Here is a 72,089-nt window from a genome sequence, read left to right as displayed (position 1 = left end):
CTACTACTCACCATGGTTGAGAGTGCTAGCAGGAAAAGTTTGGCAAGAAAAATTTTTAAAAGGTACTTAGATTAGAAACGAAAAATAAAATACCTCTGTTTAGACACAATCTGATTTTAAAAATTTACTGACATCAATATATTGAGATATAAAGAAAGCTGCAGCAAATTTCAAATAATTGAAATCACTGAGAGTAAATAGGTCTCTGATTATAAGAGTTTTAATAAAGTTAAATAAAATGACATTTAATAACTTTAAAATAAGCAGAAAAATCCCATAAGTCTGGAATTCAAATAAGAGTCTATATAACAAGAGAAAGGTGAAATCAAAATCAAAAAATAATTTGAACTAAATTATAATTAAGATATGATGTATCTGACATATCAAAACTTTATAAGACATAATACAGTGCTTAGGGAGAAATGCATAGTCTAAAAGGCTATATTAGACAAGAAAGACAAAAAAAATCAGTGATTTAAGCTTTCATCAAGAGAAGCTAGCTTAAAAAAGAGACAAAATTTTAAGTAAAAGAGTGAATATAAAATAGACATCAATGAAATTGTAAATAAGCACAAAAAAAAAAACCTGAAAGATATTTCTTTGAAAAGATTTTAAACATTGATTCCTAGCAAGCCTGGTAAGAAAAAAGGGGAAATTAAAAATTTTTATGTCAAAAATGCAAAAAAGGGTAGCACTACAGATTTCACAAACAGTAAAGCAATAATTACACACAAAAATCCACAATTTGAATCTGATGGAAAAAATCCTTACATAAAATACACTTTTCTGAGATTAAAAGAAGCAGAAATGGACAATATAAATATGCTAGTATCAACTAGAGAATCTGAAAACATATTAAACAACTTCCCACAAAGAAGACTTAAGACCTGTGAGTTTCATCAACATTTTTTTCCAGACAGTTAAGGAAAAAACCATAGAAATATTCCACAAACTCTTTAGGAGAGAAAGAATGAACCCTTTCCAACTCATTTTATGAGGATGGATTTTTTTTATTGTTATGCCACAAGGAAATTAGGATAATAGAAAATGACAGATCAATCTCCCCTACAGATATGAATGTAAAACTTAATAAATATAGCAAATGGAATCCAGTAAATATATATATATATATATATATATATATATATATATATATACAATCATTGAATAGAGTTTATTACAAAAACACAGGGTAGGTAGATTCAACCTGTGCCATCTCATTAACAGATTGGAAAAAGAAAAAAAAATCATGTATTCCCTGAAAGATACAGAAAAAATGTCCCTGATAAATTTTTTTTCCCATTCATTTTTTTTAATATAGCAAACTGAACATACAGCTGTAACTTCAGTTCTCTGAAGCGTGTTCTTTTCCGGATAAAATATAGCAGCACAAATGAGCAAACCCAACAGTACAAGCACATTTCAAGCTGCTACTTATACCGTGGCTGTTAGCAATTTATTGACCAAATTTACTCAAGTAGCTTGCTCGCTGTACTTTTCTAACACTTGGCTGTTAGGAGTAGCTTCAGGACTGGTAGAGACAAAAGGAAAAGAAAAAAAAAAAAAAAAACCAGACAACAATTATCAGGTCTCCAGGCCTGCTACTACCTTTACATTAAGCATAAAGACCTAAGGTCTCTTAAAGAATAGGCTCAGAGGTGAAAAGTAATTTGAAAAACTTTATCATTCTATTCTAGCACTTCTTATGAAATACCCCTTCCTTTTTCCACTGAGAACATCAGCTTTACCTAAAATATGCTCTGTAGGATCTGAACTATACAAAGTCAGGGATATTTCTTGGTATTTTGGGACAAATGTGACACTATTAAATTATTATGTGGTAGATTAATTTTTCCTTTAAAATTTTTTCCTATGTTCTTAGCTATTTTCATAAGGAACTTCAAAAACCTCTATTTTAAGTCATTTTGAAATGTCCAAAATATTTCAAAAATAATGAAAATCTCTAATATTTAGTGCTTCACCTAAGGACAGAATGTGATCTCCTCTTATTAAATATATATATCATGTTGGGGTTTTTATTCTGTTTTTGGCTTTATTCATGAAATGCCAGAAAGTCATTCATAGATACTAACATTTTACCACTAATTTTTGTCAATAGAATATTTTTCTTTTATGTTCTAAACTGATTTGATAGTGTTTAGCAAATACATGTATTTTATATTTTTATCTCATACAGGCTAACTTATTGAGCCCTCTTACTGGTCTATTTTTTTTCACTTAATTTGGACTTTTGATTCCTCTCATAAAATAGACCACAAATAATTATAACATATGCCTTACTGTGTTTTATGTCTTAATGAATTTACTAAAGCTCCAGAGTAAGATAAAATAAATGTAATTTCACAAATATTTGAAGAAATTTTATGTGAATTTTTTACCCCTGAGGGATAATAGATATTTCTAGTAAAAATGTTTTAATATTCTTTTGTATTTATTATGGAATTGTTCAGAGCCAGGGGTAGCAATTTTGTAGTGTCTGTAGTGTGGGAGATCTTTCAATTACTTTGCAGCTAGCACAAGCTTTAAACTTAAGCATTACACATAGAGATTCTGAATTTATATGTTAGAGAATTCCAAAACCTGTAAATGAAATGATAAGTCTGTCCCTATCATAAATAAATAAAAGTCGGCAAAATAAAGCATGGAAATTAACAGAATAAAAGAAATATACCTTTGGAGCTTATTGAAAAGTTTCCATTTTAGAATTACTTGCGAGGTTTAGAAAAATCATTTGATTACTTCACTCAAGATCTGGCCCTCCAATTTATACTTTAAGAGAATAACATATTATCCTATGTATACATAGTTAATACATTAAAATCCATTTTGATTAAGATTATGTTCAAAATAACAAAGCACTTACACATTATCAATAATTACATACTGCGGGTAATATATTCCACTTAAATTGTGTATCCATGTTCTGTATAATAAAGTACTGGCTATGAGGATGGTCTCATCATCCTCTAGTTTATCTGTAAGTTGGGCCACAGTTCAGTGAACACACACCTTGAATAACTGCTGTGTATTAAACCATGTACTGTCCCAAATAGCAGCCATTAGTAACATGCAGCTATGAATACTTAGGATGTGGCCAGTCCAGACTGAGTGTGCTATAAGGGATAATATACATAACTGATTACAAAGACTTGGTAGGAATAAAAAAAGAATGTAAAATATCTCAATAATTTTTATATTGAGTCATGTTGAAATGATCTTTGGGTATATTGAGTTACAGAGAGTGTTACTAATTTTGTGAGGTTTTTTTAAGGTCTAATAGAAAAATTTAAATTATATATATGACTTACATTATGTTAACATTAGACATAGTTGGGACACTTATACAAATATTAAAATGCATATAACCTTGCTCTTGATGAGTGATGTTTATTATGTCTGATGCTTTTCAGTTTATTGAAAACTCACAAATGCCTAATCAGGTAATACTTTTATTTATTTTACACTCTAGATAGGTAAGGTTTGAAGTGGTTAAGCTATTTTGTCACTGTTTTAGAGTTGGTATAGACTGAAGGTAGATTGTAAACCTAAACTTATCTAGTATGCAAAGGCATTTGTCTTCTCTGCATCTCTAGAGAGGATGCAGCCCCAACAGAAAAAAAAAATAAAAATATAAGACAGTTTATTTTGGCACATAAATAGGGTCAAAGACATTTCCTAGAGAAAATTATAACTCTATAGTCTACTTCATGCAGAGTTGAAAGAATAACTATTTGAGCAAAAATACAAATCTGTTGCTTTGTATTTTTTAACTAAAAGACAACTTTTCATCTCCATATTTGGTTTTAATAAAAGCCTCATGTTCTCTCCAGCAAAATCACATTCTTGAGTCAATTCCCTCCCAGTACTGCTGAGATAATTGATGTGAGATGTGCTAAGCTTTCATTCTTTTCAGGACACCCGAGTGGCTCAGTTGGTTGAGTAGCTGACTCTTCATTTTGGCTCAAGTCACTATCTCAGTGTTGTGGGATCGAGGCCCCATTGGGCTTCATGCTTAGCAGGAAATCTGCTTGAGATTCCCTCTTTCCCTCAGTGCCTCCCTCCCTCACTCCCCCCACCTCTCTCTCAAACAATTAAGTAAATCTTCATTAAAACAAAACAAAAACAAAGCTTTCATTCTTTTTAGAATCAGGAAGCAAGGTCTCTGCATCAAAACCATCATAAGGCTATACAGTTTAAAGATGGTGCTTCTAATTTACCTTGGAAAAGCTTTCAACATGTAGAAATACATTCTTGGTTTTTATCATAAATATAACAAATAACCAAGAATAAAGTGAGAGAGAGTATACCTACATTTCTGTTCACAGCAAGATTCAGAAGTTGCTCACATAAATTCTGATTACATTTAATTTCCCTGGACTTCGTCATAGGAGTGTCTGGTATTTGAAGGAAGACTCGGAGATTGATTGTCTAGGTGCTCAGGGAGCTCCCACTAAAAGTAAGGAGAGGATTGACACAAGTTCACAATTACTAGTGTGTACCAAACATATTTACCTAATCCCTTTCCAAGGAACTTCCAAGTTCTGTTGAAAAGGTAATCTCTATAACCAGACCCATCACTTTCTTGTAACTGTAATCAAATTGGTATAGTCTCTAAATGTCCAGTCATTTTTAATATGTGAAATGAGTTTATTTAAGCACAAATGATGTTAATATTCCACAGTTATTGGGGGCCTTCAAGATCACAGCATATAAGGATTTTTTGGATGTTAAGTCTCTCAAGTAAATTCAAATAAGGTATTATTTTAATTGTGAAGGAAAAAATGCTTTTTTAAGTACTATCATTCAACATCCATCAAAATTGGGGCTTCTGATAACTAAAAATGGTGTGAATATTATATTCATAAAATTAACAAAAAAGATAATTCAAAACAGGAAAAAATATTTCAGAGAACATATTTATAAGACCTCCTGAGCAGACAATATGATTTATGCACAAAAGCACACCTCCACACACCACAGAGAAACACAGGATACACATGTATATTTTCTGTTTAACATTGGCAAAATTCTATAAGGCAAACTTCCATTTTCCAAATGAAGATAACCGAGGCTTAGAGACATTATGTAAACTAAGCTGGTAAGACACAGAACTGATATTATAATCCATATGTGATTCCAATGCCAGAACTAAGACTTAAATATTGATTCACACTTTATAATGATTGAGCCAAACACTATTTTATTAAAGATTCTTAGGTTTAAAAATAGTAGCAACATTATCAAAAGTAATATTACTACATTGATTTTAATTCTAAACATTACTTCTTTGCTTTGGAGCAAAGATATTGGAAGTTTTGATTAGATTGCTAGTAACTGAATAAGAAAAATGTATAAGTTTTTACTATTTACCTACTTAATTCATTACAATAAGATTTTCTAACTAATAGATATAAAGAATTCATATTCTAATGGAGATTGTAAAATTTTATTGATTTTGTTAATTTTTGCTAAATAAGAGCTACCTAAAATTAGAACTATATCTTCATATGCTGTCATTGAATGAATCGAAAATGTTTGATCCCTGATGAAATATTCACATTTTGTCCAGTTCAACAGAAATCAATATTGATTCATCATCTTTAGTTCACTGGAGGAAACATCCAAGTGTCAAACTATAAGCTCATCAACTTCATTAACAATTAAATTTCCTTTAAAACAGAGATGTGGGGGATTGAATTTGCTTATTGTAAATGGGAAAAAGATTGGATTATAGCCTGGTTCCTAGAATGATTGAATCCTTTCTGGGTGAAGCAGTATTAAGTAGGATGACTAAAAAGAGACTGCATCTTTTTCTTTTATAATGTGAATGGACCAGCTTTCAGGGTGAGTGCCAGAGGTAACATACAGCCACTCAATCAGTTGGAAAAATGAGGAATGGAAACCTTATGGAAAATTAACATTTTTTAAAATGTCCAGAATAAGGCAGGCAGAACCTTCTCCACCTTCCAGCTATATAGCAGCAGCAGGACATACCAAAATCAATTCTTCCTCCCTAGGTTGTATATATAGTTAGTGGGGAGAGGGAGAGAAAAACATGCCATTGAGAAGGTTTCTGAATGTTACTTGCCCTTCCCTGCAAATCCATCAAGGTGATGAGTAATTTATACCTGTTGAGGGCATTGCTACCTCACTGAAACATTTAAAGATATTATGAGCTTTCTTTGAATACTGGGAAATATAAACGTCAAGCTGATGTCATCTGGGAGTCTTGAATTCTTAAGTTTTTTTTGACATTGTATATGGTAAATGGGTAAGTATAATCGAAAAGAGATGATGACAAAGGTTGAATGATTTTTATGAGGTATCTTAGTATATAATATATGAAAACAAGTTTGGATCACTTTTTATAAAGACCATCCCAATGCTGTACTAAATCATTGCTTCTTAGTTCTCAACAACTATGGGGCTTGACATACAATCGTGAAATAGGTGCTCTCCACCTGCCATCACGTTGCTTCATTTATTTCATCATGAGTCCAATAACCTAATACTCTTCCCCACATCCACTTTTAAAATATATTCTCAGCTAATTTGCTCCAATTAGCATTTATAGCTAATAGCTTTAAAACACTTGGTAGGATTTATTTATACCATGACACTCCATGCCCCATAATTAACATTAGGATGGCTAGTGTTACTACCAATAAACCCCACTGTCCTAAATGAATTCCCAAGTATTCTCTAAATTTTGCCAAATATTCTCTAAAAGGGAAAGACTCAACCCTGATATTCTCTACTCTTCATCATTCAGATATTTAGCAAATGAGTTTTTGGCTATTACTTCCTCAAAAATATTTTTAGTATCATGTAATGGATATTAATTTTATATCTTAGGTTATAATCCTATACTACATTGGCCATACAGTTAACTTTTTTATTTCAATTATTAAAATTTTAAGATCAAGAATTCCCATTTGGTTTTCATTTATCGTTTCTAATTATTCCTTTCAAATGGTCTATTAACTCATTAGGGCTAAATTTCCTTTTAATATGTTTTTATAATTATTTGAATATTTTATGGTAGATGCAATTTGATAAGTCCAACATATGTGCCATCATTCGGTTGGCTTCTATTGACTACTGTTTTCTAAAGTATGAAACACATTCTCATGTTGGAGTGACCAGCCATTTTTTTTGAATTTTACATTGGACATTATAGCTTATATACTGTGCATGTACTAGGCTCTGTTACTGTCCTCTAATGGTGTTGATTTTTAGTTAGGTGGGCAGTTCCATTACTGGTTGATCACTATGAACTTGGATAGGTTTGATTGTATACCTTTTTTTATGCCTGGGGAAGACCTGCCGTGTTTCTCAGACCTCTCTAAATTGTCAAGAGTCAATCGCCAATCTCTATTTTTTTATGTAGATACCATCATAGTTTCAGACCATGTTAGGGTCAGTCTGTAGAAGTCTTTCTAGAATGTGTGTGTAACTCCTAAAGAAGGGCCTCTGTGGAGTCTCTGTAGGGTATCAGTGTAGAAGGATGGGTCCAAACCCCAGTTGTCTCCAGCATGTCACAGCCTCTAGTATTCTTTCTTCACTTTGAATCTCATAGCTGCTGATTTCTGGCAAGGCTATACAGTCTCATTTTCTGTCTAGAGAGCCCAATCCTTACCCAAGCACTCTGGAGGAACTTGGTTTGGCTTTTTTGGACTCTTCTATCTTCCTCTCATGTATAGATTATAGCTGCTTCATCTGTCCCAAACTCTGATTTTTGCCTTCTCTACTCAGCAGGACCACATGGTTTGGACTCCACTTCACTGCAACTGGTGGAGAAATATGTCACCATAGAAAGAGCAGCACTGAAAGTGGGACATCCATTGTGCATGTTCATTTTCTCAAGGATAAAGTTTTTGCATTGGCTATTGCCCAATGCTGTAATACAGCACATGCATTTATACATGTCTGTGTGTATATACATGCACTCATTTAATGTTCTCATCATTTACAGTGGGAGAACTAAGTGTGGTCTGATATCTAAATGGGAAAAAATGTTTTCCTACAAAGTGAGTTGAAGTTTTTTTTTTTTCTGTATTTATAAACTCCTTTTTAGAAGTAATTTCACCCTTCACCATTGCTTTTTTTTTTTTAAATCAATGCCCAAAATCAGTGGCATTTCTCACTTATATTCCTTTTTTTTTTTAAGATTTTATTTATTTATTCCTGAGAGAGTCAGAGAGAGGCAGAGACACAGGCAGAGGGAGAAGCAGGCTCCATGCAGGGAACCCAACGTGGGACTCGATCCCCGGTCTCCAGGATCAGGCCCTGGGCTGAAGGTGGCGCTAAACCGCTGAGCTACCCAAGCTGCCTTTATTTTTCCACTGTTCTTCCATGTAAAATGAGATTTTTGTTAGAGATTGCTGGGGATTACTTCCTGACATATTTTGCCCATTTCTTTAGACTTTATACGAATATATATTTTCAACTTGATTTCCAGACAAGTGTTCAGAAAAGAAACACAAAGTGGCTGTTTCCAGTGGTTTGTGTTTAATTGTATAACATCATCTCTGAACCAGAATTGTTAAAGCATAAGCATCAATTAAAGAGGAATCAACTTGAAATAAACATACTTTAAAAATTTACTTTTTTCCACAGAATTTTCACTGTAAGATTCCAAGATGAATATGTCCAGAATTCAAATTGCACTGAATTCGTTCTGTAGCTATTTTTATAGCTTTAGTCATCTTTAAATGTACTTCTGCCCATTATTGAATTTACATCTGCTAAGTTTATTCACCAAATGTTTTTGAAAGCATATGAATCATGATTTTAGGACAATATGAAAACAAGTTATTATTAACTTAATATTTTTCATAACATGTTTTTAAAGGGTGGCAATTTACTGGCAGGACACAGCTTTTAATCCTTTGTCCCCTAGGAGCATCTTCTATCAGTAAGTTTCTCTTACTTAAGTAGTTCCTACCAGGATATGTATATGGATTCTTAGACACTGTGTTTCAAACTGTTAAATAAATATCTAGGCATTGACTTCTTATTTAATCTTTTGAAGATCATAACTAATAAAAAATTATTCCTAGATTTACTGCATTGCCATCAAGTAGAACAGATTTCATTGTAGATGGTTTAGAGCCTCTATTAGCAGATACAATTCACCAGCATTGGCTGTTGAACCTAAATGGTAAGGAAATAATTGTGTTCCTTCCTTAACTCTACCTTGTTCACTAGCAATACTTTAAACTATAGGGTGTGACTTTTCTTCTAAGTGATCTTTGGGCTTGCAGAAACTTGAGAACTGCCAAGACATGGCAGACTGTAGAATACAAGAGAGTCATGTGAAATAAAGATTAAAATGTAAATTAGGGAGACCATAAAGGAAATCATTAGACAAAAATGTTACAAAATGAACCTAGAGAGGAAAATTTCACTAAAGAGTTTAATTTTTTTTAAAAAAAAGAGTTTAATTTTGTCTGTTACTCATTTGACATTATCTAAGAGCCTTTGAATGATTTTAAGCAAGCATGTAATGAGGTCAAATCTTCATTTTGGTATGCCGAAGACATATCAACCACCCAAATGCTAGGAATGACTTTCCCAAAGTGAGGCAACTGTAGTTGGCTGTGGTAACTGTGTCCTTTATTCTTTCCCATATTCCTTTCTACTACTCTTTATTGTCAGGCACATTCATCCCTAGGGCCATACATTCAGAGTTACCCTTCTCTCATTAAGGAGGAGAGTGTCTAGAGGATTGATCTTAGGTTCATATGAGGATAAGCAATTTGATTAACTTAGCACTTGAGAAGATGGATTTCAAAACCTCTCCTGTGTTAACAATGACATGTCATTTATCACTTGAATAGTTTCAGATAAATGCCTTAATAACAGCTAGTGGGAACTTTTGGTAATTTCTAATGATATGAAAAGCACAAAGAAAAATTCACTGGGAATATGAAAATCTCTTGACTCCTAGACAGATTCTTGACAAGAAGAGTTTGGAGGATCACAAATAATAGACATCCACTGGTACCATTCTTTTCCTTTTTTTAAGATTGATTGATTGATTGATTCATTTATTTATTTATTTGTTTATTCATGAGCGACACAGAGAGAAACAGAGAGAGAGAGAGGCAGAGACACAGGCAGAGGGAGAAGCAGGCTCCATGCAGGGAGCCCGACGCGGGACTCAATCCCGAGACTCCAGAATTATACCCTGGGCTGCAGGCGGCGCTAAACCACTGCACCACCAGGTGCAGTGCCATTCTTATTGGCACTTGTGCCATTCTTATTTTATAATATAATAAGACATTTAGTAATGGAAAATATTTATATGATTAAATCTTACCAGCAATTGTTGATTAGCGGTTTTGTGGTATCCAAATTTTTGGTTGTTCACATATTTGATAATCACACTAAATCTTGCTTTTGTCACAAAAATTAACAAAATCTTAGATTTGAAAGATTGTTGAGCCCAACATTTTCCCTTCTATTCTTCTTACTGAAATATCCTTCATTCTCTACTTTCCTTAAGTGTCAAGGTTTTCTAAATTTTCCTAGTGTTCACGATTTTTTCCTTAGATAAGCAACTTTCAAACCTCTTATCTTCTCAAAATGTTTCCCTGGGAAGTAAAATATCTTAAGAATAGATAACCAAGATATGAAAGGTAAGGCCAGTAACTGAATAAATTATTATAAAATAATGTATCCTCTCTAAATTTTCTGATCCAGTCACATCGGAGGCAAGGATTCCAGGACAAAAAAAAGGGTTACAAGTAGGCTGATCATAGTTTCCCAGCATAACTTGGAATTTAATCCTGTTGTTCCAGGACCTCAAATCCTGTTAAAGTCCTCTGCACTCAAAATTGCTGAAATTTAGATGATACATTTTAGGATCATCCTAATTGTAAGTAGCAAGATGAATTTTAAGCAGGAGTTTATATACTTTTAGCCATATCCTCTCTTTTGGGACTCAACAATGTCCAAATTACAGTTTTTTTTTTTTTGTTTTTTTTTTTTTCCTAACTAATGCTCCTAACATAGAAAATACTTAGGGGATGGGGAGCTGGGGAGCGAAGGAATGTTACCTAACCCTACCCAGTTTTACCATCTTCAAACCCTCCTTAAAAATGTATACTCACCTTAGCTCCTAGTGTGAACAGATCTGGGGATTTTAAGATGCAAGAAAAGTCTCTCATTTCTCTGCTATAATTCAAGCATATCTCTCCTCTGAGACAAAGTATGACAAAGTAACTTAGGCTAAGGTGGGGCAAGTAGACGGAAAAGAGTTAAAAAAAAAAAAAAAAGAAAGAAAGAAAACCTCCCAATACATTATCCTGTCATGTATTTCTTTGCTTTTCTGGTAGTACCTTTCATATAAAAGTCCTCATTAAACATTTGGTGAGTGAATGAATGACCTGGAATGAACTATGTCTGTATATAAAATCTGAGGTGACCAGGACACCTTCCAATTTCAGAAAATGATATTAGGCAGCTGTGACCCTTGAGATAGTATTGCTTCAGCTGGAGCTCATATAAATTCAGCATGTTAAAGATTGTTAATCTTTTGTTGTTGAATATTCAAAAGTATAGCAACTGGTTAGAAATTGCTTGAAATTTATTTCTGTTTATCAAAGTGTTCCCGGTCTTAAAATGAGTCATTCTCAAAATTATTGGAGTAATGTTGCTGGGGTGATTTTCATGAAGGTTTACAGAAAGCTAGGGATATATGTAGAAAAAAGCCCAAAGGAGCATGTAGGGATGGCCAGGTTAAAAAGGCATTATGCAGTCTACCTAAGGGACTGGCATCACAGCTCATGCTGGCAATTTTGAAGCGATACTTCAGAGCTTGAAGCAGAACCAAGTCCTTGCTTTTTAAATCATGGGGTACCAAGAAGGCTGCTTCAATGACCATATGATAATGTGTGAATCTGAAATGGAAGAAAATTTCTCCTCTTATCTGCAAAGTGTGGCATTCTTTTGTTATTTTGGTGCAATGGAGCCTCTAGAAAATGCAGTAATACTTTGACATTGTGAAGATTTTGTCTAATATGTCAGTACATGAGCAATAGTAGCAGTGGTAGTAGTGAGGAACCTGGAGGTGACTACATGGGTGAAAATTAGCTTGAGAGCAAGTGAAGAAGAGCATCAGAACACCAGGTGAGAAAAAGTTCAAAGTACCAACCAACCAGAGTGTTGTGTCTGTGGAAAGGTGCTAATGGAGGAGGGTTGTTGTTATTCATAAACCTGGAAGTTTGCCATTAGCTTTTAAGGGCATAAGCCAGAGAAATAATGATTATTCTTTACATAGCTTCATTTGTACCCACTATGACTAGATAAAATGGTTTCTATGATTCACTTGTATGTATATTTGTTTTTCAAAAGAAACAGTCACTATTTTAGAAGGACCAATTTAGTATATGATCCTCTGTCAAGCTTGACTCTTATCATGTCCCTAGGTTATGGATACTAGATAAGCAAATAAAAATATGGTACACCTATTTAACTTTATATGAACAAATAATACTTTAATGTAATGTCCCAAAGAGAGATTGCTGGGAAGATGATGGATAGAAGGACCCTAAGCTCACCTTGTCCCATGAATATGACTAGAAAACACATCAGTGTAAATAACCCAGAAAACAACCGAAAGACTGGGAGAACAACCTCTAAAAGTAAATGTAGAGAAGAGGCCACAATAGATGATAGGGCAGGTGGGGAATGGTGCAGAGCTAAATGAACCCACTGAACTATCCATAGGAGGGAGGGAGGTTATGGGGATGGATAGGGGAGAGAAAGAGACTCTCTCACCTGGGAGCCTGCACTGGGAAGACAAATATGAATATGCCATAACATCCTTTAAAAATCATAGGGGCCGAATTTCATAAGCTCTTACAAGCAACAGAAATTTTAAAAATTAGTAGGCTCCTCTCTGGGAGAGGATATTAAGTCCTGCCCCTAAAAAGACAGCACAAAAGACACTTCACAGTGATAAAGTATGAATATGGTAGTTTGAAAAGTATCTGGGGCTTACTGGAGGGATAGTTGTTTATTCATCTCAGAGCATGTCCTGGAGAGACAGATCTTTCATAGAGTCCTCCAACAAAGGAGTTGGCAGGCACATTTTTATTCCTCCCATGAAATACATGGCACTAGCAGGAACCAGCATAGAATTGACATTCACTACCTAACTTGCCAACACTGCCAGTGCACCACCACCTGCACACACTTTGGCGGATCTGCCTCCTCCAGCCAGGTCTACCTCAGTCCCCCTGCTATAGGTCTCCTCCCACATATGACCAGGACTCACCTTGGAATCATTCACATGCCCATGTTCACACGGTGCAGAAGTACCTCCTCCAACACACTCTTGGCTGAAGACATTCCCACGCATGGAATGAGGTGGCAATGTGGAGAAGCAGCTCTCGGGGTAACCACCAAAGAGACTCCTGTCTAGGAAGAAGAGAGTGATCAATCCACACATGTACCCAGGTAGACCCCAGCACCCAGCGTGAGTGAGGTCAGACAACTGGTCTGACTGTAGCTCACCCACCAATGCAGGGTTTTCAGGGTACAAACAGGGAAGTGGACTGTGGTTTTTGAACAAAGATAGTTGATCAACTAAGCCAAGGCTGACTCAGATTGCCCTTTAAACATCACAGGACCAACCCCTGACCAAACAGGCACAGAGCGCCAATGCACCAGGAGTCTGAACTGATAGGAAAAGGTGGGATCAGCCAAACATAAGGGCTATATGCAACACACATAGAAGAAACCACACAAAGTGCGGTTATGGGGAAAGGGATACTGTACTGCGGCACCAAGGACCTCTTTTCCTAAGGCCCCCTTTTTAAGTATTTTCTTTATTTAGTCATGAGAGGACACACAAGAGACAGGAGGCAGGAAATAGGCAGGGGCAGAAGGCAGACTCCATGAGTGAGGCCCAATGTGGGATCAATCCTGGGATTCCCCGGATCACGCCTGGGCTGAAGAAGGTTCTAAACCCTGAGCCACCCAGAGATCCCCAAGGTCATCCTTTCAAGTGAGGTAGAAGTAGCTAACTCTTTCCTATAGAGAAATAGTCACAGGGGATTAGACAAAATTAGGAGACAGAAGAATATGTCCCAAATGAAAGAACAGGAGGAACTCATAACAAGAGACCTAAGAAAATGGAGATAAGTAATATATTTGGATAGAGAATTAAAATTAATGATCATACAGATATTCACTGAATTTGAGTAAAGAGTAGAGGACATCAGTGAGACCCTTAATAAAAGGGAAAAAAAGAACCAATCAGAGATTAAGAACAAAATAAATGGAATTAAAATAGAGTATGATGGAATAAATAGATTAGAGGAAGCAGAAGGTAAATCAGTGGCCTGAAGGACAATGTAATGGAAAGCAATCAAGCTAAGCATTATGCAAAATGAGAATGAACTCAGGAAACTCAGTGACATCATCAAGCATAATAACATTTGCATTATAGGGATCTCAGAAGGAGGAGAGAGAAAAGGGAACAATTTTTTTGAAGGAAGAATAACTGAAAACTTCCTGAATCTCAAAAGGATACAAAAATAATCTAGATCCAGGAGGCACAGGAATCCCCAACAAAATCAAACAAATGAGGTCCATACCAACACATAGTAATTAAATGGCAAAAAGAAGTGATAAAGAGAATTTTAAAAGTAGCAAAAGAAGAAAAAAATAGTTATATACAAAGAAAACTCCATAAGATATAGGCTGATTTTTTAGCAGAAACTTTGCAGGCCACAAGAGAAAGGTGTGATATATTCAAAGTACAGAATGGAAAAAAAAAAAAAACCTGCAACTAAGAGCAGTCTACACAGTAAGGCTATCATTCAGAATAGAAAGAGAGATAAAGAGTTTCCCAGAAAAATATAAGTAAAGGAATTCATGACCACTAAGCCAGTTCTATAAAAAATGTTAAAGGGGGATTTTTTGAGTGTAAAGGAAAGACCGTAAGTAAGAGTAAGAAAAATAAGAAACACAAAAGCAGTAAAAATAAGTATATCTGTAAGAACCAAACAAAGGACTCACAACATAAAAGGATGTAAAGAATAACGTCATATACCTAAACCATGGGATGCAGTGCAGAGAGGAGTAAAGAAGGGGTCCAAGCTTAAGTGATCATCAACTTAACATAGACTGCTATATGCAGAAGATGTTATATACAAACCTAATAGTAACCAGAAATCAATAACCAGTAATAGATGTACAAAAAATAAAGGGGAAGGAATCCAAGTATATCAGTAAAGAAAGCCAACAAACCATGAGAGAAGAGAGCAAGAGAAGGAATAGAGACAACCTACAAAAACAACCATGAGGCAACTAACAATATGGCAGTAAATACATACCTATAAATAATTATTTTGAATGTAAATGGACTAAATGCTCCAATCAAAGGACATAGTTTGATGGAATGGATTAAAAAAAAGACCTATCTATATGCTGCCTACAAGAAATTCATTTCAAACCCAAAGACGTATGGAGATTGAAAGTGAAGGGATGGAGAAGCATTTTTCATGCAAATGTAAGTGAAAAGAAAGGTGGCATAGTAGTAATTATATCTGACAAAATAGACTTTAAAACAGAGGCTGTAACAACAGACAAAGGACACTGTATATCACAAATGGAAAAATCCAACAAGATATAACAATAGTAAATATTTATGCTCCCAACAAGAGGGCACCCAAGTATATAAAGCAGTTAATAATAAACTTAAAGGAACTAATCAATAGTAATACAATAATTGTAGAGGACTTTAACACCCCACTTACATCAAAGGGCAGATCATCTAAACAGAAAATCAACAAGGAAACAGTTGCTCTGAATACCACCTTAGACCAGATGGATTTAACAGATGTATTCAGAACATTTCATCCTAAAACAGCAGAATACATATTCTTGTCAAGTGCAAGTGAAACATTTTCCAGAATAAATTATACCATGCATCTATTCTGACCACAACACTATGAAACTAGAAATCAACCACAAGAAAACTTTTGGAAAGAGCACAAATACATGGAAGTTAAATAACATGCTACTAGAAAATGACTCGGTGAACCAACAAATCAAAGAGAAAATCCAAGAAAATATATGGAGATAAATGAATATGAAAATATAACGGTCCAAAATCTTTGAGCTACAGCAAAAGCTGTCTTAAGAGGGAAGTTTATGGTAAGACAGGCCTATCTCAAGAAGAAAAATATTAAATAAACAACCTAACTTTGCATCCAAATGATTTAGAAAAAGAAGAGAAAAAAAAACAGCAGAAGGAAGGAAATAACAAATATTAGAGCATAAATAAATGAATTAGAAATGGGGGAAAAAATCAATGAAAACAAGAGTTGGTTCTTTGAAAAGATCAACAAAATTGGTTAACCTTTAGCCAGACTCATAAAGAGAGGGGGGGGGGGCTCAAACAAAATCAGAAATAAAAGTGGAGAAATAACTGACACAACAGAAATATTAAGAAGAGAATATTATGAAAAATTACATGCCAACAAATTGGACAACATAGAAGAAATGAATAAGTTCCTAGAAATAGATTACTTCCCATAACAGAATTGGGAAGGAACATAAAATGTAAAAAGATCGATTGCTAGCAAAAAAAAAAAAAAAAATTAGTTATCAAAAACTTCCAACAAACTGAAGTCAGAAATTCTTCACAAAGCCTACCAAACATTTAATATCTATTCTTCTGAAACTATTCCAAAAACAAATAGAAGATTAAGAAAAGCTTTCAAATTCATCTTATGAAGCCAGAATTACCCTGATACCAAAGGCAGATAAAAACACTACAAAGAGAAAGAACTATGGGCCAATATCTCTGATGAACTTAGATGCAAAAATCTTCAACAAAGTATTAGCAAATCAAACCCAACAATACATAGAAAATCATTCACCATAATCAAGTGAGATTTATTCCCAAGATGCATTTGTACATACTAATAATAAAGTAGCAGAAAAAGAAATTAAGGAAATAATCCCAATTCCACCAAAAATAATAGCTAGGAATAAACTTAACCAAGGAGGCTAAAGGCATACACACTGAAAACTACAAAACACTGATGAAAGAAATTAAAGATGATAAAAACAAGAATATTCCATGCTCACGTTGTTAAAATGTCTATATTGCCCAAAGCAATCTACATATTTAATGCAACCCCTATCAAAATGCTAACAACATTGTTTCACAGAACTAGAACAAAAAAATCCTAAAATTGGTATGGAACCATAAAAGATCCTGAAAAGCCAAAGCAATCTTCAGAAAGAAAAACAACGCTGGAAGTATCACAATTCCAGATTTGAAATTATATTACACAGATATGTAATCAAAACAGTTTGATGGGATGCCTGGGTGGCTCATTGGTTGAGCGTCTGTCTTTGGCTCAGGGCATGATCCCGGAGTCCCAGGATTGAGACCCGCATTTGGCTTCCTACATGGAGCCTGCTTCTCCCTCTGCCTATGTCTCTGCCTCTCTCTCTATCTCTCCTGAATAAATAAAATCTTAAAAAAAAAAAACCAGTTTGATTCTAGCACAAAAGTGCACATGTAGATCAATAGAACATTACAGAGAGCCCAGAAATAAACCAGGTTTATATGGTCAATTAATCTTCAATGAATAGGGCAAGAATATTCAACAGGAAAAAGACAGTCTGTTTCACAAATGGTATTGGGAAAACTGGATGGGCCCTTGTAAAAAACCAAAACTTGACTACTTTTTCACTCCATAGACAAAAATGAACTCAAAATGGACTAAGGATGTAAACGTGAGACCTGAAACCATAAAAATCCTAAAAGACAGTACAGGCAGTAATTTCTCTGACACTTGCCATAACAACACCTTTCTAGACATACCTCCTGAGGCAAGGGCAACAAAAGTAAAAATTAACTTTTGGGACTATCTTTAACAAAGCAGGAAAGAACATCCAGTGGGAAAAAGGCAGTCTCTTCAACAAATAATGTTGAGCAAACTGGACAGGAACAGGCAAAAAAAAAAAAAAAAAAAAAAAAACAAAACATAACTGGATCGCATTCTTATGTCCTACACCAAAAAATAAATTCAAAATGTATTAAAGACCTAAATATGAGACAGAAAACCACAAAACCCCTAGAGGACAACACAGACAGTAACCTCTTTGACATCAGCCATTGAAATTTCCTTCTAGATGTGTCTCCTAAGGCAAAGGAAACAAAAGCAAAAATAAACTATTGGGACTACATCAAAATATAAAGCATCTGCACTGAAATGGAAATAATCACAAAACTAAAAGACAACTTGCTGAATTGGAGATGTTTGCAGATAGCATATCTGCTAAACAGTATTCAAAATATGTAAAGAACTGATACAACTGAACACCAAAAAATACAAATAATCCAAATAAAAATGGGAAGAATACATGAACAGATGTTTCTCCAAAGAAGACATCCAGATGGCCAACAGACATATGAAAAAATGTTCAATATCACTTATTATCAGTGAAACGCAAATCAGAACCACAATGAGTTATCATCTAACACCTGTCAGAATGGCTAAAATCAAAAACACAAGAAACAAGTGTTGGTGAGGATGTGGAGGAAAAAAGCCTGTGTACTGTGGGTGGAAACTGTCCTAACCTAATTTGTCCTAATGCAAACTCTCCTAACCCCTGTAGAAAACAATATGGAGGTTTCCTTAAAAAATTCAAAATAGTGGGGATCCCTGGGTGGTGCAGCGATTTGGCACCTGCCTTTGGCCCAGGGCGCGATCCTGGAGACCCGGGATTGAATCCCACATCAGGCTCCCGGTGCATGGAGCCTGCTTCTCCCTCTGCCTATGTCTCTGCCTCTCTCTCTCTCTCTCTGTGTGACTATCATAAATAAATAAAAATTAAAAAAAAATTCAAAATAGTACTACTCTATGATCCAGTAATTGCATCATTGGGAATTTTTTAAAAAAGATTTTATTTATTTATTCATGAGAGACACAGAGAGAGAGGCAGAGACACAGGCAGAGGGAGAAGCAGGCTCCCTGAAAGGAGCCCGATGCGGGACTCGATCCCAGACCCCGGGATCACGACCTGAGCTGAAGGCAGACGCTCAACCTCTGAGCCACCCAGGTGTCCCACATCATTGGGACTTTAACTGAAGGATATAAAAACATTAATCCAAGAGGATATCTGCATCCCTATGTTTATTGGGGCTTTTACAAAAAAATCAATTTATAGAAGCAGCCCAAGTATCTATCAACAGATGAATGTATAAAGGAGACGTGGTATATATATATATATATATATATATATTTTATTTTAGTTTATATATATATATATATATATATATATATATATATATATAGAGAGAGAGAGAGAGAGAGAGAGAGAAAGAATAGAACTACCCTACAATCCAGCAATTGCACTACTAGGTATTTACCCAAAGAATGAAAAAATACTAAAAAAAAAAAAAAAAAAAAAAAAAAAAAAAAAAAGTCATTTATCTAAAATTCAAATTTAACAGGGTAATTTTACTTGGCAACTCTGAGATCTATAGGTCTGTTCCAGGTGTCCATCTCATCTATTGTGAAATAATAATAATAATGGGGACTTGCCTTACAAATAATTCTATTTGACTCTAGTCCTGCAATTATATGGCTCCCCTCTTCACTGGTATCCCCTGCCTCTGGATGGCACTCTCCGTGGTTCAGGCCTTCATTCTGTGGCTGAGTGAGCATTTCCCTCAGTCAGCTTCTACAGTGAGCAATTCTTCATCATCAGTTAGCCTCTTGCTCTTCTGTACTCCTTTCTAATATCAAGACAAATTATTTTCTCTTACCCCTTCTTTAGGTGGGGGTGTAACTTAGAAAAAAGAAGTTTTCCTTTTTTTTTTCTTTTTCTATACAGCTCTCTCCTTTCCAGGGGTGGGTGTGTGGATGATGGTGTTGATATGTGTGAAGTATATTTAGGAGCAATTAGTACAATACTCAACAGCATTGTTCTCCCCAGTATTTACTCCGTCACTAAAGTTGCCCACTGTAATGAAATGATGCTGAACATCACTGATCATAAAAACTACAAGAATATATCAACTCACACCAGTCAGAATGTCTAAAATCAACATGAGAAGCGATAGATTTTGTTGATGACCTGGAGAAAAGAGAACCCTCTTGCACTGTCTGTGGGACTGCAAACTGGTGCCACCACTCTAGAAAACAGTATGGACATTCCTCAAAAAGTTAAGAATAGAACTACCCTACCATCCCGCAATTGCACTACTACGTATTTACCCAAAGAATGCAAAAATACTAATTCAAAGGTATACATGGACTCTAGTATTTATAGCAGCATTATCTACAATAGCCAAATTCTGGAAACAGGCCAATGTCCATTGAAGGATGAACGGATAAAATGAATGTTATTCGGCCATAACAAAGAATGAAATCTTGCCATTTGCAATGACATGGATGGAGCTTAATGAGTATTATGCTAAGTGAAATAAATTGGAGAGAAGCTAATAGCATATTATTCTACTCATGTGGAATTTAAGAAAGGAAACAAATAAGTAGTGAGGGGGCAAAAAAAAAAAAAAGAGAGAGAGAGAGAGAGAGTTCGACCATGAAACAGACTCCTAACTATAGAAAAATGCTAGTTACCAGAGGGGCAGTGGGTAGGATGATGAGTTAAACAGGTGATAGGGATTAAGTACACTTGTGATGAGCTCTGGGTGATGTATGGAAGTGAAGTGTTGAATCACTACATTTACACCTGAAACTAATACTACGTGGTCTTTAATCCTAATTTAATAATAATAATAATAATAATAATAATAATAATAATAAAAGTTGCCTATTATACAGAACTCCTTCCTTCTTTGTGGAAATGTTTGTCTAAGGAAAATAGTTGTTCTTCCATGGGTTATTTCTTACCTCAGGTTCATCAGTTATTTGTGTCTATGTCTGAAACCTTATTTTGGATACAAAAAGTTCTCTCGCTTGGGATTTCTGAGCCCTAAGTATAAAAATTTAATGAAACATCTATTCCATGTTCCTATGTGAAGATTAAAATGGCTTTCCCCTCCTTTTGTTTGATTTTATTTGTTATTATATTTTGGTTTCTTTTTGCTTTGGTTGATCTGATACAGAATATACAAAGGAACACATATATGCTATTCTCACCTCTGTTTTAATGGTGCATTTTGAGTATCAGCTCTAGCCCAGACAAAACACTTAGTATACTTTCTAGTCAGACACTTTTCACCTAAATTGAATATTTAAAATTTGCATGTACATTTTTTAGACCTCTTATAATAAACATATTCATATTCATTCATTTATATACATATATATATAGTTACATATAGATGAGTTTACCCAATTTTGTAAAAGAAGAGAAAGGGGCGTAGGTATAGCAATAAGTAAAATAATTGAGATAGCAAGACACAAAGATAAATTTTACTCTTGGATTTAACCGCTAATTCATTGTGCTACCCATCCCCACACTTGGATTTCCTTGTCTTTGAAATGAGCAGGATATACCATAGTGTTGCAGGAACAATATTTTTTTGTGTGTGCTTTTGTTTTGGGGAGGATTTTTAATGGTAGGGTGCTATTACATTCTGGATATAATCAAGGGGTTATTTGAATATATACGCGCTACTTTATTGTCAGTGCTTTTAGCTCATAAATTGAACCCTTCCTTAGGAGCACATGATTTTGATCCCACACTGTGACAAGATATTGTCCATTTCTTTCATATAATATTGTTCAAAGAAGTAAATATTCATCTCACTCTTAAACGACTCTCATTGATGCCTGATTTCCAGCAACCCTTTGAATTTCTCAGTTTTCAAAAGCATTGCTTCCAGAAGGCAGATTGCCGTGGTTTTCCTCAAATTAAGTCCTAGGCATACTTACATCAATGGGAACTGGGCTGTCAAGGAAATGAACACAGCAGAAGTGTAGACACACAAGTTCCAGTACACTGAAGTTGCACATCTGAGCTCTTACTCTGTTTCAACAATAAAAAGCTTTATGATACTCACAAATCCCTTTTCACCTTCTGAGACCTTGATTTCCTCCTCCTCCTCCACCTCCTCCTCCTCCTCCTCCTCCTCCTTCTTCTTCTTCTTTTTGTTGATTTTTTAAAATACAAAACCATGGCAATAGAATAGATTTGTGATTCCCAGATACAACTGATGAACAGAATCACCTTTGATTTTTTTTTTTTATTTTAGTTTCCTGGATCCCACCCCAGACTTAATGAATCTGACAACCACATCTGGAGAATTTCCTCATGCCAATGATTTCTTTACAAAATAGACACAGTCAAGGAACAACTGGTTTGGCACTACAGAAAAATATGAATCATTATATTTACCTAAATTCGGAAATCCAGGGTTGAGTGAAAAATACATATAAATAAAATATTGTATATTGAGACTACAGTGTGATTAGGGAAGTTGCAACATTAGAAAGGAATAACGAGATTTTAAGACACACACATTGTGACCAGCAGATCCTGGAAATCTGTCATTTTTATCTGTTTTCAGATGATTCTGAAGATTAGCGATATAAAAGAATGATTGGGTTCTTCCAGCTAACACATTTTATTTCATGTAAAGCTCTGACTGCTGCAACTAGTCTATTGTTTCCTTTTATAAAAGTGATAAATATTTAATAATTGACAAGAATCAAAGTGAAAATGTCCCTCATTTGAAAGTCAGATATGACAGTCATTCTGGATTTTTAAAAACTGCCTTGACAAATAGACAAGGAGTAATATCTCAAACTGTCTTTTATATTGCTCTTCACTAGGTGAGACAGTTTCTTCATGAATTCACAGACTTATCTGTGCTACAGGAAGCCTATATGGAAAATCTGCTACCAAATCAAGCCTCCGTGTTGCAAGCCAACAAACAAAGGAGCTTTGTATCAATCAACTAAATCAATCAAAACTGGCTTCCTATTCAAAGTTGCATGATGTTTTCTTTTCCATGTTTCTATTGAACCTATGGACTATTTATTGAGCACCCATTATGTGCTTAGAACTGCCTACAGAAAATAAATTGATCTCTTTTCTCACGACGGTGGGAGAAGATGTGTAACAAATGAAGCCTATGTAGCTGTGTATCCTTATGAGAAAAAAAAATGAGTAGAGTAGATTGCAAGGGTTTTTGAAGAAGGAGGAAATGAACAGTAGGGAGAGCAATCTAGAAAGTCTACATAATGAGAAGAGAGTGCTTGGAGTGAGCAGAATTTGGTTATGCTAAAGGGGGTTAAGGAAATACGAACGTGGACATTTCACGGGTACAACCAAATCTCTCTGTCATGGGATTTTCCAGCCCTTGTACACAAACCTCCCCACATCAACAACACATTCTGCTGCCAGTCACTGCCCGTTGTGCATCTTCCAGATGTAGTTTGTTGGTTTTCCTGTTTTTCGATTTTTATATTATACAAAATCCATGTAATCTTTTTTTCTTTCTCCATAGCTCTTTGATCAGAAGGTCAATGCTTTTGTTTGCTTCTATGACCACTTTTTAATAGTTGACATGATTTCTTGAGTTTCTTAAGGCTGTTAGTGTAATCTTAGTTTTTAAGGGAGTCTTAAGTACCTATTTCCATAATGCCTGCTCTTAATCATCGCTCCCTTTACAAAAACAGGAAAACTGTATGACAAATTATTTTACTTCCTTATTTGGCCACCTTTAAAGTTTAGTTCAATTGGCATCATGTGGTATAGCAATTCATCCAACTATGCTGTTCATTCTAATTCATATACTCTCCACAAAAACTCTAAAATATGTTTCATTATAGTTTTGAAACTACAAGTTCTAGGTAATTGCATATTTTCCTTTAAAACTATAATTTCCACTGTTTTCCTCAGAACTGCAGGTCAAATGTGTGTTTTTAATGAAAGTCTTACCTAGATTAGTGCTATAACTATTCCCCAAGCTAAGTTTAATCTCCATATACAGTATCTGTTATCTATATAACTTTTTTTTACTTAAGCAGGTCTGTACTTCTGACATTACATAAATATTAGAAATCCATCTATTTCTGTAGCACAAAAATGAATGTTCTTTGAGTGTTTCCAAAATGTAGGATAAATACTGGTACAGGTGAATTCCTCAGACTGGGCTGACAGAAACTAGATGATAGATAGATAGATAGATATAGATAGATAGATGATAGAGATAGATAATAGATGATAGATACCTAGTTAAATTTGAATTTCAAATAAATAATAAATAACTCCGTGTAATTATACATGTGTGGGTCATATCTGTATTACAACTGTATTAATGATTTGTTTTGAAACCAGAGGTAACTGGCTCCTGTGTTTTTACTTACTGTAGTTGGCAACACTACCAGAAAATTATTACCTAGACTCCATCGGGCTTCCCCAAAGTTCTCAGCTTTGTGTTTTTCTTCTGTCCCCCTTGTCCTCACATAATTCCTCTTGCTACTTGGCTTAGTCCCTCCTGTTAATGCTGCCACCCGGCAGTATCTTTGATATATAAACTCCCTGCCTCTGGTTCCTCACCTGGCATTCTCATCCAACATATTTGTGCATGCTGTCTTGAAGCCTTTTATCATGGCCTCTGAAATCTTCCATATTGCTCTTGGGTCCACGCACGATTGAGTCCAAATTTCTCAGCTGGATTCCAGGCATCTTCTTACTGAGGTCACATTTCTCCTCAACTGTTGTCCCACTGATTCTCCAAGTTAATGTCTCACTCTTAATATGTTTAGGTTAAACATGTTTACTGTGTATCTCCATCACGTCAGCCATGCTACTTCTGTGTCTTCTCTCTTCTCATGTCATGACCCTGTCAAGCCATTCTGCAAAATTCATCTCTTGGCTGCTTTCCTATACCTGTCCATCCTCTTATGCAATTAGTCTTCTATTGGTTACCTGCAACAATCACTTTAAGACATAATCATATACTACATTTCCTTTTTAAAGCAATGTTACTTCTTTCTCTATCAATGAAATAATATTTTTAAGGTCAGTAAATATATCCTGGGTTGTTTTGTCCTTTTCTTTTTTGGAGTGCTAATCAAATTGCAGGTATTCAATTAGCATGTTTAGAATTGAAGGAAAGATGATCATGCTCTCTTAACAATAAAGAGTGCCATTTTCCACAGAGAAGGAAATGATTAAAATAGTGTGGGAGGATATGGGCACATCCATACCCCCTTGCTTTAGTGTATCTGCTGGATGAAAGTTGCATTCAGTAATAATCAAAAGGGAGTTGAAAACTGAAAACAATCATCAGGCTTTAATCATGCAGCTCAAAGTGAAAGGGATAGGGCCCTAAGATGCCCTAAAATAGTATTTTTGCAGAGTTCATTTTAGAACTTGGAAGTCTAAAGTTACATTCTCTTTGTCCTGATTGTTCATTTTTGCAGCTCCAGCCTGACCCTCCATTTCAAGTTCAGGTTCCTACAACTGGATGTTTCCTGGCCATTTTGAAAAGTTATTGCATTCTATTTGAGACAAGATCAGTGGAGGTCAAAGGTCAGAACACTTGACTGGAGGTATGACATTAGGAAAATGGGCATTTCAGTAATCATTCTGAACTTGATTTGGAGCAAATAATAAGGCAGAGACACCTTTGATCTACTGACTGAGGCCCAGACGTGGCCTGGTATTTTTTGCTAGTGCTATATCTCTAGAGTTCATATAAATCAATTTACAAGAACATTATTTATTCCTCTCTCCAAGACGATTTGCCAGAATGAGGTCAGAAAGAAAGATTAATATGACACCTAATATCGCAGCAAGAAGAAAACTGTTTTACAATTAGGGTCAAATCTTAAAGAGGCAGGTGTTTTTCCTTTGCCAGAAAATACTAAATTCACAGTCTTGCATTAAGGGACCTGGTAGGCCTTATTTTCTGAGTCCAACAGCAGTGACACATATGCAAGCCTTGGATATTTGAAATCCTAGATTGAGTATTTCTTTAACTTCTCTGACCCTTAGTTTTATCATCTGAAAATAATAGGGTTTAGTCAGGATTAAAACTGAAACTATGTGGGTGATAGAGCCCTTCTACTCATAGTCCTCCTTGATTTCTGTTCACTCTTTCCCTAAAAAACCAAGGTTTGGATGTAGGTAAAAATTTATACAGTACTGTATACTGTAAAGGCCTACCAAGGGTATTGTTTCCTGTATTAAAAAAATACTCCACTGAGAAGCAAAGACTATATTATCCTTGCACTTTTCAGAGAAAGAAAATGAACCAAAAAAAAAAAAAAAAAACTGAGACAGAGTGGAAAGATTCCTAAACAAGAATCAGGAAAGTTGGTTAAATTTCTAACTTAGCCACTAACTACTTTATGGCCTTGAGCACTTTAGCCCTCTGGTGTGTAAAGTAAAAATGCTGACCCAGATCCTCGCCATTGTCTGGCATAACTCTCAACATCTGTAGTGCAACCCAGACAGGGACAACATTATAAACAGAAAGGGTTTTTTTTTTTTTTTCTGGTTATTAAATGGTATGACTCTCCTCACTTGATCACATTGCTTCTTTTGCAATTATTTGAAGCATTGATTTTTTACATTTACATGAAGAAATATAAATTTCTTTGCCCTTTAAAATCCAACTGCTAAATGTGTGTGTCTTACAGTAAATGTTGCTCAACCACCAATGATTTGTTGTAACTGCGTGGGGGACACACATAAATCAAAAACGCATTTAGAGCTCAGTCCAAATTATAAATTCAATAACCTGGTGCAAATTATAAATCAAGTAACTGACTACTGTGCAACTGTCAATCAATTGAAATAGATTAATACCCTCAACCCAAGTGACTTGAGGAACTGTAAAAGTTAGGGGAACTACAAGATTGTAGCTCTAATTTGAAGAGCTCTCTACGGTGTTGGCAGCACACTTCTGGACACAGAGGAGTAGGAATAGGGAAATTTGTGGAACACACACTGTGGGCTTTATTCAGACTGTCTCTGTGTTCTCATGACTACCCTATACAGAAGTTGCTCTTATCATCATTATTTTCTCAAGGATGGGTTGAAGACAGAGGTTAAGGGGCTCACGCCATGTCATATGCTCCTAAAACACAGAGCAGGACCCAAACTGCCTGGTGCATCTTTGTCTAGACACTGACCTCTCAATAGTTACGCAGTACTAACCACTCCTTGTATAATTCTAAGCAGAGGAGGATGACTGGTGGATGGAATTTCATGCTCAAATTATCTCCAGTTGAAAACCATCTTTTGAGCTAGAGAATATAAAGATTTCAGGAAAGCCAGAGTATGTTGGATTTATCTCCTTCAATGATGAAAATGTTTATTTTTGCTCATATGCATTATTTTCTATTATCAGGATGTGCTTTGCACCTGTGTAGTCTTCATTACTTAACATAAGTACAAGTTTCAGATTGCAGAATTAGGTGCTTTGGTTTTTCTTATTTTTATAATGACTTTGTTGAGCCACTTAATCACGACCTAAAACTTCCACCCTCTCCAGACACAAGAATGTGTGGCCATGTCATGGGATTTTGTGAGGACTGAAGAGGGGGGAGAAAGTGTTTTGCCAATAGCTCGGCATTCTGTTTCCCACATATCATATATTAGGTTAAGATAATTGGCTTTCATCTTATAACAAGGTAAAATGAGTACCTACTGCAAGACGACGGCTCTGTGAGCAATCTTCACATACATTATCTTATCAGATTCTGGGAAACAATTCCTTTATTAAGATTTCTTTAGCAGTCATGAGTTCTGTGGAGTTGCTTGGGAAATATAATGAACATGTGTACTTTCTCTTGCAGAACCTTAGGTGGCTTTATTGACCTAAGATCCCAGCTCCTGTGGGGAGAAAATATAAAATCCCAAACACTTCCCATTGGAAATATGATTCCACAAAAACATCCATTGGTTAAACCTCTCTCCATACTGCTGTGACTTTCTACATTTTCCATAGTTCACCAGCTTTCAGTATGGTGACAACCCTAACCACCCCCAAGGGGGTCAACCATGTGCTCTGGAGAGATAAGGGAACATGCTTGGAGATTTGCCTCACATATCACCAACCCTCTCCAATGCATTTACCATTAGTGCTTTCATTGTTGTGTGTAGTAGTAGTAGCAGTAGTAGTAGTAGTAGTAGTAGTAGTCGTAGTATCTCCTGCTAGTAAATCTTAAATGTTTCAACATGGATCAAGATAGCCAGTACCTCTGAGCTCAGAACCACCTGGAACTATCACTACTCACAGGCATTAAACTCATTCAGCTGCTGAACAAGTAGGCTGACTATATCTCATCAGGACAGAAGATCATAAAACATGTTGAATGCTGGATATTGCAAGAATATCAAATACTAGTAAACATAATATTCTAAGATAATAATAGTATCAGCATCTTTTGTTAAGTTTTTGAGATAATTATCTATTATTTTTCACCACATCAGATTATTCTAATATACACAATATACACAATGTACATACACACAATGAACACAGTATATACACACTATTTGTATACATATGTACACATACACAACTACTACACACATACACAAGTATATCAAAACTTAGAAAATTGGTCACATGCCAGCAGCCCCCTCAATAGTTAATACTCCACAAATATAAATGCTATTCTTACTTCTATTACCACAAACTTAATTTGCTTAGTTTTGAATTTCTCATAGTGGAATGATACTAATGATACCAAGCCCTCTTTGTATCTGCTTTCTTCATTCAACAATCTGTGTTATAAAATCCATCCATATTGTTATGTGTAGCAAAACTACCATTAATTTATATATAATATTCCATTTTGTGAATATATCATGATTTACCAATTCTGTTGATGTATCTTTGAATTATTTCCATTATTTTGTTATTATGAATAAACATGCTATGGAGGTTCTTGTGTATGCTTTTTGATGGGCATATGCATTTATTTGGGGATGGTGTTGTATAACCAGGAGAGTAATTGCTGGGTCACAGAATAGATGTATATTTAATCTCTGATTGATATTATGAAATAATGTTAAGTGACTATATCAATTTAGACTCTCTCCAGTAATTTATGAGTTCCAGCTGCTCAGCATCCTTGAAAATACTTGGCATTTTTAGTTATTTCACTTTTAGTCATTTTGTCTCTAAGCTTAATTTCGAATATGTTGTTGTGGGGTTTTGTTTCTTTTTCCTGAGAGAAAGAGAGAGAGAGAGAGAGAGAGAGCACATATGTGTGCTGAGGAAAGGGGGGCGGGCAGAGAAAGAGGGAGAGAGAGAATCTTAAGTAGGCTTCACACCCAGCATGGAGCCCCATGCTGGACTGAAATTCAGGATCCTGGGATCATGACCTGAGTTAAAATTAAAAGTCAGGAGTTTACCCAACTGAGCCATCCAGACACCCTGTTTTGTTTTTCTTTTGAGGTGATATACCTATTTTTTATCTGTAACCAAATAATAGGTAGTAGGCAAAATTTGATTTCTGCAATATATATATATATATGCCCTGTATATGCTTACATACGTACATATATTCATTCTGTGTAAGTACAAATGCAATGAAAAAATAGGTTAAATGATGTAACTACTTTGTTAATTACTGTAATTTTGCATACCAAATAAAAGCACAGCTGCAACACAGACCAAATTTTAAAAATATCAATTTTAATTAATATGCAGTTTCTAACTATGAGCAAGAGACTGCAAAGGCACTATAGGGTATAACAAAAAAGTGAGGATTGAACAGGCTCTCTTTCCTTGGAACTTACACTCCAAGATAGGGAGTTAGAACCAAATGTGAGTAAATGACAAATGTCAAAGAAATCAAGAATTCAAAAAGGGTCATAAAAATATAAGGCATCATTGTTATATGAGATCAACCAAAGTAGATAGTTAGTTCCAATCATAGGAATTGGAAAAAAAATGGTAAAGATATTTTCTCAAGGGAAACAAAGGATTTCAAATAGTAGAAATAAGTTAGATGATTTTCTGAGTAAAGGAAGAACATTAAAAAAAATCAACACTGTAACTATGTTAGAAAAGTTCATGGAAGAATTGATTAATTGAAAGTAGAAAGATCTATTCCATTTGGTTGAAATGGAGAGATATGAAAGAATAGAATAGTCTCTGTCAAAAAGATGAGATGTTCACTGAATAAATAGTAAAAAAAGTGAATAGAAGAATGAATGAATACATGAATGATTCCATTAGTAAATGAAGAAAGAATCAATAAAAGATTTTTGGGTCACAGTTTCTGTATCTATCCCACTGTTGCATGTCTTGTGGGTGAAGCACTGAATGTCTTTTTTCCTTTTTCACAATCTTCTCAAAGATATTAGATGTTAGTTTGGTGAAAAGCCTTGGAAAATAATCAAGTTCTCTGAAAACAAAGGACAGATTTACTTACAGTCCAATACAACAAATATGTCTTTTTTTTTTTTTTTTTAGGATAACAAGCTAATTTGGTTGAAGAAAGAAAAAAAGGAAGGAAGGAAGGAAGGAAGAAAGGGTTTGGATTTCCTAAATTCAGGGCTCCTCAGCTGTGATACATAACCACATGAGTGCAATAGACCTCTGACACCTTCACTTCAAATCTGTGGGACTGAAGAGGCAAAAGTGATGCAAACACCATACCCATGGGCTTAGTGTGCCAAGAGTAAGCTGTTCCTTTATCTCTAACTCAGGATTTTCATGTCTTCTACCAACATGCCTATGACTTTAACAAACTACTTTGTTAGCTTCTAAGCAGTGTAAAATCTCAGACTTTTCATGACAAATTTAAAAGGACAGTCTCTTCAAAAATGGTGTTAGTGAAACTGAATATTCATATGTGGAAGAATTAATAGGACCCTATTTCACATCATATACAAAAATCAACACAAAATGGACTAAAGACTTAAACATACATTGAAAACCTTAAAATTACTAGAAAATAACATAAGGAAAGGGATTTTTGACTTTGGTCTAGGCAATTATTTTTCGGATATAACACCAAAGGCACACAGGCAACAAAGGAAAAATAGAAAAGTGAGTTTCTGTCAAACTGAAAGCCATCTGCAAGGCAAAGAAAACAACCAAGAGAGTGAAAAAAAATTATGAGAGATATAGGGTGAAATCTATGGAAAAATGGGAGGAAATATTTGCAAGCCATCTCTCTGATAAGAAGTTAATATCCAAAAATAAACAAGGAACTCCTACAATTCAATAGTAAAAAATAAATTCAATAGCCAAATAATATAATTGAAAAAAATGAGCAAATAACCTAAATAGACATTTCTCAAGAGGTATACGAATGGCTAATATGTATGTGAGAAGATGGTCAACATCACTAATCATTAGAGAAATACAAGTCAAATCACAGTTACCTACAATTTCGCTCCTATTAGAATGACTAGTCTCAAGAAGACAGAAAATAACAATTGTTCACAAGGATGTGGAGAAAAGAACCCTTGACACTGTTGGTAGGAATGCAACTTGGTACAGCCATTATAGACAAAGAGTATGGACATTTCTCGAGAAACTAAAAACATAATTATCATATGACCCAGCAATCCAATCCTACTTCTGGATATATGTCCAAAGGAAATGAAATCAGGATCTCAAAGAAATATGTGCACACATATTTATTAAAGCATTATTCTCAATAATCAATATATAATGTGATATACATATACATATATATATATATATATATATTTGAATATTATTCAGACTTGGAAAAGAAGAAAACCCTGCCACTTGCAACAACACAGGGAAACCCATAGGACATTTTGTTAAATAAAATAAGTCAAACACAGAAAGTAAACATGTGTGATTTCACTCATATGTTGGACCTAAAATAATCAAAATGAAACCAGCAGATTGTAAAATGGTGGTTGTCAGGGGCTGGGGAGGAGGGAGTAAAGAGATGTCAGTAAAGGAGTATAAAGTTTCAGTTATGCAAGATTAATAAGTTCTGGATATCTAATGTGCAGCAATGTGACTACAATTAACAATACTGTAGTGTATTGTTGAAATTCACTAAGAAGGTACATCTTAAGTGTTGTCATGACAAAAAAAAAAACAATAACAAAATGAAAATGGTAACCTATGCAAGGTGATGGCTATGTTAATTACCTTGATTATGGTGATTATTTTACAGTGTATACATAAATTAAAGCATGGAGTTGTATACCTTAAATATATACAATGTTTATTTGTCAGTTATCCCTCAGAAAGATGGGAAAAAAGAAAATAGACATATTATTAAGGATTATATGTATATAACATGAAATAAACCAATCACAAGAGGACTGAGATAGGATTCCATTTATATAAGGTACCTAGAGTAGTCCAATTTGTAGAAATATAAAGAATTGTGGTTTTCAGTGGCTGAGAGGAGGGGAAACAGGAAGTTGGGTCATGGGTACAAATTTCAATTGAGAAGATATAAAAGTTCTGGAGACCGTGGTGATGGTTGCACAAGAATGTGAATGTACTCAGTATCTCAGAACTGTACCCATAAAATGGTTAAAATGAGAAATTTTATGTTATCTATATTTTATTGCAACACCAACAACAACAAAAGCTGTGTCAGGAGCTTATTTTTGGTGAACTTTGAGAAGATGCACTAAATTTACCATTTAATTTACTTTTCAATTGTTTTCAAAAAGTAACATTTTATATTATATTTACAAAGACAAATATCTATACTTTCAAATACCTACTGGACTTCAACTTATCAATGTAAATACAGGAGGAAAAGGACACTGTAATTCCTCAGAATGAGGGAATCTGGATTCTAGAATTTTAGGTCTTTATCTCAGTCTGGCTCATCATTGTACTTCCCTGGGCTTCAGTATTATCACCAGTTAAATGAGTCATAGAATAATTTCTAAGTCTCTATTTAGCACTAATCATTCATCTTTTCTCATGCTCCAACTTCAATATTCAGAAATCTCTTATGCTTTGGGCAATAATTATTATTTCTAGTTTTGCATTGGCCTAAATTTTTAACAAATGTGATATAGCAGACTTTTAAATAAGACACTTTTCCCTAGAGGAGAAAGTCTTTATTTTCATTTGTGTGTTTTCTAGAGTGTTGCTCATTTCTTTGTAATATGGAGAGAGCCCCAATAAAGTAAAATCCTATATTCCTTCTCTAAGGAAAATAATAGAAAGGTGTAGTTTGGCCCTATACTCTAAATAGTTCTATATTTGCAATCCTCTTAATTAGGAATTATGTATACAACATTCTTTTATTAGAGGTTTTGGATCAATTGGGCTTTGGCTAGAAATATATAAAATAGGGAATTATTGATGCATTACCATACATTTATTTTTCTTTTGAGATTTTTCACATACAGTATTCAGAGAATAAGTAGACATAAGATAAATAATCAGAAGTCTGTCTTTCTCTCAATCTCTCCCATCATCTCTTTCTGTATTTTGGGAAATGTGCAATCAGAAAAACTATTAACAATATATACTCAGAAAGGAATCATAAATCATTTACCCAAATTTATTCCCTAGAAGTATAGCCTGCTGTTGCCCTTCTGGGACAACATCTATTTTAGTTATTTATTAGTAGTTATTAGCATTCTTCAACATTTCCCCATTGGGCATTTTATCCTAAAAGATACAAATACTAACTATACAAATCGAAAACTGTACAGAGAACACTTCATGCTCCATCTAAATATATTTGTCACTTACACAGAAGCTGTAATCTCAAAAAAGGACACAGCAAGGTTCCTTAAATGTTAGTCCTTCATAGATGATTGCTCATAAATGAAGGCTATTTTAGAATGCTTTGTGCACCAGCATAACTTCAGACTTCTTGACTTCTCTCATAGCAAAAGAAAAAAAAAATAGAAGGAAAGAAAAAAGAAAGAAATGGTGGCAAAGACAAAGAAGCATTTCCACACCATGGGCACAACTAGAAAATGGAATGATACACTTATACTTCAGATAATTATGGATTGACCATCATCCCCATGAACTAGATAAAAAATTCAGTGGCCATTTTCTGGAGTATTTATCACTTTACCCCTCTTTCTGTCTCAATTTCTGCTAGAAAAAAAAAACATGGATACACAGAAGTGCCATTCAGGATCATGTGTATATATGTGTGTTTGCACACGTGTTACTAGGAGACAGAAAAGGAGAGAGAAAGAGAAGGTGTTACAGTTTTCAGATTCTATATCTAGATGTTATTACATACCATGGATAAATTTTAGAAAGCATGTTATAACATCCTTGTCTTTGAAAAATACACAGACTCAGCAAGTCAGAACCATTCAAGGACAGTATATTAATAAGTAGTGTAGTATCAATGAGTGCTATATTAGTAAGTCCCTAAAGATTTTATTCATAGGTCCATTATAACAGGATAAACACTGTGTATGTAATAGGAATTTAAGTAAGATAGAGATTGGTTATAGCTGAAAACTTCAGTATAGTTTAGTAGACAAGCTGAAGCTTAGTTGGCTTTGCAGGGAGACAGGATTCAGAGAATCAAAAAGAAGCAGGTGATGTGAAGATCTTTATTTGCTAAGTACATTTATACATGATGTATGAATGAAGAAAAATATAGCATAACAGTGTGAATGAATAATCAGTTATGAATCATTTTACATAATAAGTATTTATTAAAAAGTATTGTGGATATTTATCAATAAAATGTTTATCTTCTTTAATCTCATGGAACCTATCTTATAGTGGGGAAAGAATACACATGTGCAGGGAATATTGGACAAAGTATGTTAACTACGTGTGAAAACACATTGAGAATTAAATATAAAAGAAGGCAGCCTCATGTTAAAATTAGAAAGAACAGCAGAGGTCCATCCAGATCACTCCCCTCACTCTATCCATGAGAAATTAGAAGTGGGGAAATATCAACATCTTAGCCAAAGTGACAAAGGTTTTACTGTTGGAACAAAAGAAAAACAAACAAGCAAAAGAAACTGAAAATGATATCAGCAAGGTAATAAATAGATCATTCATGACTTTATTCCCCTCGATGAACAATAATTAAGGTGGGCATGTGATGTAATGAGCACTGGGTATTATATAATGACTGATAAATCATTAAACTCTACCTCTGAAATTAACACACTACATGCTAATTAATTGAATTTAAATTAAAAAATAGATTAAAAAAAGAATTAACAACTATTCATGGACAATATATCACTGAGAAAATCTTAGAACATGGAGGTGAGGCTGAAGCACCACCCCTTCCTGTACCACAGAGGCCAAGACATACAACATTAGAAGGGTAAGAATGGCAGTTACCACTGAATTGCCACTACTTCACTTCTGGGCAGAGCACCATGCCAAGAGATCAGAACTCTCCCTTGAGCCTAAAGTCCCTCCTGTGGGAAAAAGAGCCCAGGTTGGACATATCCACTCTGGTTTTATTCCTTAGGGATTGTAGGGGAATCTAAAGGGATTGATCATAGGAAATCTGATTATGAAAGAAGCAGGGAAGGGGTTGTAACACCAATACTTGGGTCCTGCCAGACAGATTTCCCACCTGTAGTGCTTAAGTAGTCCAAACCCATGGATTTACTCATCCAAAGAGCTAATGTAGTGGCACAATTTAACCAGTCAAGTTGGTTGTGTGTGGTTTTGCCTAATATGGGTCTCCAAATGAAGAGTCCTTCTAGCCCTGGAGCCTGGTCTAGCCCCACCAAGACAAAGCCCATTGCTGACTGTAACTCCCAGCCCCATGTGAACAGACAAATTATCCAGAACCTCTGGAAGATTAGTAGCCCAACAATGCTCAAGCCTAAAGTGCAGCATGTAGAGCCCATTATACACTAAGTCAGTGGCAATGTTTGTCCAGGGAACTTGCAACATGGGCCAACTTGAGTCAAAACCACAAGAGTCTTTCTATGCTATATCTGGTTCTCCTGTTCTGTCCAGGCAGGGAAACTAATTTATAACCTTGCCCATTACTGAATAAAGCTTTCAACCTTCTCAAACAAGGTAGACTTAGCCAGATTGCATAGGAAGTTTTGTAGACTATCCAATAATTCTGCTTACAGTGGCACGTAAATAGAGAGCACAGCCTGTGGATTTCTCTGTCTGCAAAGCAAAATTGGTGGCCACATCTGGTCAGGAAATTCAGTGCCTAGTCTTGTATGATGCAGGTCCCCAAATAATGAGCTGTGTGGGCCTTGAAGCCTGTTCTGCTGCCTTATGAAGATAGGAAAATTAATTCAAAGCCCTCCTAATACTGAGTATAGTCTCAGTCACAACCATTTAGTAAGCCTGGCCAGAGAACCCAGGCAACTGTAGAGCCCATCCTATAACCTTGCTTGTCTGGGGAATGAAGCTAGCAGTCGTATCCAACTGTTCTTGGCCAGCAGCACTCCCCTTCTGACTTCAGAGCTCAGAAGTGATATGTCCCCAAAATAGATCATGATCACAAGCCCATTTGCCCAAGTATATTACCAGTGGACACATCCAAAAACATAGACTGAGCTTATCTGAGCTTACCCAATAAAGAACTGTGTCTGCCTAAGGAAAACTGTAAAGTCAGGAAGAGGACTTCTTATTCAAATGTGCAAATACCAACATAAGGACTCAGGGATCATGAAAAATCAGGTAAACCTGATAGCACCAAAGGAAACTAGTAAAGCTCCAATAATAACTAACATTAAAGAAATGGAGATCTAAGAACTGTGAAAAAATTTGAAATAATTGTCTTAAAGAAGTGGACCACAAGAACGCACAGACAACTAAATGAAATTAAGCAAACAATGTATGAATAAAGCAATAAGTTCAACAAAGAAACAAACTATAAAAAATTCTAGAGCTGAAAAATATATAAGTGAACTGACTCAGTAGAGAGCTTCAAAACAGATATAACCAAGCAGAAGAAAGAACCAATGACCAAGAGGACAGAATATTTCAATTATCCAAAAAGAGGAACAAAAAGAAAACATAAAATGAGAAAGAGTTAAGAAAGCCTACAGGACCTATGGAATTTGCCATAATCAACTGAAATAATATCTGCTTTAGGAATATTCCAGAAAAAGAAGAGAAAGAGAAAAAAATAGAAAGTATATTTAAAACAATAATGGCTGAAAATTTATATTTGGGAAGAGAAATGGAAATCCAAATCCATGAGGCTCCAAAGAACCCCAAAAGAGGTGGAATTTCAATGGGGCTAAATTGAGACACATATTAAAATTGGAAAAATCAAACACAAATAATGAAATTTTAAACAGCTAGATAAAAGAGAGAAGTTAGGTCTAGGAAAACACCCATCAGACTACCAGCAGATTACTCAATGGTAATTATTCAGGCCAGGAGAGAATGAAATGATTTATTCAAAATATTAAGAGAAAAACACTGCCAATCAAAAATTCTATAACCAGTAATGCTTTCTTTCATAAATGAAGGAGAAATAGAGGCTTTCCAGAACAAAATCTGAGGGAGTATGTCACCACTAGACCTGCCTTACAGGAAATGCTAAAGGGATTTCTTTGAGTGGAAGTAAAAGGAGAATATAACCCATTATAAAAACATAAGAAGGTAGAGTCAAATGGATTGGTAATGACAAATATATAATCAAAGATTGTGTAGTAAGATAATAGTGCTTTACAATTCATTTACAACTCTAGTTTAAAAAAACGAGCTAAAAACTAAAAAGTCAAAACACAAACATAAAATAACCTTAGCTACAATAATCTGCTACTGGATACAAGTAAAAATAATACATAAACTATAACATCAATAATCTCAAATATGATGGAGGAAGAGAAATAAAAAAAATTAAAGTTTAGGAATTCTAACCAAGTTAAATTATCAGTTTAAAATAAGGTGTTATAATTTTAATATACTTTATGTAAACCTGATAGAAATCATAAGGTGAACACTTGTGTAAATATACAAAAAAACATGATGAAAAAAGTCAAAGCATACTGATACCAAAAGACATCAAAACACAAAAATAGCAGGATAAGAAATGAGGAACAATGGACCCACACAACTACCAGAAAACAATCAATGATAAAGGGGTCAAAACATCAAGGATATAGAACAATCGTAAATATTTATATGCCCAACATGCGACACCTAATATATAAGTCAAAAATTAAAATAACTGGGGAGGGGCAAGATGGCGGAAGAGCAGGGTCCCCAAATCACCTGTCCCCACCAAATTACCTAGATAACCTTCAAATCATCCTGAAAATCTACGAATTCGGCCTGAGATGTAAAGAGAGACCAGCTGGAAGGCTACAGTGAGAAGAGTTCGCGCTTCTATCAAGGGAGGAAGACGGGGAAAAAGAGATAAAGGAACAAAAGGCCTCCGAGGGGGAGGGGCCCCGGAGGAGCCGGGCTGAGGCCGGGGCGAGTGTCCCCAGGACAGGAGAGCCCCGTCCCGGAGGAGCAGGAGCTGCACCAACCTTCCCGGGCGGGCGGAAAGGGGCTCGCAGGGAGTTGGAGCAGGACCCAGGAGGGCGGGGATGCCCTCGGGCTCCGGGGACACTAACAGGCACCTGCGCCCCGGGGGAGTGCGCCGAGCTCCCTAAGGGCTGCAGCGCGCACGGCGGGACCGACCGGAGCAGCTCGGAGGGGCTCGGGCGGCGGCTCCGCGGAGGGGGCTGCGGGGCGGGAGCGCGAATCCAACAGCGCAGGCCCCGGAGCACAGGGCGCCGGGACACAGCCCAGGATCCGGCCTCCCCCGGGACAGGCAGAGGCCGGGAGGGCCCAGGACAGCGAGGACGCTCCTGCCCCGAGCTGAGCAGATCAGCGGCCCCGCCCCGGAGCCTCCAGGCCCTGCGGACGGAGAACCGAGAGCCCCGAGCCCCGTTGTTCCTGCGGAGGCTGACTCCAGGCTTCCAGAGTTGCCATAGCAACTGCGGCTGATCCTCCCGGGGCCCCACGGGGTGAACAACCCCCGCTGAGCCCTGCAGCAGGCAGGGGCAGAGCAGCTCCCCCAAGTGCTAACACCTGAGAATCAGCACAGCAGGCCCCTCCCCCAGAAGACCAGCTGGACGGACCAGTGATACTCCCCCGTGTTCCAATACAACTTGTTTTTGGCCACTCTGCACTGAGCAAAATGACTAGAAGGAAAACCTCACCTCGAAAGAAAGAATCAGAAACAGCCCTCTCTCCCACAGAGTTACAAAATCTGGATTACACTTCAATGTCAGAAAGCCAATTCAGAAGCACTATTATACAGCTACTGGTGGCTCTAGGAAAAAGCATTAAGGCCTCACGAGACTTCATGACTGCAGAATTTAGATCCAACCAGGCAGAAATTAAAAATCAATTGAATGAGATGCAATCCAAACTAGAAGTCCTAACGACGAGGGTTAACGAGGTGGAAGAACGAGTGAGTGACATAGAAGACAAGTTGATGGCAAGGAGGGAAACTGAGGAAAAAAGAGATAAACAATTAAAGAACCATGAAGACAGATTAAGGCAAATAAATGACACTCTAAGGAGGAAAAACCTACGTTTAATTGGGGTTCCCGAGGGCGCCGAAAGGGACAGAGGGCCAGAATATGTATTTGAACAAATCCTAGCTGAAAACTTTCCCAATCTGGGAAGGGAAACTGGCATTCAGATCCAGGAAATAGAGAGATCCCCCCTAAAATCAATAAAAACCGTTCAACACCTCGACATCTAATAGTGAAGCTTGCAAATTCCAAAGATAAAGAGAAGATCCTTAAAGCAGCAAGAGACAAGAAGTCCCTGACTTTCATGGGGAGGAATATTAGGGTAACAGCAGACCTCTCCACAGAGACCTGGCAGGCCAGAAAGGGCTGGCAGGATATATTCAGGGTCCTAAATGAGAAGAACATGCAACCAAGAATACTTTATCCAGCAAGGCTCTCATTCAAAATGGAAGGAGAGATAAAGAGCTTCCAAGACAGGCAGGAACTGAAAGAATATGTGACCTCCAAACCAGCTCTGCAAGAAATTTTAAGGGGGACTCTTAAAACTCCCCTTTAAGAAGAAGTTCAGTGGAACAATCCACAAAAACAAGGACTAAATAGATATCATGATGACACTAAACTCATATCTGTCAATAGTAACTCTGAACGTGAATGGGCTTAATGACCCCATCAAAAGGCGCAGGGTTTCAGACTGGATAAAAAAGCAGGACCCATCTATTTGCTGTCTACAAGAGACTCATTTTAGACAGAAGGACACCTACAACCTGAAAATAAAAGGTTAGAGAACCATTTACCATTCAAATGGTTCTCAAAAAATACCCTAAAAACTATAGAACACTTCTGAAAGAAATTGAGGAAGACACAAAGAGATGGAAAAATATTCCATGCTCATGGATTGGCAGAATTAATATTGTGAAAATGTCAATGTTACCCAGGGCAATTTACACGTATAATGCAATCCCTATCAAAATACCATGGACTTTCTTCAGAGACTTAGAACAAATTATTTTAAGATTTGTGTGGAATCAGAAAAGACCCCAAACAGCCAGGGGAATTTTAAAAAAGAAAACCGTATCTGGGGGCATCACAATGCCAGATTTCAGGTTGTACTACAAAGCTGTGGTCATCAAGACAGTGTGGTACTGGCACAAAAACAGACACATAGATCAATGGAACAGAATAGAGAACCCAGAAGTGGACCCTGAACTTTATGGTCAACTAATATACGATAAAGGAGGAAAGACGATCCACTGGAAGAAAGACACTCTCTTCAATAAATGGTGCTGGGAAAATTGGACATCCACATGCAGAAGAATGAAACGGACCACTCTCTTGCACCATACACAAAGATAAACTCAAAATAGATGAAAGATCTAAATGTGAGACAAGATTCCATCAAAATCCCAGAGGAGAACTCAGGCAACACCCTTTTTGAACTTGGCCACAGTAACCGGAGAAGGACAAACAGTGTATGTTCTCATTCATTTGGGGAATATGAATAATAGCGAAAGGGAATATAAGGGAAGGGAGAAGAAATGTGTGAGAAATATCAGAAAGGGAGACAGAACATAAAGACTTCTAACTCTGGGAAATGAACTAGGGGTGGTGGAGGGGGAGGAGAGTGGGGGGTGGGGGTGAATGGGTGACGGGCACTGAGGGGGACACTTGACGGGATGAGCACTGGGTGTTATTCTGTATGTTGGTAAATTGAACACCAATAAAAATTAATTTATAAAAAAAAAACAAAAATTAAAATAACTAAAAAAATTAATAGCAATATAATAATAGGGACTTTAATATTCCACTCTTAATAATGGATAGACCACCCAGACAGAGAATCAATAGGAAAATACTGGATTTGAAAGACATTATAGACTAAATTGACCTAACAAACACATACAGAACATTCTAACTGACAACAGTAGAATACAGATTCTGAGGCACACATGGAACATTTTCTAGAGTTAATCATATGTTCGACCACAAGTGTTAACAAATTTAAGAAGACTGACATCACCAGACATATTTTGTCTCACTGACCACAATGGTATGAAACTAGAAATCATTAATAAAAGGAAAACTGGGAAGTTCACAAAAACATGGCAACTGAAAACTCTACTGAACAACTAATGGATCAAAGAAGAAATTAAAGGGGAAATAAAAAAGTGTCTTGAGAAAAAAAAATGGAAGCATGGCATACTAAATTGTATAGGATGCATCAAAAGGAGTTCTGAGGAATGTTCATAGCAATAAATGTTTACACATTAAAAACTAAGAAAGATCTCAAAAAACCTAACTCTATTCCTTAAGGAACTTGAAAAATAACAGATTCCAAAGTTAAGAGAAGAAAACAAGTAATAAAGATTAAAACAGCTATAAACAAAATAGAATGCAGGAAAACAACAGAAAAGATGAACAAAACCAAGAATTGGTTCTTTGAAAAAATAAACAATATTGATGCATCCTTAGCTAGACTAGTCAATGGGGGGGGGGAAGAGGACCCAAATCAACAAAATTATAAATGAAAAAGGAGACATTACACTAATACCATGGAAATGCAAGGAGTCATAAGAGATTAATACGAACAAGCGTTGCCCAAAACACTGGAAAATCTAGAACAGATGGAAAAATTCTTAGAAGCATACAGTCTATCAACACTGAATCAAGAAGAAATGGAAATTTGAGAAGAACAATTACTAGTTTAAAAAAAAGTAAAAAGATAGATTCAGTAATAAAATTTATCCCAATGGAGAAAGGCTCAAATAGCTTCACTGGTGTATTTTTACCAAACATTTAAAGAAGAATTAATACCAATTATTCTCAAACTCTCACCAAAATTTGTACTCATTTTATGAGAACAGCAGCACCCAGATAACAAAACCAGAAAAATATACTACAAGAAAACTATAGGTCAACATTCCTGATGAATATAGATAAGCTCACAGCTAACATTATATTCAATGTTGAAAGCTTTTCCTCTAAGTTCAAAAATAAGAAAAGAGTACCCATTGTAACCATTCCTATTCAACATTGTATTAGAAGTCCTTGCCAAAGCAATCAGGCAAAAAATATTTTTAAAAATTTAAACGAAAGAAAGAAAAGGGAAAAGTAAAAGGGAAAAAGTAAAACTGTCTTTATCTGCAGATAACATGATTTTATATATAGAAATTCCTAAAGACCCTACTAAAAATCTGTCAGATATTATTAAGAAAATCAATAAATTTGTAGGATTCAAAATTAATATACACAATTCTAAAGATTTTTAATAAAATAACAGTGAAATGTCTGAAAAATCAAAGAAAATTATCTCATTTACAATAACACCAAAAGCAGTACCATATTTAGGAATAAATTTAACCAAGGAGTGAAAGATCTCTACTTTGAAAACTACAAGACATTGATGAAAGATTTCAAAGAAAACTCAAATAGATGAAAAGATGTCCCAAGTTCATGGATTAGATAATATTGTGAAAACGTACAAATAAATTCAATGCAATCTCTGTCAGTATTCCAATGGCATTTTTATAGAATTAAATAAAAATCCTAAAATGTATATGGAACCACAAAAGATCCTGAATAGCCAAAGCAATCCTGAGAAAGAACAAAGCAGGACACATCACATATCCTGATTTCAAGCTATATTATAAAGCTATAGTAATCAAAGCAGTGTAGTATTGGCATAAAAACAGACACATAGGCCAATGAAACAGAATCAAGAACCCAAAAGTAAATTTATGAATATATATTTAATATTTGATAAGTGAGCCAAAAATACTCAATTGAAAAAAAGTTTCTTCAATAAATGGCACTGAAAAAAATGAATATTCACATGTAAAAGAATTAAACTAGACTCTTCTCCTAAACCACTCATAAAAATTAACTCACAATGGATTAAGGGCATCAATATAAGAAACACTAAGACTCCTAGAAGAAAACATAGAAAAAAACTTTTTGTCATAGCTCTTGGCAATGATTTTTTGGATATGGGACTACATCAAATAAAAGTTTTTACATAACAAAAATAAATAATAATAATATAATGAAAGACAGCCTATGAAATGGGAAAAAAATATTTGCAAATGATATATTTGATAAAGGGTTAATATACAAAATATATGAAGAACTCATGCAACTCAGCAGCAAAAAATAAATGACAACAAAACAAATAATTTAAAAAATGGTCAAAGGATCTGACTAGACATTTTCCTGAAGAAGATATATAAACAGCCAACAGATACATGACAAAATGCTCAAAGGGGAAATGCAAATCAAAACCACAATGGGATACCATCTTATGCCTGTTAGAATAGCTGTTATCAAAATGGCAAGAGATAATAAATGCTGGTAATAACATGCAGGAAAGGGATTCCTTGCACACTGTTGGTGAAATTTCAAATTGGTACAACTACTTTAGAAAACAAGTTGGAAGTTTCTCAAAAATTTAAAAATAGAACTAACCACATGAACCGACAACTCCACTTTGGGGACTTTATCTGAAGGAATCAAAAACATTTTATCAAAGAGGTATCTTCAACCCCCCCCATGTTCATAGTAGCATCATTTACATTAGCTAAGACATAGAAACCACTTAAGTGTCCACTGATGAATGGATAAAGAAGTTATGAGATACATAGATGAGTATTTTTTGAGTCAAAAAAAGGAAATTCTGCCATTTGCAATGACACGAATGGACTCACATGGTATTTTTTGCTAAGTAAAAGAAGTTAGACACAGAAACACAAATGCTGTGTGATGTCCCTTTTATGTGGAATAAAAAATAGAACCAAACGCACAGAAAAAGCCATCAGATTTATAGTTAACAGAGGTGGAGGGTGGGGGAATTAGATGAAGCTGGGCAAAAGGTACAAACTTACAGTTACAAGATAAATAAATACTAGGAATGTAATGTAGGACATGATGACTATAGTTGACACTGCTATCTGGCAGAGTTGACATTTGTTAAGAGACTGGTTCACAGAAGTCTCATTACAAGGAGGAAAAGACTTTTTTTTCTTATTCTTTTAGTTTTTAGTTTTTAGTATCCATATGAGATGATGGATGTTAACTAAGCTTTGTCAATCATTTCACAATATACGTAGGTCAAATTATGACCTTAAACTTATACAATGCGATATCAATAGATCTCAATAAAGCTGGAAAAGGAAAAAGTGGTATATACAACCATATATATATATATATATATATATATATATATATATATACACACACACACACACACACAATGTATTATTATTCAGTCATAAAAAAGAAGAAAATCCGATTACTTGCAACAGTATAGATAGAACTTAAGTGAGGTAAGTCAAAGAAAGACAAAATACTTTATGATAACATTAATATGTGGAGTTTAAAAGCAAACAAATTCAAAGATACAAATAACAGACTGGTGGTTGCCAGGGCACAGGGTGTGTGAAATGGGTGAAGTTTGTCAAAATGTACAAATTTCCAGTTATAAGTAAATCCTAGGAATGCAATGTACATCATGGTGACTATAGTTAATAATACAGTATTATATATTTGAAAGTCACTAAGGAAGTAAATCTTAAAAGTTATCAGAGATAAGTTTTTAACTACGTGTGGTGATGAAATCGGCTACTTTTATTGTGGTCATATTGTAATATATACACATATGGGATCATTGTGTTGTACATCTGAAACTAATATGTCAATTAATATCTCAATAAAGAGGTACTGAACAAAAAGAGAGAGAGGGAGAGAAAAGAAAGTGAAAGATGTTCTCAGCTTTGTGTGGGACTAAAAGGATGTAGTTTGTATGTGAGTTCCTTCCATATATTCTGCATTTAGTTTCCCAGTTCCTGAAAGCTTAATTATAAAAAGGCCTACTTTGGCAAATAGAATATCACCAATATCAGGACTCTGATCCATGGGTTCGTAGAAAGATCTAAGTAGAAGTTTTGAAATTATCTCTCCCTAGCAAAATAATGAAGCAAAAACCATGATGTATTCTTGCGAGAACTGCAAACCAACATGCTCCCATAAACATTTTGTCATTGCTGAGCATCCAGTCACTGTAGCAAAGGTGTGAATGAGCAATAACAGGTACTGGATTATAGCTAGCAAAGTAATTTCAGTAATTTCAGTGGCAGACTCCCATTTCTGCTTAAAATAAAGAGGTTCCTATTTCCTGCCACTGAACCATGGTTGATGTCATACTTCTAACACTAACACAGAGCAAGTAGCCAAAGATGGATTTGTCAAGAAGTTATTTAGATGAGATGATCAGCAATGGAAATTGTGCAATTCTCAATTCCTTTTGGAGTTGGAATATGGAAGCATACTTAGTCAAGCAGAAGTTCAGCTATAGCAGGATACACTTATTAGTACAAGTAGGGCCATGTTGCTGGAGTTGAGAGAGAGAGATAAAGATCTGATGTCAAATGTAAAGAAGACACGGGGGGTGGGGGGCTACCTTAGTGTTAGAAAGAGCAACCAAAATTGTTCCTAAGAGAACTGGTTGTTCTTAACAGAGATTTGCTGCAGTGTTCTCTTTAGGGAGCCAGGTCCATCTATCTGTAGGGCAAGATATGTCATGTCTTCGTTGGACTTCTCCAGTTCCATGAAGGAGGCAATGCTATGGATTTGTAGTGCATGGAAGACACGGACTGAAATTAGATAAAAATTAAATTTCTGAGGTTTTGATTTGTGGTTTTTGAATTCACAAACGTATTCATTTAATCAGGGCCCTGATCACTGCTATGAGGCAAAGGAGGAAAATTGTTTAGAAAGTCACATTCTGTAATAAGTAATCAGAAAAGATTTCATATAGAAAATGCATTTGATCAGAGGCTTGAGGTATTGGGAGCAATTTGAGTGACAGAGATGGGAGAGCAGTATACATAGAAATGGGACTTGGGCGGTTCAGATGAATTTTAATAAGAATGAAAGAACAAAAAAGCAGAGTCAAAGATCATGCACTACCATGTTCTTCCATTCTAGGAAAGCAGATAATAAAGATTTAATTTCACACTCTGAGATAATCTCTTACTTTATATAGAGACATACCTGACCTACCTCTGTTTACTCATTTGTAATGAATGCCCATAATAATAGCATAGAAAGGTTTAAGTGAAATAGCATAAGGTAAATGCCTAGCCTTTAATAAGTTTTCTAAAATGTTGTTTTCTACAACCCCTGAAACCATTTTTCTTTTATAAAATGACTTTTAGTTTTTCAATGAAAGACACTATATATAAAAATACACTGGAGGCAGATTAAGAAAAGCTTCTTAGCTAAGACTCAGGTAGAGAAAAACAACAATTTTCCCATAAAATGGGGCAGAGATAAGTTACCCAGAGAAGGGTCAGCTTTAGGAAATTCACGGTTCTTCTTTCACTGCCCCATGGCATTTCCTAGTAAATTCTTAAGGGTCCTACAAGTTGTAGCCCATACATAATCAATGCTAAAAATAAATAACTTCCTGATATTTCCAGGTAAGGAGATGCTTCACAGTAGTAATAACCATACAGCTTATTTGTACACTTATCACATAGTTGACCTGTTCCAGCCCTACCCTGAGAGGTCATTATTGAAAAGACCATGTTCCAATATGCTCCATATCCACAGCAACTATAAAGCATCTGAAACATAAGAGGAGCATAATAAATACTTGCTCTAGAATAAACCAGAAGGCAAATGATAGTTGATGATAAAGAACCAGAAAGTCAAGTGTTAACCATAAATTTTTACTTAGAAAATTTGTGTAAAGCTAACTTTTAACTTTTACTTAAGGCTATTTGGGACACCTATGTGGCTCAGTCCATTAAGCATCTGCCTTTGGCTTAGGTCATGATCCCAGGGTCCTGGGATGAAGCCCTACATTGGGCTCTCTGCTCAGCGGGAAGCCTGCTTCTCCCTCTCCCTCTGCCTGCCACTCCTCCTGCTTGTATTCTCTCTCCCTCTCTCTCTCTCTGTCAAATAAATAAATAAAATATTAAAAAAAACAGTTAAGGCTATTTGTTTCTTGATATAACATGCAAAGCAAGAAGGAAGAGAAGGGAAGAATCAACCTGAACCAAGCTAACAGAAATGAAATTCTGCATTAGAGCTTCTGTGATTAGAAGGAATAAAAAAAAATTATGCATTATTAGTCGTCAAAGATTTTTGAAGCTTCATGTAACTAGATTAACAAATCCCTTACTATGAGCCATCTGCTAGGTTTCTGATGCCTTTTTTATAGGTCATTCTCTCTCTCTCTCTCTCTCTCTCTCTTTTGATGTGAAGACTCTTATAATAAGATATTATTTCATGCAATTTTAGTCCTCCTTGTTTGAACTTATATAGAATAAAGGATTGGGTAGAGTTTTGTGACTTTCGAATGGAAATATTTGTAATTAAAGCAAACATATGGGGGTGGCAGGTGGTCATCTTCCTCTATAATGGCTATGATATGAATTAATTTAGAATGCTAAATTAAAGAGCAAAAAGTTCCAAAATGCATAATCCATGCAAGGAAAATAGCACATTGAGTCTGTGCCTATCCGTTGTTAATGGAATCAAAAGAATGAATGAACTTTTTAATTCCCAGTGCTTTGTTAACCAAATCTCATGGTACATTCCAGTATCTGAAACACAGTGCCTCTAATAGCTATCCATATAAGCAACTGGGAAGGAAAGGTTATTTCTCTGAAAACAAACACAGCCCTGGAAAGAATCCAGTGGTGTTACTAGTAAAGTTACTAAGGCACTGGTTGGTGTGGTCCTACTGGAGTGGTAGTGACTTAAGTCTGAATGCAGGGATCCCTGGGTGGCGCAGCGGTTTAGCGCTTGCCTTTGGCCCGGGGCGCGATCCTGGAGACCCAGAATCGAATCCCACGTCGGGCTCCCGGTGCATGGAGCCTGCTTCTCCCTCTGCCTGTGTCTCTGCCTCTCTCTCTCATTCTGTGTGACTGTCATAGATAAATAAAAAAAAAAAATTAAAAAAAAAAAGTCTGAATGCAACTGATGAGGGTTCAGAAGCAGGAGGTGCAGAAACTGAAATGACAACTATTGATCTTTCCTTGAGGTCCCTGATGTGAAAATCAGAGAGGACTGAGTTGAGTAGAAGAGATGAAAGATAAGTTATTTCTTGTGAGATGCTTAAAAAATCCTATGGAGTTCACTAGAATTGTATTTTAAAAGTCTTTTGAATGAATGCTTTATCTCTGATGACTGGATATTCCTCTACAAACCTATTAACCATGAGTAACTTTGAAAATGGATTGCATTGCTTTGAATAAGACTAGGAAATTGTATGGGTCATATGTCATTTGCCAGGCCAAGGAAATAAGGGCCAAGGAAATAAGGAGATGGATGGCTCTGCCCAAATTTGATTCAAAATAAGAAAGCAATCTCAAAGTTTTAAGAAAACCTTTAAGCTATGCTTCCTTCCATCATTACAATCAAAGAACGATGAAGTCAGGTATCTATCTAATGGTCCTCATGTCCAGAAGCTTCAACAAGTTTGATTTTCCATGTGAACACAACCAAGGAAGTAAACAAGGGAACAAAAGTAAACACATTTGGAAAATATATGAATATTTATGGTGATTCTGTCTTGAAGAGATTATGTCCTTTGCTGGAAGAGAATGGTAAGAAGGAAGACATAGTAGTTCCGTCTTTTTCCCTCATTCTCATTCTGTTTTTATATGAAAATGCTTTATAATTAACATGAATTTCTCTATTTACTAGTCCTTACTTCAAATATTAGCATTGGTCAATATTCAGTGTTTTACTATGAAACTGCAATCATATGAACACCTCATTTTCCATTAAAAGTAAAAAAGAAAAGTAAGCTGCTGTCCATGAAAATTTTTAACTAGAGACATTCCCAGATCAGATCTAGATAGAAGCCGACATACAAAACAGATTTGGCAATTGCCAGGCAGCAACAAGTGGATCAATAAAACCTGTATAACAACATAAATTTAATTTCTGTTGCCTAGGATATCTGAAACTACTCAAAAATACCATGGTTCCATTGACTAGTAGGATATATTTGCCCTGCCAAGTAAGAGGCTAATAGTTCCTAAGGAGATAGACTAAGGTTTTTGTTCCTCTTCTGTCAATAACAAATTCCATACACTAAACCTGTTACAATTCTGAGCATTAGTGTTTTCATCTTTGAAACACTTTGAAAGGTGTTTTCATCTTTTCATCTTTCATCTCTGATTATATTTGACCTAATGTTCCATCACTATAAACTCCTACAATTCTTTGAATCTACCCTGAGTAAGTTCCTAACACCAACAAAATTGCATTAAGGATTATGTATGTTGAGGGTATTGTGTTTATAGAAACACACGTTAATGTACCCTAGAATTTATGTCAGGGCCAAACTGTGAAGGGTATAACCTGCTGGATCATAGTTCAGATATGTTCTGTAACTGACATGGCACATATAAAAGCTTTTTAGGCACTGGGATAAAGCAAGCATATTTACATTTTTAGAAGATGACTACAACATGGGTGGTATAAAGAATAAATCACTAAAGGCATTGATACCTGACTGAAATGAAAAGCTATTTTAGAATGAAAAGAATGAGGGTATGATGTAGGAAAGTAGAGGAAAGCCACAGGTAAAATAGTTTGGAAACTGATCAACAAAACTTAGTGATATATTTAGATTTGGGATGAAGGACAAGATAAGCCAAACTCAAGTGAGGTCAATACAAAGAAACAAGTGGCAAGGGTAGCCTTTTAGATTTTTATAATAAAATTCTGTGGTATTGAATCTGATCACCCAGTTTGAGCACATATGGAGAATAAGGGGAAAGTTTAAATGAAAAGAGAATTTTAGGGATGCCTGGGTGGCTTAGCAGTTGAGCGTCTGCCTTCAGCCCAGGGCATGATCCTGGGATCCGGGATTGAGTCTCACATCAGGCTCCTTGCAGGGAGCCTGCTTTTCCCTTTGCCTGTGTCTCTGCCTCTCTCTCCTCTGTGTCTCTCATGAATAAATAAATAAAATCTTTAAAGAGAGAGAGAGAGAGAAAGAGAGAGAGGATTTTAAAGATCATGACTTCTAAGAGTAGACATGGCATGAATGACCTACAAAAATACTGTCAAGCAACAGCTATAAGACTGGAAAGGAAATCTCTTGTAATCACTCCACAAAATCCAAAGGAATAAGTAGTTCTTAAGAAAGAAAGAAAGAAAGAAAGAAAGAAAGAAAGAAAGAAAGAAAGAAAGAAAGAAAGAAAGAAAGAAAAAAAAAAGGTCGATGCTGTCAAACAATGCAGATCTTAAAAAAAAAAAAAAACAAGCCATGGAAAGAATCCAATAGAGTTGGTAGATAGTAAGATCATCAATGGCACTGGTTGGTGCGGTTCCACTGGAGTGGTAGTGACTTAAGCCTGAATGTAATTGATGGGAGTTCAGAAATAGGAGGTGCAGAAACTGAGGTGGCAACTGTTGCTTTTTCCTTGAGGTCCCTGATGTGAATATCAGAAAGGATTTAGTAGAGTAGGAGAGAAAGAACGTCAAGGAAGTAGCCAGTGGAACAGATAACAGAGGTAACTTTCTGATATGCAAGGAATATGCTGACATCCTCAAATGCTGTAGTAAGAAATCAGTAGTTGAATTTGTAAGAGTGAGCACAAATACTGTTAGTATTTTGGGGGGATGGGTGTGGGCTTATGAAATTGGATGTAAGGGCTCATTAAAAGTAAGTGTAAATGAGAGACACTGAAAATAAACTTTTTTTAGTTTCACCTAAATCTGCCTAAACCAAAAGAATGTTATCTGTATTCCAGAAGATGAGGTGTCATCATTTTGGTTTTCCATAAAGTTCACAATACATCACAATCTCAGCAGCACATGGACCCAGAGAAACATGACAAAGAGGTGTGTATCATTTGCTATCCCCATTTCCCATGTACACCTGTGATAAATTCCTATTACCAGTTATTTTGTCAAGTTTTTGAAAGCCTATTTCTTGTGGTCAGATTGACATTTTGCTCCAAATCATATTCTAGGTTTTACCTCTGATATGGCTTTCTCCAAATTTGCACTCACTGATCAATATCAAATCTGCTCTGTTTGGTCCCTCCATCTGCATTTCCACCACCATTCAAGTTGAATTTTGGCTTCATTTCCCCTCAAGGCTTTCTGCTGGGAGTTTTTCACCTTTTACTTCACTGACTAATTTGTACTAGATAAAACTGCCTAGAACTGCTTTATAAGATCCAAATAAGCTGGTAATCAAGGTCTATTGCAATGAAGTTCAACATTGTCCCTTATCTACTACTATATTCTTACATGACACTACATTTCAGACAAATTGATTTATTGGTTGCTCCACATTCCATTTAATCCATATCTTTTTATGCATGCTACTCCCCTGATGTGGATTTTTCTCAGCCCTTTTTACCCTATTAAGTCATTGTTCTTTCTATATGAGCAATTTCAACTGTTACATAAATATTTTTCAGATTTTAGTGTCTACTTCTTTTTTAATTGCCTCATCACATTCATGGTGCTCAGTATCTTCTGACTGGTTCATAAAGACTACAAACTCTTTGTGAAAACCATAAAGTCAACTTCTTTATTTCTCTGAACACTTATATGTTTTGAAGTATGTAAATATATGTTCACAAGGATTTGAATTTCAAATAGAAAGATGTCATAGCTAGACACTAGTGGTAATGAGAAGCTGCTGATTTATATGTATAACTGTATTCATTGTGCTTTAAAATTATTACTAAGAAATAGGTTATTTTCTTTTCCAGGTTTTACAAACCTGATTAATACATGAAACTTCAGCTTTACTCTTTTCTAATGTTACCTATAGGGAAAAAACAAAAACAAAACAAAAAAAAAAACCTGTTTGGGAAGCAAAAAAAGCAGCTTCTTATTTGGCAAGAGAAAATGACAAGCAGATTTTCATACACATCTTCAGAGATGTGCTCTGGGAAGTAGACTAACTGGAGTTGTAGCAACGTATTTTACAAACTATTGAGACAGAGAATATGTAGAGTCCCTTGGATTTCCAGTCACATAGTAGATGAAGTATTATCAGGTCTCAATCTGCTCCACTTCCTTTAGCTGTACTCAACGCCATTCTTATTTATAACTTCCTCTTAGAGTATTTCACAGGTACTTATAAAATTCTTATAAAAATGTCCTGTGCATGAGCTACTACAAGACACAACTTAAAAATGCTTCAATAGGCCATCCAGTTAGGCATCTTATATTTTCAGTATTTTAAGTTGGTAAATATTCATTTTTTTCTGCCCAATGCTCCAAATAAATTTTGCTAATTCAATACAATCAAATACAATTGAAATTTTAAATTCAATGAAAGTAACAGAGTCTTTATAAATTTCGAGAATTTCAGATTGCTCTTGATCACAATAAGATCCTAATAGTCAAAGCATTCTAAAAGAAATGGGCATTTTTATATACAGGCAAAAATCTTTTCCATGGTACACTGAGCATTCCATAAGAACCCACCATTATTATAGCATTAGTAAAAATATGTAGCTGTTCCAAATAATATTTTCTTTTTTCAACTATAATAATATCACTAGGAATAGGTTATGCCTCTTTATTTGTAATCCTTAAGTCTGGCCTTATTGTTATCCAGAGATGCTCCTAAAATGCTCACCTTAATAACCAAAGTTAATCATGTCCCAGCACTTCATAAAAACTCCAGAACCTAAAAGAAATTACTTAATAGATGAGAACATGCACTAAAATAATTCAGACAGTGTTCTAAACATTTATTCATAAAGCAGGTACTATATATTTTTGTGTCCATTCACCAGGGACTCTCAAATTTCTTTCTCCAACCAATATCCTTCCCTTCCCCCAATTTCCAGCTATATCCAACTGTCTCTATCGCATTGATTAATAAACATCTCAAACTTAACATCTGTAAAACCTCACCTTCCACCCCCACTCCACACCTGCTCTTATTTCTCTCTATTTCAGTTAACTATATTCTCCATCTCAGCAACTATATTCTTCCAGTTGCCCATTCCAAAATCTTGGACTCATCACAGATTCTGCTTGCTTTCACATTGCATACTCAATTTCTCGGGCACATCTTGTCCCTACTATTTCAAAATACACCCAGTACCAAACAGCTTCTCACCTATATACCATTAACCCTCTGTCCCCAGCCACCATCATCTTGGAGGGTACACAGGATGGCACTTGATTTTGTTAAATTGAATTTTCATGAATGTAGTTCTGGATTACATATTAGTGTAATTTAAGATTTTATTTATTTATTTGAGAGAGAGAGAGAGAACATCAGCAGGGGGAGGAGCAGAGGAAGAGGGAAAAGCAGGCTCCCTGCAGAGCAAGGAGCCTGATGCTGGGCGAGTTCCCAGGACCCTGGGATCATGACCTGAACTGAAGGCAGACTTTAACTGACTGAGCCACCCAGTCACCCCTAGGGTGATATTATTTATAAAGTCCTTCCCTGACTAGTAGTATAAGACAGGTAAGAGGTATAATAAAAGAGGAAAAATTTAATAAGCTAACACCAATTCCATTAAGAAAAGGGACCAATTGCTTCATAGCCATATGATAAAGTACTTAACATTATTAAGCAGAAATTTCAAATCCTAACCACAATGATGGATTACAAACCACCCCATTTGTCAAAAACCAAAAGTCACCTATATGAAATGTTATGTTGAAGAAAAGTTCTCTATCATATATACATATGGAGAGAATTGAAATGGATGCTCATTTGGGCATATTTATATCATTGAGATTAGTTTATTAATATTGGGATTATTTACCCATTTTCTTCTATTTTTAAAAGTTTTTATTTAAATTCCAGTTAGGTAACTCAGCATTGTGTTAGTCTCAGGTGTACAATGTAGTGAATCCATAATCCCATACAATACCCAGTTCTCATCACAAGTGAACTCTTTAATCATCACTTGTTTCACCCATCCCTCCACTCACCTCCCTTCTGGTGATCATCAGTATTTTCTCTACAGTTAAGAGTCCATTTCTTGGTTTGCCCCCTTCCTTTTTCCCCTTTGCTCATTTGTTTTGTTTCTTAAATTACACATCTGTGTAATTTTATGGCATTTGTCTTTCTATGACTTACTCCGTTTCATATAATACGCTCTAGCTCCACCCATGTCATTGCAAATGGCAAGATTTCACTCTCTTTTTTTTTTTTTTTTTTCAGTTAGGCTGAACTTGAGTGTGAATTCATCTGTGTTTTACTGGTGCTTTTGATTTAAATTCCATTACATCCCTTTCACTAAGCAATCTATTCTCAATTTGCTACAAAATTCTAGAGACACAAATATAGACTTTCCTTCTCTCATCTATACCGAACAGCTACAAATGACTGTGAACTTCTCATTTCACCCTTTCCAGTAATGAATTTGATAATTTCCCATTGCTTTGATAAGAAATAGCATTTAATTGGCATTTATCTGTTTAATACTGAGTTTCACCAAATTGCTATTTGATGTAAAGGAAAAACATACCCCACACATCAGAAAGCATTTTTTTCCTCTTAACTCTCTCCCCAAATGAATACTGAAGTTAGCAGGAAATGAATCTTTGTATTTATATGTAAGCCTCCTGAACTTATGAACAATATTTTCATCATTTGCTATTTTTTGCTCATTATATAAAGATATTTCTACTTCAAGGTGTCACATTGGGAAATTACAGAGTATTTTTAATTCTAGAAAATCAAATTTGTGTCGTACAGGATTATCCTTAAGTATGTTATGCATGCGCATGCATATATACATACACAGATCTGTAAGATATGCATGTGTGTGTTTATATGTACATTCATTATCTTCATTAGCATATTTTTAAAATTATTTTTTTGGCCTCCAGGGCCCAGATTTTGTTTTCAGACTATTGTACTCACTTTGCTTGCTCCTTCTCTGGCACTATTTATGTATGTAGTGATTTGACATTTTGTACTTAATGGAGCTCAGACCCAGTTTCTAACACATCTTAACAAGCACTGGCCTAGGAAATTGTAGAAAGTGCAGCCGCTTGTGTTTTATGGTGCAACAGTTTGGCAGAAGACAAATCACACAATAAATGAGGTCACAGTACATGATATTCTGGAAAAAAACAACTTGTAATAAATTTGACCACAAAAAAAGCTGATAACTATAATATATGAAGAACCTCATTACTTCATTAAAAAAGACAAAAGAAAGTTGACAGAGTATATGAATAAGCAAAGTGTAGAAGAGTAAATACAAATAAAAAATGAAAACTTATTTAAATATAGTACTGAAGGCAATGTAAATTAAAATGAGTTATGGTTTGTATTTATCAGACTATCAAACATTAAAAGATGAATGCAACATTGCAGGGGAAACAAAGAAAAGAATGTAGTTATACACTTCATATCTATAAACTGGAATCAATACCAGGACCCTTATTATAGGTTTTATGTCTATAACCACCGCAGATGATTGAGCAAATCTCATTTCATCCTTGCCAGCACTGAATTTTTTAATTTCCCATTGCTTGAATGAGAAAGAGAATTTCATTTAATTGGCATTTATTTATTGAATACAGAATTTCGCCAAATCGCTCTAGAACTGATGAAAAAGAGAAACACACTGTTCAAAACAAACACTGACCCAAGCTAATTCTATTTCCCAGGAAGTAGAATGTTTTGGAAATGAGGTGAGCTTTTATTTAATCAAACACCAAATTGGACAACTTTTTTTTTTTATGACAAACACTTTTGCTCATGACTTCCACTCTTTCTCTCCATTCTACAGTATGATATGGAGAAAAGGAATAACAGGGAAGAGTAGAGCAGCTTTATCTTTTTAAAATAAAAAGGAACCCTCAGAATTACTGGAGAGAAAGAGTTAGGGGACAGAAGAATAAAAAAGAAGGCAGGTGTTTGGGAAAGAAGTTTCCCAAACGATTTAGCAGTTTGCTGCAGCACCTATGAATGAGCACAGCACTAAGAGAACTTCCTATCCGAGGTGTGGCTGAGGCAAATTTAGGATATCAATATTAATATTAAGAAAACTGTTTGCTCTATTGTCTCAAAAAGAGAGGAGAATCTTCCATCCCAAGAGAGTAACCCACAAGGGATTTTCTGGAGACTTCCTCTTAACTCTCAGGCAATCATGCATATTAAATAATAAGGTCCATTTAAATAATCAATTGTGATAAAACATATTATTAAGGCTGCTATATGACTTATTTTTAAGGTGTTGAAATAGTGCTAATAATTGAGTACATTTTATGATGGTATCATTTATTTATTTTCATTTGAATTCCCTATGTTTTCACTCCCTATTCCTTCCTCTCATTTCCTTTATCACTATTATTCTTTCTTGACAATCGACATTCTCTTTTCTATAAGTTACTAATAGCTTATCCTCAGATACATGTAACCAAAGATTCATTTCTTCCACGTGACACATTAGACACTTTTTTTCTGGAACTGAAATTACAAAAGCCTGGATAAAATAATTTAGCAAGCAGAACCAGCCTACTACCCTGTCCCTAAAGAAGAAATTGAAAAACTTTGCTATCGCTGTCTTGAAATATGGCTTCCAGGGATAACAAGACTAAATCAATTTCCTCTCCCATCTTTGTGTGCTCTTGTGCTGTCAAGTTTTCTGTTTGGGTACTGTTTAGTGATATCTTTTGTTTGTTGAAATAAACAAAAATCTTGGAGTTTAAAAACTCCATGAATTTGTAGGTAATCATCAAATGCATTTGGCTTAAAAAAAACTCCCAGTTGAATTTAAGCTTTTTAAAAACAATTACACTTTAAAGAGCATTTAAACAATCTTCATATTTAATTCATGAATATGGATAGTTTGGATTTTATGACCAAATAATTTGATATGCAAAACAACTTAATGTTTTCTTCTCTGACTCAAGATGTCTTTTTACTGCTAATAAAAATAATCAGTCTCATTTTCTCTTATGTAATAAACCACGTGATCTGTACAATTCTAAACACATTGTGTCTATTACACTAACCATGACCACAACCATGCCAAGTAAGTGTTATTCTCTGTTTTACACAGAAAAATCAGAGAAGCTACAGAACTTGCTTAAAGCCACAAAAGTAAACACTGGTAAATTTATAATTAAAACCTGATTCTATCTCACAGTTTTTAACAGTTTAAATTGTATTTACCATCTCAATACAGGTTACAGTTTGAGGAATTTTGATAATTGTATATTGGTGCTTAACTTAGGCTACAAAAACAGAGATGGAAGAATTCCATTGTTCTTACCACTTTTCTCATGGTCCTTTGAAGGTAACGTCCTCTTTCTATCTCCAGCCTCCTGCAACTATCAATCTGCTTTTACCTCTATAAATATTTTCCAGAAGTTCATATGAATGAATCACACAAGATGCAGTCTTCATGTGATTATTTTCATTTTTCATGTTTAAAATTTACCCAGCAATTGCACTACTGGGGATATACCCCAAAGATACTGATGCAGTGAAACACCAGGACACATTGTGCACCCAGTGTTCATAGCAGCAGTGTCCACAGTAGCCCAACTGTGGAAGGAGCCTCGATGTCCTTTGACAGATGAATAGATAAAGACGATGAGGTCTATATACACAATGGAATATTACTCATCCATCAGAGAGGGCGAATACCCACCATTTGCTTTGACATGGATGGAACTGGAGGGTATTATGCTGAGTTGAATAAGTCAATTATAGAAGGACAATCATCATATGGTTTCACTCGTATGTGGAATATAAGAAATAGTGAAAGGGATTATAAGGGAAAGCAGGGGAACTGAGTGGAAAAATTAGAAAGGGAGACAAACCATGGGAGACTCCTAACTCTGGGAAACAGAGTTGTGGAAGAGGAGGTAGGCAGGGGGGATGACATAACTGGGTGATGGGCATTAAGGAGGGCACTTGATGGGATGAGCACTGGGTGTTATACTAAATGTTGGCAAATTGAATTTAAATTTTAAAAAATGTAAATAAATAAAACAAAAAATAAGATAAATAACTAAAATTTAGACATACTCTTGCTAATGTTTTCTTTTTTATTGCTGAGTAATCTTCCATAGTAGTAATATGGCAGTTTGTCAAGTTTGCTCATCCTTCTGCTAGTTAATGGATATTAGAATTGTTTCTAGTTCCTTTTTTATTATTATAAATAATACTGTTAAGAATATTTGCACAGAAATCTTTCAGCAGGCCAATATTTCCACATTCTTCATGTGGAAAATATTAGAGTACAATTGTTGGTTGGTATGAAGACCCTACAGAATATCCTTATTGCTACTGATGCTGCCTATGTTTCAGTCAAAATGAAGATTCTGATTTTTGGAGTTATAGGAAAAAAACACACAGGGAGTTAATTCTGCCATTGGTATGAGGCCCGTAACCCTGGTGATACTGATTTGAAGCTCTCCGGATGAATATTTAAATGTAAGCAGGTTAGAGAGAACCTCTCTTCCCAAACTCAAAGTGTATCTAGTTACTACAAGACAGAAGAAAAGAACGAGAGAGAGAGCAAAAGAGAGAGTGAGAGAGTGTGGGAGAGACAGACTGAGAGAGAAGATGGAGGTGGGCATATGTAAAATCTGGGTTTGGAGGGAGAAAACAGAAAATTAAAAACTGAAAAGGAGGCCCACAGTTCAGTTTAACCGAAACAGATATCCAAAACTTACTAAAAGAAGTTTTATAACAAAATTTAAAAGGACCTCTAAAACATAGGTTCTGAATTAATTTTAACATCTGCTGAAATACGTCAATTGGCCAACCTTTATGGCCTTAATACTGAGACTCAAATTATAGATATATTTGGAGGCCCCACTAAATTTAAACAAGGCCGTACCTATAATTTCACCAAGTAGAGAACAGAGGAAAAGCAAATATGCTTCATCTTAACCATCGGACTATTGTCCTGCCTCAATTCCCCACAGAATAGCACTCACGACCCTAAAGTATCCCATGGTGAACATGGATCCTAAGACCCAAAGAGAGATAAATTAAATTGTCTTTGGCACTAACAGTTGGTTGGCCAATTTGAAATCCTATGAGAGTTCCTCTCAGTTTAACCTGCCTCAATTCCCCATAGAATAGCACTCACGACCCTAAAGTATCCCATGGTGAACATGGATCCTAAGACCCAAAGAGAGATAAATTAAATTGTCTTTGGCACTAACAGTTGGTTGGCCAATTTGAAATCCTATGAGAGTTCCTCTCAGTTTAAACAGTTCATATTGGCCAATGAAACTGAAACAGGATCTTTAAGAATTGAAATCCATTGTACAAGATATTTTTAGAGAAAGGGTAATCATAAAGCTTTTGAATACTTTGCTTCTGTGTCATCTTCCTCCTTTCTCAGAGATTTTATACAAGTCTCTTTTACTGAGAGCACAGCTGTGCCCTTGAACTCCACACCAGAACACCTTTTTTTGACTGTTCATTTATACTCAAATGGTTTCTTGATTCACATTTATAGTATATCTTTGTCCTCTACAGAGTTATAATCCTTCTCTGCTTATGTGAACCGTACCTGGCAGGTGATTAATTCCATCCTCCACTTGCCAAAATTTTCTTTCCTATGTATAATCTCCAGTTCACATCTCAAACTCTCTTGTCTTTTCTCTGGAGTTTTGAGACTCTCCAACATTACTTTTATTATATGAATGTGATATAGCAACTAGTTCATGCTGAAGAGATCAATAGGATCTTTTAATGCCTCTGCATAGAAGCATCCAAAAATTCCTAAAGGAACAGTTATGTCATTTTGCATGCATTTAGGGTTTCATATATTACAAAGTACTCTTCTACACATCATCTGTTTTGTTTTGTTTTGTTTTGTCTATGAAGAGCATCTAAAGCATAATCCCATTTTAGACATGGCAAGACTGAGGTTCAGTAAGATTAAGGTGTTAACCCAAAATAGTAGATAACCCATGCTAGACTCAGGTCAAAAACTAATTCTTGCCCCTGCTCTGCCATTAGGGCTCTATGTATCACAAAATACAGGTTTAGGTTTGACCATTTTTTCTCCTGATACCATCTTCTACCACCTTGATTTACTCTAGTGTCTATCAGCTCACTTATATATCTTAATTGCTACTGTGTTGGGGTATGTTCAAGATGTTACTAACACTGAATCAACTTGAGATTCACAGAAGCCAAATGTGTCCTGAACTATGCAAAATAAAGCTTATCATGGTGACAGGCCCTACCATAGTTCTTTCAGAAGACTACTCTCAGACCCCTGGATGCTCATAAATATTGCCAATTTTGTTTTCTATTTTCCCCTTCTACCATCATCAGTGATGCTCAGAATAACAATCTTCTTTCTTTTATTTGTTCACAATTATCCCATTCCTGTTTTCTTCTTTCTCTCCAACCTGACTAAATTTATTTTTCTTTTAGCTTTTCAGGTTCATGCTTTCTACTCATGGGTTACAGTTGGTGTTCTAGAACTTCTCCTTCTACCATGTTCTCTTTCAATTACTCTACCACAGATCTCTTTCCTGGCACTGAAATAGTATCTCCGTAGCTACACACACTACTGGCATTTCTCCATCTCTCTCCTCATTCTAAGATTCATCATTCACTTATAGCTTTTGAAAAAGTTCATCTGATGCTCTGAAAAATCTCAGTGAAATGGAAAAATATTATTGTATGCATTTTTCAAACAAGGTAACTAGGATAAACTTAGTACTTTTTCTAAGCTCTTGAAAGGGAATTAAAAATTTTTAAATGTTATAAACATTTATCATGGTGAGCATTTCATAATACCTATAAATGCTGAATCGCTATGTTATATACCTGAAACTAACATAATGCTATATGTCAACTATACTTCAAATTGAAAAATAAGTAATTCTTAAAGATAAAAAGTAAAATAAAAAAGGTGGTTATACCCCAGGTCTCGTCTTATCCCAGGATTTATTAACTAAGCTTATATCTATAATTTACCACTTATGATCTGATTAAGCTTTTAGAATATTGGTATAATGTCAGAGTCAATTCATGCACAAGTTGAGTTCATATTTCAGAAATTCTTCTTCAGTACGGATGGAATAAAGGATTACTAATAGTAAGGAAGACAAATTTGACCTTAACACCTGAAAATAAGCATTTGTATTTCAACAATTTGTGTTTCTCAAATGAAATTATTAAATACCCAAGATTCCTTTTCAGCTTAATATTAATTAACATAATAACCCTTTCCTTATTCTCAATTTTATATAGTCATTTACTTGAAGCAAGAACATTATTTAGAAACAACAGTTTTTCCTGCAGTTTGGTGTTTTATATATACATATGTATATAAATTCTCCTATGCACAGAGAAACATATTATTAGCTTTTTTGGTAACCTAGGCCAGGTAAAATCAAGAACTCTTTGAAACTTCAAAAGAAAATTTACATCAAATCACATTGACTTCAGTTCACTTCTGATTCACTTAACTTTTACTGATATTTATGCTGATTATACGACTATGTGAATATGGCTTTTATGAACCCAAGAAGTCAATAGAAAGATAGAGCATTAGCTTTAGTCTAGCTTGCTAAATTTATGAAATAATGAAATAACAGGAATTATCATTAATCTAATATTACCATATTTATGATTATGCCTGTTTAAATTTTAAAAATCAATATTTAAAATGGATATAGAATAACAATAAGTAGAAAAATTACAAATAACTTCAGAGTTTCATTTGCTTTTCCAAGAGTTTCCATGACATTAATTCCAGCAAACTATTCTAAGCTGCCTTCATGCATAAACTACTGGTTCCTCATAATGGCGTATGGCATTTCAATTTCAAACCTGCCCTCAATAAACAGGATGAAGAATTACCGTGCTCATGTATAAACTGCTTTGTGACTCAATGTTTATCTACCATAATCAATAACACCCAAATTCAAAAAAACTCAAAGCACATGAAAAGTAAAACAATTTTATTTCATCTGCTAAGCAAATTCTTTGTTCTTTTCTGGAGTAGAAAAGATTATTGAAACAATTGGTGCCACAAGGTAAACTCTATCATACAAAAGCTGTAATGTAAATTAAGCAGTGAAGTGTTCAAAGAATCTGCTTAGTTTCTAAAGGTGATTTTGTTTATGCATTTATTGATTTCTTCAGATGTATAATCTCGTCCAGTTCCTCTATTCGTCAACCCTGATCTGTCCTCTATAAACCCTCAAATAATGTAATAAATACTATCGAGGAAAATACATTCTGCTGCAAAGCAGTATCTCCCTGTGTAGAGAAATGTCTGAAATAAAAGATAAAGCAATCTAAATCGACTTCAGAGTGCCACAGGTTAACCACACTGGAAAATAAGTTTATTGAAACAAAAGCTTTGTTTTTAATTAAATTCTAAATAGATTTTTATATTTTACATAACATTAATTTAAGATACAGCTTTTATATTTGGAGGACTGGATCCTGTTCTTTATTTTTTCCAGTCCTAAAGCTAACATTTTCTTGAGTATCTATTAAGTATCATTTTAAAGGTCACACTGTATGAGAACTTCAACCAAGCTTAGCTTTTACTGTGACTATCACAACTGTAAAAAATAATAATAATAATAATAATAATGAAGATTTTAGGATCTGCCTTCTTCTGCTTCCATGAGGAAAATACTCTTCCTGACTTTGCTATCTATTAAAACCTTAAGACCACATGATATGATAATCCTTGCCTTCCCTTATTTATCAGGAATAAAAAGAAAAAGAATTTTGGAATTCGAGGTTTTGTGATTTGTTAGCTGTATGGCTCTTCTTTCATTTATTTTTCCATCCAGTACATTTTCATTAAGCAGCTCATCTGTGTCAGGAAACTTTCTAGTCTCTGGGGCTGCTTTAGTCGACAAAACCAAACCAAGTGCCTTCCTTACGGAATATACATTCTAGTGGATATGACAGATTAAACAAACCCATTACATGGGCAGCTACAGACATATAAAGAGTGAAGTAGGATGGTAAAATAGAAGTATAATATTTAATAGATTGGACAGAAAGACTCTCTCCGAAGTGACAACATTTGAACAGAGGTATGGCTGAGGTAATAGAATAAGAAAGCTAATAGTAATTCCTAGTAGGGGGAACACTAGTGCAAAGGCCCTGGAATGGGAGTGAGCACTGGGAATTCAGAGAGGAGACAAAAGTTAAGGTTCAAGTGGCTGAAGCAGTATGTGTCGTGCAAAAGAGGCAGGAGAGTAGTTCAGACTGGTATGTGGGAGACAGATCACGTGGGCCTTGTAAGCCACAGCACATTGCCTAGGATGGGAAATCACTAGAGACACTGAGTAGAAATGACCTGTATATATTCTTGCTGTAAAAGGCTCACACTGGCTGCTGGCAGAGAACGTGCAAGTTATTTAAACTCTCAAATCTCAATTTCTCATTTTTGAAATAGGAATAATAATGTTTACCTAGTTTGTCCCATAAGCATTGAATGAATTAGCATGTATGTCTGACACATAATAAGATCTTGATAACAAATATTTCTTTTTCTGTGTTTCTTTCTCTTGAGTTAGATAAAACACTGTCCCTATTCCTTTCAAAGCAAATTCTACCCATAACCTCTATTCCCCTAATTCCATCTTTTTTCTAACTCTGCCAGGTTCTTTTCTGTCAAATATTTTCTTCACACTCTATCTTTCTTCCAAATGATTTATTCTCTCAAACTGAAAGCATATAAATGTCCTCTTACCTCAAACAAAACCATTTTTCTTCAATCTTGTTATTTCTGATATCTCATCAGAATGTACCACTCTCCTTCATTTTTATAAAAAAATTTATAAAAGCAATAGTCAATATATAATGCTTCCATTTCTTTCACATTTCATTGTTCCCTCATGTTTATAGTTGAATATTTGCCATTACAATTCTACTGAATCTAAGTCCCTGATTGTTCTACCCAGTAGAAGAGGCAGTGGAAGACTTTAATCACGATGGCAATGAAATAATTCTGCTACTGAAATCACATGCTTGCCAAGGCTTCTGAAAGGTACAGATAAATTTTAAAAACTAGTCTATTAGAAAAGGCAACAGCATGAACAAAGTACTGGGTATAATGAAGTAAAAATTATTTCAGTGAAGAAACTATGGAAAGTTCCAATTAAAAATTACCCTGCTGTGGGGGCTTCTCCTTCTGCCATGATGGGGTAACTACTGCAGAACTTGCTCACTCACTGTAAACAATTCAACAACTGGGAAGCTTTATGGTAAAACTGTTTAAAACATCAGACAAGAGGCATTGCATGCATGATTTTGATCCACGATACTTAAAAAAAAAAATGAGGTGAGGCTTACAATTATTGGATTTCTACCTAGAGGCACTTTTACACTACAGCACAGGAAGAGGGAAAAAAGCAGGCATGATGTTCTGACAGAGTTGAGGAGCCCAGTCTCCAAATTCAAGGAGGACAAACTGTCTAGAATTGATGGGAAAGATTATTGTGCAAAAACGAGCCATACAGAAAAAGAGATCCAAAAATCTACAGAAGGCTCCCCTTGAGTGTGTTACTGAATAATAAGCTTTACAAGAGATGTAAAAAATCAATTCCCAGAACTCACACAAGACCAGGAGATAGTTAAGTTCTTACTAGGCAAATTGGAAAAACCATACTGAACACCAAGAGCATTCAGCTAGACTCCAGAAATGCTATATTATAGTAGTCACCAAGTTCTCACAATTGCCCATAATTTACCCATTGACTTGCCTTTACCTAACTTCCTCCCACAGGCCTCTGAACTTTGGTTCACCTGCAAATTTAACCAAGGACTAGCATGCAGAACATCTCCCCTTATCAGATCATTTTGGAAATTGGCTGACTGCAAAGAACAATTTCTGTAGATCTGCTTCAATAATACTCTCTGCTCACTCATCGTTGTTTGTCTCAGTTCTCTTAGCCTTGCTAACTCCTTGTAATGGGTTGAATGTTACCCCTTCCAAAAATGTAAGTCCATGATTAACCCCCAGAATCTGTGAGGGCTACCTTATTTTGAAAAAGGGTCTTTGCAGGTGTAATTAAACCAAGGATCTTGAGATAAATTCATCCTCGTGGGCAGCCCCGGTGGCTCAGCAGTTAAGCGCAGCCTTCAGCCTGATCCTGGAGACCTGGGATTGAGTCTCAGGTCAGGCTCCCTGTATGTAGCCTGCTTCTCCCTCTGCCTGTGTCTCTGCATCTCTCTCTTCTCTCTCTCTCTCTCTCTCATGAATAAATAAATAAAATCTTAAAAAAAAAAAGTAAAAAAAATCCTTCATTATCCAGTTGCACCCTAAATCTAGTGACAAGTGTTCTCATAAAAGACAAAGGAGAAGACACAATGAGGAGGAGAAAGCCATGTAAGCTGAGGGCAGAGATTGGATTAATGCAACTCAAGCCAAAGAATGTCTGCAGTTACCAGAAGCTGGAAGAGCAAAGGAAGATTCTCTTTTAGAGCCTTCAAGAGGGAGCACAAACCTGCTGACACCTGGATTTCTAATTTTTGACCTCCAAAACTTTGAGAATAAAGTTCTGTTGTTTTAAGCAACCAAGTGTGTGATAATTTTTTATGGCAGCTCTAGAAAATTAGTACAGTATTCCTTTATGAAATAAAATACTTTCTCTCTTTTATTTTCTTCTGCTTACAGATCCTGAGGTAGGAGTGCTCTTCCTACTGCATTATTCTTTTTGTATACAGTCTCTTACTGTTTCTTTCTTTTTATTTGACAGTAGTATGGTTAAATAAGCCCTAAAGTAAAAGCAACTTCAAACTCCTCATAACTTTAAAAACAAAACTAATAAAAAGCCTGGAAAATATAAAGCTGACCCACTAGTAAGCAGCTTAACTGTCAATCTATTTGAGTTTTACAAATTTAAGAAAGACAACTTCCTTAAACAACAATAGAGATATATAGGTATTGGTCTCTGCCTCCATTTCTGGTGACAGAGCTCCTAAAACCCTGTGATTTCCTAAGTGTTAAGAGCACAAAGAGAATTTTTTGTTATATTATTTAGTCTTTGGTGCCAGTTCCTGATACACAATGTTCCTGTTACTTTTGAATTTCCTGGGTAATAGGTGTCTGTTTTGTTCTGATGAAGCAACTCTTGATGGGCTCCTGAATAGCTTTAAGATTGGTGTTGGTTATAATAAAGATCACACCATAGTTAGAAGCTTAGAACCTTAAGTCCTGCCTCCATCCTCTGGGAAAAGGAGACGGGTTAGAGTCTGAATTAATGACTGATCATGCCTACTCTATGAAGCCTTCATAAAATCCCAAAAGCACAGGATTAGGAGAACTTCCAGATGAGTGGACACATTTATATGCTGGAAGGATGGCAGATTCCAACTCCATGGGCCGAATCTCCCACACTTGGGACTTTTCTGAACCTTACCCCTCTGTGTCTCTATATGTGTCTATCTGTATTCATTATCTTACCCTTTATTATGTAATAACTGGTAAATGTAATTGTTTCTCTGAATTCTATAAGCCAGTCTAGCAAATTATCAAACTCAAAGAGGAGGTTGTGGGAACCCAGTTCATAGCTGGTCACCCAGAAGTCCAGGTGACAATCTGGATGCCACCTAGAGTGAGGACAGGGTACACTCTTATTCAACTGAGCCTAATCTTGGGGACCTGATTCTGTTTCCAGGTAGTGTCAGAAATGAGTTAAATTGTAGGACACCCAGCTGGCATTGAGAATTGCTTGCTATGTGTGGAAAACCCCACACATTTGGTAACCAGAAGTGAATTATTATAGTAATGTGAAGTAAAGGAGAAGCACAGAACTTTTCCAACTCAACAACAAAATCCCAATATTCAATGATATAACTTTCCTAATAGGCAATATAATAACAAATATAACAAAATATGTGAAGCAGGAAAATGGATCTCATGAGTCAGACAGTCAATAAAACATACTCAGAAATGGCATAGATGGTGGAATTAGCAAACAATGACTTCAACACATCTATTACAAAGAACAGTAAGATGTTAAAGGAAAACATGAGCATAGTGATGAAAGAGATAAACTCCATATGGAAATGATACAATGGAAAGTCTATAGCTTAAAAATACACAAACATAGTTTAAAGCTATCATCCCATAGATTCAAGAAAGGTAAGAAAGATAAGGATATGTAAGCAAAATAGGCACAAAGGAAGACACACCAAGGCATGAAATAAGCATATTAGGAAAACCAGTGATAGGACATCTAAACAGCAGGAGAAAAAAAAAGTTTCTTTTCATCTGAGGGAAAAAAGAAACACCTGAGATTACTCTTCAGAATAATAAAAAAAAAAAAAAATCCAGAAAATAATAGAACAATTTTATACTGAAAGAAGAAAAAAAAAAAAACCAAAATAAAACCTCATAGTTTATCCAGGAAAAATACCCTTCACAAGTAAGCATAAAATTAAGGCTTTTTTAGACATAGAAAACTCAAAGAATTTATCAGCAGTAGACCTACAGTTAGAAGAAAGGCATTGAAAAAAAAAACTTCATTCCTGGAAAAAAAAAAAAGTATGAAAAGTGACAAATGTGGTCAATAACTTTTCCCACAAAAACTTCTTTAAAAAAAAAGATTTTATTTATCTATTCATGAGAGACACAGAAAGAGAGAGGCAGAGACACAGGCAGAGGGAGAAGCAGGCTCCATGCAGGGAGCCTGATGTGGGACTCGATCCCGGGTCTCCAGGACCATGCCCTGGGCCAAAGGTGGTGCTAAACCTCTGAGCCACCAAGGCTGCCCCCCCCACAAACATTTCTTAAGAAAATTTACAATTTAAAGCAAAATGTTTGAAATGTAACAATTATAGCATATGGAGAATATCTATGTATTATAAAATAAGTATAAAGGACAGGAAGTAGGAATCATGAAACAATTATTATAAGAGTGTAACTTTATATAAAGTGATATAATTTGGAGTGAGGCTGTAACAAATTATTAAAGATACTTATTTTAACCCTGGAGCAACAAAGAAAAAAAGTAGTTAAATTTCCATTAGTGAACATAAAATGGAACACTAAAAAATGCAGTTACTCCATAAAAGGAAAAAACTGAATAGTTTTCTAAGTCCTAGTGTCATCAGGAAGTACTGGAAGTTGTGCCAAATGTAGTAATTCATATTAGATTTTAAGAAGTCAAAGATAAATGTTCTAATCTCCAGGAAGCCTCTCAAAGAATATTATGAGATATATAATGTCAAGTTAATAGAGGAGAAAAATAGAATATTAAGACATTGACTAGTCCAAAAGATGGCAAGAAAGGGGAGTAAAAGAAATGTAAAAGATGTTTGTCAAATAGGAAAATAAATCACAACTTAATAAACAATTTGCACTTCATGGATGGTGCTAATACTAGGAAAATAAGAAAATAAACTTTTAAAATGCACATTAAAAAGGAAATTTATTTATTTATTTTTTAAAGATTTTATTTATTTATTCACAAGAGACACAGGAGAGAGAGAGAGAGAGAGGCAAAGACACTGGCAGAGGGAGAAGCAGGCTCCACGCAGGGAGCCTGATGTGGCACTCGATCCCAGGACTCCAGCATCATGCCCTGGGCCAAAGGCAGATGCTAAATCACTGAGCCACCCAGGGATTCCCAAAAAGGAATTTTAAAAAGCTTTAAAACATTTCTATTTTAAGATTCCAGGATAAAAGAACCAAAATAGAAAATATAGTTTATTCTTTTTTTTTTCAGGATTTGTTTATTTTTTCAAAAAAATTATTTATTTATTCATGAGAGACACACAGAGAGAGAGGCAGAGACATAGGAGAGGTGAAGCAGGCTCTTCACAGGGCTGATGGGGCTCTATCCCCAGACACTGGGATCATGCCCTGAGCTGAAGGCCTATGCTCAACTACTGAGTCACCTAGGCATCCCCTGTTTATTTATCTTTAGAGAGAAAAAGTGAGAGAGCACCTGTGGTGTGGGTGGGGTGGGAGGAGAGAAAAAGAGAAGGAGAGAGACAATCTCAAGTAGACTCCCCAAGGATCATGGAACCCAGAGCCCATGCAGGACTCAACATCAGGACCCTGAGATCATGACCTGGGCCGAAATCAAGAGTCAGACACTCAACCAAGTGAACCACCCAGGAGCCCCCAATATAGCTTACTCTAAAAGTTATAATTGAAGTCTTTTAGCAAGAAATAAGGAGCAAATATAATTTAGCAACATCAAGAATGAAAATGAAGACATCCTTACTGTTCCTAGATATCATATAGTTAATAAGAAAATATTGTGAGCAACTTATGTCTAATTACTTGAAAAATTGCATGAAATGTCCCAATTTTTTTAGAACACTGCTTTCCCAAAATGAATTGTGTGACATCTACTTCAAAAATCGAATCTCTTCAGTATTTTCACAATGAGAAAATTCTATATGACTTAATACAGTGTAGGAGGAAGTGGGGAGTACGAGGGGGAGAAATAAAATAGATTTGTCTGGACTGATTTAAAAGTTTATAAACTCCAACACTCATTAATGGCCAATAAAATTGTGGCAACCTAGCAAAATAAGAAGATTCTCAAATTGATACAGAATTGTTCAAACACACTACCAGGAAGTTTTCTATCTGTGATCAGGAAAATTTTGACCATTATCACCATTTTTATTCAACGTTGTATTTTAAATATAATTTACAACAAGGCAAGGAAAATAAATAAAAAACATAGGATTGAAAAGGTTAAAATGAAATTATTCACAGAAAGCATAACTGAATTCCTAAAAAAAGCTGTTTCCAGAAGTAAATACTTTAGAATTTGTACTTGAATTTGTAGAAAAATCAAGATTTCTTATTGCTCATGCAATAAGTCCTAGTCACCTAAATCTCTGGACACAACAAGATAATCAGGTCTGCAGTAATTTTTCTAGTGAATTGCTCTGATCCAAAAGATCATAAAACTCATCTTATTTCCTGAGAGAGCTAAGTGGTTACACCCTGACAAAGGCCCTAGGTGAAGGCCTCACAGTGCTGCAAGATTCCAATACTATCTCCCTGTATATTTACATATTTACGTGTCAGATGAAGCCTGGAATTTGGAAACCTCTCTAAATTGTAAAAGCTGAGACAAAGTGAGCTATCTGGCTACCTGGAGACGCTTTATTTACATACCAAATGGCTAGAGTGAGAAGGAAACCCAAGAGGGGATAGGGACAACTGCCTTTGTAAGGAGAAAAAAAAAATCATTTCTCCTTTTTGTTTGATTATGGGGTATGGAGTTCCTCAGAAAAATTGACCTGGTTTTCATCCCATCACACTAAGAGTGAATTCTAGGACAAATGAGGACTGATTAACTTATGTAATGTTAGGTGTATTTAGTAAATCTTTGTTACAGTATACCTCATGTGATCATTCAGGATACAATTATAATAACAATAAATATTAAAAACCTAACAGTTCATTAAGATCTTTGGATCTAAGATCAATATTCCAAATTTCACTTTATTTCTATATACTAGAAACAATGCATAGAAAATATGCTAACAGTATAGGCAAAAAAACCTGATAAATTGTGCCTCATTATAAAAACATACGTTGACCAAAAGACAGTATTAAGAGTGTGAAAAGTCAAGCTACAATCTGGAAGAAGATATTTGCAGTACTTAGATCTGACAAAGGCTTTCCATCTACAACAATTACGAACCAGTAAGAAAAAGACAGGCAACCTCATATAGAAATGGATGAAAGCTCTAAATAGGTACTTCATAACAAAGGATTTCCAAATGGTCACTGAGCATGAAAAGAAAGAGTTAATTTTATTTTATTTTATTTTTTTTTAAATTTTTTTTAATTTATTTATTTATGATAGTCACAGAGAGAGAGAGAGAGAGGCAGAGACACAGGCAGAGGGAGAAGCAGGCTCCATGCACCGGGAGCCCGATATGGGATTCGATCCCGGGTCTCCAGGATCACGCCCTGAGCCAAAGGCAGGCGCCAAACCGCTGCGCCACCCAGGGATCCCAAGAGTTAATTTTATTAATCATTTCATAAATACCAAAAAAAAACACCAAAGCCCCACAATGAGACATCACTACATATGCAACAGATAGCTAAATAAGAAAAAGGAATAAAAATCTATGACAAATGTTAGTGAAGCTGTGGAGGAATTAAAATTCTCATACATGGATGGTGGGATTGTAGATTTCTGAAGTGTTCTACATGTTTAGAAGAAAAACTTCAGCCACTCAGAATTATTCAGTTATACAATAAACAAGCCACAGAGTAGAAAAATGCTATTTGTTTTCTATACAGATATTAATATATGATATATATATATATTTACATGTATATATATTTACTTGTATGTATACATATATATGAAAGGACTTGTATTCAGAATACAGAAAATAAATAATTTTAAAGATCACAGAGAAAAAGTACAGAATACATGGCTCTCATACATGAAAAGCTGTTCAACTTCACTTATAATAGAAATAAAAATGAAAACAAAGCTGAGATACTGTTTCTCGCAAGTCTGAAGAAAAATTGCGTACATTTGACAGTATCAACATGTAGTGAATCAGGTGCTCTGTTGTAATGCTGGTAGAATGCATCATTTCTTTGTAAATGCCTATGGAAGTAACTGGGGAAGCTGCTCTCAAAATGACAAATTCAATGATCTTTTGACCTAAGAGTCCCGTCTGTGACTCTTCAACTTTCAGATACACCAGTGTGAGTAAAAAAATATTTAACACGTTTACAAAATAGTTGCTATAGCTTTGATTATGATAGAAGATCAGAAATAAACCATATTCATTA

Source organism: Nyctereutes procyonoides, unplaced genomic scaffold (genome assembly GCF_905146905.1).
Source record: "Nyctereutes procyonoides isolate TBG_1078 unplaced genomic scaffold, NYPRO_anot_genome, whole genome shotgun sequence".
Taxonomy (NCBI): domain Eukaryota; kingdom Metazoa; phylum Chordata; class Mammalia; order Carnivora; family Canidae; genus Nyctereutes; species Nyctereutes procyonoides.
This window is presented reverse-complemented; position numbering follows the sequence as displayed.